This window comes from Salvelinus namaycush, chromosome 14 (genome assembly GCF_016432855.1).
Source record: "Salvelinus namaycush isolate Seneca chromosome 14, SaNama_1.0, whole genome shotgun sequence".
NCBI lineage: Eukaryota > Metazoa > Chordata > Actinopteri > Salmoniformes > Salmonidae > Salvelinus > Salvelinus namaycush.
The window spans coordinates 16,707,392-16,779,480 of NC_052320.1; the positions used below are offsets into that span (position 1 = coordinate 16,707,392).

At 42.8% G+C, this 72,089-nt stretch overlaps 2 protein-coding genes across 4 annotated transcripts; one reads left to right on the plus strand and one right to left on the minus strand.

The window, feature by feature from the left end:
- Nucleotides 1-1,875: 1,875 nt before the first annotated feature.
- Nucleotides 1,876-30,493, plus strand: LOC120059197 (protein phosphatase 1 regulatory subunit 12B-like). 3 transcript variants are annotated; one of them, XM_039008059.1, is made up of 8 exons: nt 1,876-2,000; nt 2,170-2,499; nt 21,029-21,045; nt 21,282-21,411; nt 22,316-22,420; nt 22,740-22,790; nt 23,130-23,180; nt 29,236-30,493. In XM_039008059.1, exons 2-8 carry the CDS (start codon nt 2,398-2,400, stop codon nt 29,320-29,322), a joined length of 543 nt encoding a protein of 180 aa, XP_038863987.1. In that variant the 5' UTR covers nt 1,876-2,000; nt 2,170-2,397; the 3' UTR covers nt 29,323-30,493. The 3 variants fall into 3 exon arrangements, with proteins under 3 accessions (XP_038863987.1, XP_038863986.1, XP_038863988.1); XM_039008058.1 differs by having other exon boundaries at nt 1,876-2,499; XM_039008060.1 differs by lacking the exon at nt 29,236-30,493 and adding an exon at nt 23,863-23,938 and having other exon boundaries at nt 1,876-2,499.
- Nucleotides 30,494-35,525: 5,032 nt separating this feature from the next.
- LOC120059198 (synaptotagmin-2-like) lies at nt 35,526-47,694 on the minus strand. Its single transcript, XM_039008061.1, has 8 exons — nt 47,485-47,694; nt 46,189-46,349; nt 42,484-42,621; nt 41,630-41,797; nt 39,155-39,322; nt 37,887-38,004; nt 37,092-37,225; nt 35,526-36,686 (listed from the first exon to the last, which is right to left on the minus strand). Exons 1-8 carry the CDS (start codon nt 47,672-47,674, stop codon nt 36,471-36,473), a joined length of 1,293 nt encoding a protein of 430 aa, XP_038863989.1. The 5' UTR covers nt 47,675-47,694; the 3' UTR covers nt 35,526-36,470.
- Between the last annotated feature and the right edge of the window lie 24,395 nt (nt 47,695-72,089).

Sequence of the window (72,089 nt, forward strand, 5' to 3'; positions counted from 1 at the left end):
AACATATGACAAAACACAAATGACAGTAACCGGGACTTTACTCCAAAGTAAGTGTTTAAGGACCAGAGTTATTCTGAGTTGGAAGTGGAGAGAGAGGAGAGGAGGGGACCCTAGCCAAGTGATATATGAGAATGTTCCATATTGAAAGTCATAAAGGAGAGAGCCAGTCTACTCAACCTAAGCCCCAGATCCAGTGTGTGGGACTTCAGCTGAAATCAACTCTTTATATAGGTCTCAGCAGGCCTATCTCCACAGCCAGGGCCAGTGCAGTTCACTGCCACAGGGAAGCCATTGGACTTCCTGATGAGCTAGTAGGAACTCAGACTGTCCAGCAGACTAGCACAGATTGTCTGTGAAGCTGGTTGAATATGTATTGGAACAATCCATATGGACAGATTGGAATCTCATATATCAGGATTTATATTACGTGAAACTTCTGTGGTGCTTATCTTAAACTATGGGCCATAAAGCACACGTAATGTATCATTGATATGACATGACAAGTCAAAACTCCAGGAAAAATAAATATTCTGCCTGCACACCAATGTTTTAAATCACAGAGAGATCTAATGTACAAAATCAATGTACATGAAAAAAAAAAAATCTCAGTTTGAAGATTTATTTTTCTCTTATTGTGTCTCATTTCTTTGCTGCAGTTGAATGGTTGTATTTGCCATGTGCAACGGTCACCGGGTCCACTCGTTAAAAAGGAGAGAAACAGGAGAGACAGACTTCTGTCCTCAGTATGACTCAAAGCAAGGGGAGGGGAGCATGCCAGGCCAGGGCTCAACACAAGACCGCCAGGCCAGCATTCATTCTCTCTCATGCACTCTCTCTCATGCACTCTCTCTCATGCACTCTCTCTCTCTCTCTCTCTCTCTCTCTCTCTCTCTCTCTCTCTCTCTCTCTCTCTCTCTCTCTCTCTCTCTCTCTCTCTCTCTCTCTCTCTCTCTCTCTCTCTCATTCTGTCTCATTCTGTCTCATTCTCTCTATCAGTCTCTCTTTCTCTGTCTCTCTCTCTGTCTCTTTCAGTAGATGAGCGAAGAGGATAAAAGAGTCCAGGAAGAGCCACAGCACTGCAAACCTCTTTAAAAACAAGGTAGCAGTGAGCCTCTGGCCTGTGTGCGCAGAATCTGAGAGGAAGGGAAAGAGGGATGGGAGGATGGGGGATTGTGTATGATAGAAAGAGAAACGTAGCAGCAACTTAATACTTCAGTGCTCTAGAACCCAATGCAGTTGCCACAGATCTAGTCATTGTTGACAGGCCTCTGTGTGTGTGAGGTAACCGATAATGCAGGAAGAAATCAAAACCACTATGGAGTGGAGTGTTGCCTTAAAATTAGCATGTGAGCTTAGCTCACTTTACAGTGCAGCATGGCAAGTACTATGAAACAGATTGTGAAAAGGAGAGAGGGCTCGGACACAGTGGCTCTACATCCAAATGTCAACACTCATACTAACATTACTTCTTCCCAGAGCATCATGGGAGGACAGGGTTACTTGACGGGTCACTGTTGATCTTGACTCCCCCCAAGTGTTAAAGCTGAACCTCTGGAACCTCAGTATCAGCCCCCTACCTCTGTCTGTCTACTTCCCCCTCTCCTTATCCTCATCCACATCAATGGACAGCTTTAGCCCAGAGCTTGTACACAGCAGAGCCTCTGGCAGCCTGCCAGAGAGTTCTGCCAGAGCTAGAGTGAGCAGGGAAAGGCGAGAGAGAGAGGGGAGGAGGGTGAGAGAGAGAGAGTTGGGACAGGAGAGAGGAGAGTTGGGGAGGAGAGAAAGAGGGGGAGGTAAAAGGAGAGAGAGTGGATATTTAGAGAAACATGGGATAAGAGATCATCTGGAACAAACTTTTCACTGTGGTTGGGTTTATCTTTGGATGTGAGGACTTAGTGTGTTGTGTCCACTTTGATGAACGAAAGGGTCTCGGAGTGCTGAAGCTGTGGTCCAACAATCCTCAACTAAGTTGATTTGTCTACTTTTTAAGAAAAACAGAGGTGCATGTCTTTGTAGGAGTTGTACTAGCCAAGAGGAGAAATAGCTATTTTGGTTGTTTTCATTATTGTCCAATGATCACTTTGCTGTCTTTACTTTGTGGAGGAAGAAGGGAAGGTAGGTCATATCAGCAGCAATATTTCTAAAGTTAGCAGTGGTCTCTCTCTCCAGCCCTCTAGACTGTGGAGCGGGCTCCTCACACACACCTGTTGGTCAGGATCCCCAGTCAGGATGAGCGCAGCAGCAACAACAGCCATAGGTGTCTGCACAGTCGTAGCCTAAGAGGAGATCTGTGGATCTGTGCAGCTGTTGTCTGTTCTGGATTGGAAGCCTCTGTCTGTGGATGTTACTGTAGAGGCTTAACCAGACTTGCCTCTGTGTCCTGGGTAGAGTGTGGAGATGTCATCTATGTACCCCCGCACCAAGGAGCTGTCCAGGACTAGGAAGTCTCTGTCCGACTCACCACCCTCTTCACCCTCTCCTACCGCCAAGAACTTCAGAGTAAGACCCTAACTTTTTTCTCTCTGTCGGAACTTCAGAGTAGTCATGGTTTTTCCGCTTTAAACTTATTTAAACTGTAGAAACAAGCGCTTTCTGTTCGTATGAATTCCTAAGATTTTGCATCTGTCTCAGAGTATCACTGATTATCCCTAATTAACTGTGTGTGGGTGTGTGACTCTAAAGCGACGTGTAGCTATCAAAGGCTCTTAAAGGCTGATTAAGTTGTGTCCGGTTTACTCCCAGCTCCTATTGGAATTGTCACATCTGTAGTGTGCTAATCCAATATCCATTTTCATTAAACCTAAACAAAACACCTTACAGTACATGGGTGTTAATTAAGCAATAAGGCACGAGGGGGTGTGGTATATGGCCAATATACCACGGCTAAGAGCTGTTCTTAGGCAGGATGTAAAGCAAGGCAAAGGGTGGCTACCTTGAAGAAGCTAAAATATAAAATATATTTAGATTTGTTTAACACTTTTTTGGTTACTACACGATTCCATATGTGTTATTTCATAGTTTTGATGTCTTCACTATTATACTACAATGTAGAAAATAGTAAAAAAATAACAAACAAAAAACTTGAATGAGTGGGTGTGTCCAAACTTTTGACTGGTACTGTATGTATTTAGATGTGTGCTCTGGAGGCTCCTTAACACATGATTGGACAGGTCACTGTTCCAACCACTTGAGTGTTTCACAACCCTTGAAAGAGAGAGAGGGAAGGAGGGAGTATCTGCTGTGAAGTGCTGTGCACATGGCCGCTTATTCTGGAAAATACTTTTGGATTGAAATATTCCATTTCCTGTTGTTGTTTTTCAGAATGTCTTTTTCTCATGTTTTATTTATTGATATGATTGACATTTACTGATGTGTTATTTATTACTGCATTATTTCATGGTGTTGCCTTTCCTTTAGTAGCAATATATGCTCGTTTAAATAATTTTAAAAAAACAAGAAGAAATGGGTTTTCAGATGGAAGTAATGGGATTCCGTGTTAGAGAGGCGCAGAATCAGGGGCTAAACGATCATGACCTCCCCACTACCGCAGTACTGACAGTACCGTATCATGACCACCCACTACCTCAGTACTGACAGTACCGTATCATGACCACCCACTACCTCAGTACTGACAGTACCGTATCATGACCACCCACTACCTCAGTACTGACAGTACCGTATCATGACCACCCACTACCTCAGTACTGACAGTACCGTATCATGACCACCCACTACCTCAGTACTGACAGTACCGTATCATGACCACCCACTACCTCAGTACTGACAGTACCGTATCATGACCACCCACTACCTCAGTACTGACAGTACCGTATCATGACCACCCACTACCTCAGTACTGACAGTACCGTATCATGACCACCCACTACCTCAGTACTGACAGTACCGTATCATGACCACCCACTACCTCAGTACTGACAGTACCATATCATGACCACCCACTACCTCAGTACTGACAGTACCATATCATGACCACCCACTACCTTAGTACTGACAGTACCATATCATGACCCCCCACTACCACAGTACCGTATTTGGTATTTTATTAGGATCCCCAATAGTTGTTGCAAAAGCAGCAGCTACTCTTCCTGGGGTCCACACAAAACATGAAACATAATACAGAATGACATAATATAGAACCTCAATAGACAAGAACAGCTCAAGGACAGAACTACATAAAAAAAAATTAAAGACACACATAGCCTACATATCAATGCATACACCCAAACTATCTAGGTCAAATAGGGGAGAGGCGTTGTGCCATGAGGTGTTGCTTTATGCTGTTTATTTGAGCAATATGAGATGGAAGGAAGTTCCATGCAATAAGGGTGCTATATAATACTGTAATTTGTTCTGGATTTGGAGACTGTGAAAACACCCCTGGTGGCATAACTGGTGGGATAAGTGTGTGTGTCAGAGTTTGTGTAAGTTGACTATGCAAACAATTTGGGTTTTTCAACACAATTCTTCTTATAAAAAGAAGTAATGCAGTCAGTCTCTCCTCAACTCTTAGCCAAGAGAAACTGGCATGCATAGTATGTACAGTTGAAGTTGGAAGTTTTCATACACCTTAGCCAAATATATTTAAACTCAGTTTTTCACAATTCCAGACATTTAATCCTAGTAAAAAATTCCCTGTCTTGGGTCAGTTAGGATCACCACTTTATTTTAAGAATGTGAAATGTCAGAATAATAGTAGAGAGAATGATTTATTTCAGCGCTTATTTCTTTCATCACATTCCCAGTGGGTCAGAATTTTACATACACTCAATTAGTATTTGGTAGCATTGCCTTTAAATTGTTTAACTTGGGTCCAACGTTTCGGGTAGCCTTCCACAAGCTTCCCACAATAAGTTGGGTGAATTTTGGCCCATTCCTCCTGACAGAGCTGGTGTAACTGAGTCAGGTTTGTAGGCCTCCTTGCTCGCACACGCTTTTTCAGTTCTGCCCACAAATGTTCTATAGGATTGAGGTCAGGGCTTTGTGATGGCCACTCCAATACCTTGACTTTGTTGTCCTTAAGCCATTTTGCCACAACTTTGGAAGTATACTTGGGGTCATTGTCCATTTGGAAGACCCATTTGCGACCAAGCTTTAACTTCCTGAGAGATGTCTTGAGATGTTGCTTCAATATATCCACATACTTTTCCTTCCTCATGATGCCATCTATTTTGTGAAGTGCACCAGTCCCTCCTGCAGCAAAGCACCCCCACAACATGATGCTGCCACCCCTGTGCTTCACGGTTGGGATGGTGTTCTTCGGCTTGCAATTCTCCCCCTTTTTCCTCCAAACATAACGATGGTCTTTATGGCCAAACAGTTCTATTTTTGTTTAATCGGACCAGAGGACATTTTTCCAAAAAGTACAATCTTTGTCCCTATGTGCAGTTGCAAACTGTAGTCTGACTTTTTTATGGCGGTTTTGGAGCAGTGGCTTCTTCCTTGTTGAACGGCCTTTCAGGTTACGTCGATATAGGACTCGTTTTACTGTGGATATAGATACTTTTGTACTTGTTTCCTCCAGCATCTTCACAAGGTCCTTTGCTGGTGTTCTGGGATTGACTTGCACTTCTTTTCGCACCAAAGTATGTTAATCTCTAGGAGACAGAACGCGTCTCCTTCCTGAGCGGTATGACGGCTGCGTGGTCCCATTGATTTTCCCTTGATTTCAAGCAAAGAGGCACTGAGTTTGAAGGAAGGCCTTGAAATACATCCACAGGTACACCGCCAATTGACTCAAATGATGTCAATTAGCCTATCAGAAGCTTCTAAAGCCTTAATAACAGTTATGGACAGGGGGCAGCATTTCCACTTTGAACGAATTGCGTACCCAAACTGAATTTCCTCTTACTCTGCCCCAGAAGGTAATACATGCATATTATTATTACCATTGTATAGAAAACACTCTGAAGTTTCTAAAACTGTTTGAATTATGTCTGTAAGTATAACAGAACTCATTTGGCAGACAAAAACCTGAGAAGACTTCCAAACAGGAAGTGAGAACTCGATTTTCAAAACAGTGCCAAATGATACCCCTTATAGTTATGGATAAGCAAACACTTCCTAGGGCTTCCACTAGATGTCACCGTCTTTAGATTTTGGTTATATGATTCTACTATAAAGGAGAGGCTCATAGGAGCTATTTTACTGAGTGGTCTTCAGAAATTCTCAGTCTCATTTTGCGCACGAGCGAGAGAGAGTGCTCTCGGTCCAATGCTCTTTCTTCAGACAATGAAATTCTCCGGTTGGATCCTTATTGATGATTAATGTTAAACACATCCTAAATATGGATTGCATACATCATTTGACTTGTTTCTATGACCTGTAACGGAACTTTTTGAGTTTTTGTCTGGAGGGATTGCTTGTGCGTCATGAAAATGGATTAGTGGGCTGAACATGCTAACAACAAGTGGCTAAATGATGGGCTTTATGGAACTTTTCAATCATTTATTGTCGAACTGGGAATCCTGGGAGTGCCTTCTGATGAAGTTATTCGAAGGTAAGTGCATATTTATAGCGTTTTTGTAGCTTCTGTTGACGCCAAAATGGCGACTATTTCTTTGGCTAGATTGTGCTCTGAGCGCCGTTCTCAGATTATTCTTTTTCCGTAAAGTTTATTTTGAAATCTGACACAGCGGTTGCATAGAGGATAAGTTTATCTTTAATTCTGTGAATAACACTTGCATCTTTTATCAATGTTTATTATGAGTATTTCTGCAAAATCACCGGATGTTTTGGAATCAAAACATTACTGCACGTAACGCGCCAATGTAAACTGAGATTTCTTTTATATATATATATGCACATTATCGAACAAAACATAAATGTATTGTGTAACATGATGTCATATGACTCATCTGATGAAGATGTTCAAAGGTTAGTGATTAATTTTATCTCTATTTGTGGGTTTTGTGAAAGCTACCTTTGCTGTGAAAAAATGTCTGTGCTTTTTTGGATTTGGTGGTGAGCTAACATAAATATATGTTGTGTTTTCGCTGTAAAACATTAAAAAAATCGGACACGTTGGCTGGATTCACAAGATGTTTATCTTTCATTTGCTGTATTGGACTTGTTAATGTGTGAAAGTTAAATATTTCTAAAAAATATTTTTTAATTTCGCGCGCTGCCTTTTCAGCGGAATGTTGTGGGTGTTCCGCTAGCGGAACCCCTGGGCGAGAAAGGTTAACATCATTTTCTGGAATTTTCCAAGCTGTTTAAAGGCACAGTCAACTTAGTGTATGTAAACTTCTGACCCACTGGAATTGTGATACAGTGAATTATAAGTGAAATAATCTGTCTGTAAACAATTATTGGAAAAATTACTTGTCATACACAAAAAAGATGTCCTAACCGACTTGCCAAAACTGTAGTTTGTTAACAAGACATTTTTGGAGTGGTTGAAAAATGAGTTTTAATGACTCCAATGTAAGTGTATGTAAACTTCCGACTTCAACTGTATATCAGCCCTCTGATTACAATAACGCTCTGTTCTGAGCCAACTGCAGATTAACTAGGTATTTCCTTGCAGCGCTGGACCACACGACTGGACAATAATCAAGATTAGACAAAACTAGATCCTGCAGAACTTGCTTTTTGGAGTGTGGTGTCAAAAAAGCAGAGCATCTTTTTACTACTGCCAGACCTCTCCCCATCTTTACAACCATTGAATCTATATGTTGACCATGACAGTTTACAATCTAAGGTAACGCCATGTAATTTAGTCTCTTCAACTTGTTCAACAGCCACACCATTCATTACCAGATTCAGATGAGGTCTAGAAATTATTTGAACAAAATACAATGCTCTTAGTTTTAGAGATGTTCAGGACCATTAATTACTGGCTACCCATTCCAAAACAGACTGCAACTCTTTGTTAAGGGTTTCAGTGACTTCATTAGCTGTGGTTGCTGATGCGTATATGGTTGAGTCATCAGCATACACGGAGACACATGCTTTGTTAGGTAACCTGCCTAAATGACTACCGACTATGACTCACATCAACACCATTATTCCAGAAACCTTAGACCCACTCAAATTTTTATACCGCCCCAACAGATCCACAGATGATGCAATCTCTATTGCACTCCACACTGCCCTTTCCCACCTGGACAAAAGGAACACCTATGTGAGAATGCTATTCATTGACTACAGCTCAGCGTTCAACACAATAGTGCCCTCAAAGCTCATCAATAAGCTAAGGACCCTGGGACTAAGCACCTCCCTCTGCAACTGGATCCAGGACTTCCTGACGGGCCGCCCCCAGGTGGTAAGGGTAGGTAACAACACATCCACCCTCGTCATAGACTGTTCTCTCTACTACCGCACAGCAAGCGGTACCAGATCACCAAGTCTAGGTCCAAGAGGCTTCTAAACAGCTTCTACCCCCAAGCCATAAGACTCCTGAACACCTAATCAAATGACTACCCAGACTATTTGCATTGCCACCCCTCTCCGCTGCTACTCTCTGTTGTTATCATCTATGCATAGTCACTTTAATAACTACCTACATGTACATTTCACCTCAACTAACTGGTGCCCCCGCACATTGACTCTGTACCGGTACCCCCTGTATATAGTCTAGCTATTGTTATTTTACTGCTGCTCTTTAATTACTTTTTACTTTTATTTCTTATTATTTTCTGTATTTTTTAAACTGCATTGTTGGTTAGGGGCTCGTAAGTAAGCATTTCACTGTAAGGTTTACACCTGTTGTATTCGGCGCATGTGACTAACATGTAATAACATTTGATTAGATTTGTTTAATGCCTCAACTATCCAGTGCTTCTGCACATTGACTCTGTACCGGCACCCCCCTGTATATAGTGTTATGTGTTACTACTGCTCTTTAATTACTTGTTACTTTTCTCATATTCTTATTCGTATTTTTTGAAACTTCACTATTGGATAGGGGCTCGTAAGTAAGCATTTCACTGTAAGGTCTACACCTGTTGTATTCAGTGCATGTGACTAATAAAATTTGATTTGATTTGGCAGGTCATTGGTAAAAATAGAAAAGAGTAGAGGGCCTAGAGAGCTGCCCTGCGGTACACTACACTTTACATGTTTGACATTAGAGAAGCTTCCAATAAAGAAAACCCTTTTAGTTCTATTAGATAGATAGCTCTGAATCCACAATATGGCAGAGGTTGAAAAGCACTAACACATAAGTTTTTTCAACAACAGGTTATGGTCAATCATATCAAAGGCTGCACTGAAATCTAACAATACAGCTCCCACAATCTTTGTATTATCCTTTTCTTTCAACCAATCATCAGTCATTTGTGTCAGTGCAGTACATGTTGAGTGCCCTTCTATATAAGCATGCTGAAAGAATTGTATTTGGTCAAATACAATTTTTTCCAACAGTTTGCTAAGAGCTGGCAGCAGGCTCATAGGTCTGCTGTTAGAACCAGTAAAGGCCGCTTTACCACTCTTGGGTAGCGGAATTATTTTGGCGTCCCTCCAGGCCTGAGGACAAAGACTTTCCTCTTGGCTCAGATTATAAATATGACAGATAGGAGTGGATATAGAGTCAGCTACCATCCTCAGTAGCTTTCCATCTAAGTTGTTAATGCCAGGAGGTTTGTCATTATTGATCGATAACAATAATTTTTCCACCTCTCCTAACTAACTCTAACTTTACAAAATTCAAACTTGCAATGCTTTTCTTTCATAATTTTTTTATGCATGAATACAATTGCTCACTGTTCGTTGTTGGCATTTCCTGCCTATGTTTACCCACTTTGCCAATGAAATAATCATTAAAATAATTGGCAATGTCAAATGGTTTTGTGATGAATAAGCCATCTGATTCAATGAAAGATGTCGTTCAATTTGTCTTTCTGCCCATAATTTAATTTGAAGTACTCCCAAGTCTTTTTCCATAGTTCTTTATATCATTGATCTTGGCTTCATAATACAGTTCCTTCTTCTTTTTGTTGAGTTTAGTCACATAATTTCTCAATAGGCAGTCAGTAAGCCAGTCAGATGTGCAGCCAGACTTATTAGCCACTCCTTTTGCCCCATCTCTTTCAACCATACCGTTTTTCAATCCCTCATCAATCCATGGAGCCTTAACAGTTCTAACAGTCGGTTTCTTATACAGGTGCATGTTTATCAATAATTGGAAGAAGCAATTTCATAAATGTATCAATTGCAGCATCTGGATGCTCCTCATTAATCACATCAGACCAACAAATATTTTTAATATCATCCACATGAGTCACAGCAAAAAAAAATGTATGATCTCTAATACACTATTTTATGCCCAGCTTTTGGAACTTTGGCTTTCCTGGATATAGCCACTATATTGTGATTACTGCATCTAATGGGTATGGATACAGCTTTAGAACAAAGTTCTACAGTATTAGTAAAAATGTGATCGATACATGTGGATGATCATGTTCCTGTAGTGTTCGTAAACACCCTGGTAGGTTGATTAATAACCTGAACCAGGTTACAGGCACTGGTTACAGTAAGAAACTTTCTCTTGGGCGGATAGCTTGAAGAAAGCCAGTCAATATTCAGGTCCCCAAGAAAGTAGACCTCTCTGTTTACATCACATACACTATCAAGCATTTCACACATATTATTTAGATACTGACTGTTAGCACGTGGTAGCCTATAGCATCACCCCGAAAGAAAAGGCTTTAGATGTGCCTCCCGGGTGGCGCAGTGGTCTAGGGCACTGCATCGCAGTGCTAGCTGCGCCACCAGAGTCTCTGGGTTCGCGCCCAGGCTGGGCTGGGTTCGCAGCCGGCCGCAACCGGGAGGTCCGTGGGGCGACGCACAATTGGCATAGCGTCGTCCGGCTTAGGGAGGGTTTGGCCGGTAGGGATATCCTTGTCTCAGTATGTAAAATGTATGCACTCTACTGTTAGTCGCTATGGATAAGAGCGTCTGCTAAATGACTAAAATGAAAAAATGTAAATGTAATGTGCCAAGTGAACCTGCAACCACAACACCTCAATAACACTTGACATAAGATCTTCTCTAAGCATTACAGGGATATGGCTCTGAATATATACAGCAACACCTCCCCCATAAGCATTTCTGTCTCTTCTATAGATGTTATATCCTTGTATTGCTACTGCTGTGTCACCAAATTAATTATCTTAGTGAGTCTCAGAAATGGCTAATATATGAATGTTATCTGATGTGAGCAAGTTATTGATTTTATGAGCCTTATTTCTAAGGCTACATATATTAATATGGGCTATTTTCAGCCCTTTCCTGGGTAGCTTATCAGAGATAGACATAATACTGAATTTGCAAACAAAGCAAGAGGAAAAAAAATACTTTCAACAGTCCATTAATCAATTGATGTGTGTGTGCTGCGGGGTTGAAGCTACGAACCCACTACCACAATACTGACAGTACCGTATCATGACCCCCCCCCCCCCCCCCCACTACTACAGTACCGTATCATGACCCCCCCACTACCACAATACTGACAGTACCGTATCATGACCCCCCCCCCCCCCACTACAGTACCGTATCATGACTCCCCCACTACCACAATACTGACAGTACAGTATCATGACCCCCCCCCCCCCCCCCCCACTACAGTACCGTATCATGACTCCCCCACTACCACAATACTGACAGTACCGTATCATGACCCCCCCCCCCCCCCCCCCCCCACTACTACAGTACCGTATCATGACCCCCCCACTACCACAATACTGACAGTACCGTATCATGACCCCCCCCCCCCCCCCCCCACTACAGTACCGTATCATGACTCCCCCACTACCACAATACTGACAGTACAGTATCATGACCCCCACAACTACAGTACCGTATCATGACACCCCCCCACTACCACAGTACTGACAGTACGATATCATGACCACCCACTAACACAGTATTGTATCATGACCCCCCCCCCCCCACTACTACAGTACCGTATCATGACCCCCCACTACCACAGTACTGGCAGTACCATATCACAACCTCCCCATACTACAGTACCGTATCATGACCCCCCCACTACCACAGTATTGTATCATGAACCCCCCACCCCCCACTAATACAGTACCGTATTATGACCCCCCACTACCACTGTACTGACAGTACCTGTCACGTTCGCTGGAATAATCATCGGACCAAGGTGCAGCGCGATATGGTTTCCACATATTTAATAGAGAAACACACAAAACAAAACAATAAAGAAATAAACGAAACGTGACGACAATGGAGTGCTAACATGCAACTACACATAAACAATATCCCACAAAACACAGGTGGAAAAAAGCTACCTAAATATGATCCCCAATTAGAGACAACGATACCAGCTGCCTCTAATTGGGAATCATACAAAATTACCAACATAGAAAAACAAAACTAGAACCCCACATAGAAAATATAAACTAGACTAACCCCCAGTCACGCCCTGACCTACTCTACCATAGAAAATAAGGGCTCTCTATGGTCAGGACGTGACAGTACCATATCATGACCCCCCACTACCACAGTACTGACAGTATCACAGTCCTCCAATGCTGTCAGGAGAACTCCAAAGAATACAGTCACTGTTTTGTCCATCCTTTTCTTTTCATTAACTGTACTTTTCCATTCTCATATATATCCACAGTGATCTCAGGCATTACGTGTCCATGATGTCAGCACAGCAAAAAGCTAATATTGGCAATATTTTCCTGGGAGAAAAATGAAAGCGAGAGATAAAAATCTCCAGAAGGGCACGTTGCTGTTGGTGTGATATTAGAACTCTCCTCATTGTTTATGATGAAAACCTGGTGCATTTCTTTCTGCAAAAGTGTTGTGTGCAGCACAGCTGCAGACATTAAGCAACAGGCCTTGACTGTAAACAAGCAAGCACATCTGCCTCCTCAGAGGCAATGCTTCATGTCACTCTTCGGTAAAGACGAGAGATTTGGCCCGAAGTCCTACCTCCTCTCAGTACTTGGACGAGGAAAACTCTTCCAAGTGAGATGAATAATAACCCAAAATGGGGAGGTTCTTTAGTTGTTTACTCATATCAGTAATTCCTTAATTATATCCAGAAGTGGCTGGAGAGAATGAAGAGGTGGAAGGGGGAGGGAAAAAAGGTAGAGATCTGCAGTGAATAGCTGGGGAAGCAATATATTTTCCAGTGGGGTGAATGGGCAGTAGTCCAGGCAGGCAGCCTATGGGATGAGAGGGTGAGAAAGAAGAGAGAGGAGGGCTGACCATTAAAGAGGTCCTTCAAGAAATGAAACACTTTGCAGAGCAATAAGATCAAGCGCAGTCTCTCTATGATAGGCTTTGCATCAGAGCTGGGACTCAGTCAGGAGCTGATTAAAAAGCATAGGTAGTGTGCAGGAGGGAGTGATGCTGATGGTTTTACAGGCTGCATAGAAGGGAGTGCTGTTAACTGGGGAGTGTTTATATTGGGAGTGTACTAAGGATCCCAGTCAACCCCCAACGCATGTACTGTCCAGTACAGCAGCAGACCCCCAGCTTGCTGTGTGGTGGTTAGTCGTGACGAGTCGTAAACCAATTGGACATGTGTTTACACAGAGCACACAGTGCAGTTCAGGCTCGCACCCGTTCAGCACAGGCCAGTTCCATTCATCTAAGGCTGTGCTGTTATTTCTACCCTGGTGGAATGTCTCCCCAGTCAACTGCTAGGCCTTATGGAGCCTCAAATGTAGATTCTGGTGCTTTGTAAATAGAGAGAGAACTTTGACCAGGCGCAGTGCCAGCAGGTGCCCATCATATCTCTATCCGCTGCCCTTTCAGGATTGCCTCCTGGTAAGTCAGAAGACGGAATAGGTTTCTGTAAGTTTACAATGTTTCATGATGCATACACATTGTAAATGAATTAGAAATAAATGTACTTGGCAAGAGTGAAACAAAACATTTAGGTAATTCCTCTCTGTAATTCATTAAATCCTGCTCTGTGAAATAGATCCCACTTGTCTGACATCCGAGCCTGGCCTGGCTCACTGTAAGGCTTATGGAGCTAAAATGGAAGGAGATTTAGAAATGTCACAATGGATGTTTCTGCATGACCTAGATCTGTGGTACTGTGTTCGGGTACCCCAGCTATCTCCAAGCCAGCAACAGGGGGTACTTGAAAAGGACTACTGCATTTAGTGTCTTGCTGTGCTTTAAGTGATTATCAAGCCATTTTTATCAATGTATTAATCTTTATGGAGAGTTGCAGGCCTGGTCGTGGTCGTTCTGTGGCCGTATACCCCGCAAACCTAGAATAGTTCTGTCATGTCCACTCCTGCTCTAAAATACATATTTTCTGGACGTTAAATATAGGTTCATTTTAGTTTCTAAATGAAAGGTTAAAAGACGTCTTTTCCGGATGTTGAAAATACATATTTTCCGGACATTGAATATTATGTATTTTCCAGATGTTGAAATCATATTCATTTTAATTTCTGGCTGAAAGTTTGCAAAGCTGTCATCAAGACAAAGGGTGGCTACTTTGAAGAATCTCAAATATAAAATATATTTGGATTTGTTTAACACTTTTTTGGTTAGTACATGATTCCATATGTGTTATTTCATAGTTGTGATGTCTTCACTATTATTTTACAATGTAGAAAATAGTAGAAATAAAGAAAAACCCTTGAATGAGTGTTTAAACTTTTGACTGGTACTGTACATCAATGTTTGGACCAAATCAAGGCCGGTCTAGACTGAACCAAATCTTAACCAAACATAGACGTCTATGTTTTGGGAAAATCAAGGCTGATCCAGAACGGACTGGACCAAAAATCAACGTCTGTGGAAATCAAGGCCGGTACGCACCGCAAAGAAAGCGGTCCAAAAGACATTTAAGAAATTCCTCTCTGTAATTCATTAAATCCTGCTCTGTGAAATAGATCCCACGTGTCTGACGTCCGAGCCTGGCCTGGCTCACTGTAAGGCTAATGGAGCTAAAATGGAAGGAGATTTAGAAATGTCACAATGGATGTTTCTGCATGACCTAGATCTGTGGTTTCCAAACTATGGTACATGTTCGGGTCCCCCAGCTCCCGAGTGGTGCTGCGGTCTAAGGCACTGCATCTCAGTGCTAGAGGCGGCACTACAGACCCTGGTTCGATTCCAGGCTGTATCACATCCGGCTGTGATTGGGAGTCCCATAGGGCGGCACACAATTGGCCCAGTGTCATCCGGGTTAGGGTTTGGCCGGGGTAGGCCGTCATTGTAAATAAGAATTTATTCTTGACTGACTTGCCTAGTTAACTAAAGGTTAAAAAGAAGGAAAAAAACAATAAATAAAATCTCCAAGCCAGCTCCATGTGGTAAAAGGACATGTAATGTCTTACTGTGTTTTAAGTGATTATCAAGCCATTTTTCACAGTGTAAGAATCGTTACGGAGACTTGCAGGCCCGGTCAAGGTCGAACAGAATAGAATAGCCTTTCAGTGAAACTGTGTATAGGTTGTCAAAGACATGAGACCATCCAGTGTTAGTGTTGTATGAACAGTTCATCAGAGCGCTCATCCTGCCTTTTCCATCCTTGGACCTTCTTCATCAGAGTTTACTGGCTCTCTGTCCCTGGATGGAGACAAGGCTGGATGGAGACTAACACATGACCGCATAAGGCCAGGCAGCTTTAGCAGTGCTGTATAAACATTCACAGAGGAGAGGAACGTCTCTCATGGTGCGCCTAGAATTTACTCCCACTCTAAAATCCATGTGGCTGTAACAGTGTATGAGCCTCCTAATAAAGACCAGGCATTTAGGTCTGCTTCTGCTCTTGGTTTGTCCTGCATAGACTCACAACAAAGCTTAGCTTTAAAAAACAGATGAACAACATCTTGTATCACAACGTCTCTACTCTTTCTAAAGATCTAATTTAACTGTACAGTACATAAGAATATGCATATGTATATGCACTCAGCGGCCAGATTATTAGGTACACCACCCAGTTCACGAAAATGGTTCGCTCTTACAGACAGTGAGTCATGTGGCCGTGGCTTGCTATATAAAGCAGACCGACCGGCATCGAGGCCTTCAGTTAAATCAAATCAAATTTTGTTTGTCACATGCTTTGTAAACAACAGGTGTAGACAGACTAACAGTAAAATGCTTACTTACAGGCCCTTCTGAACAATGCAGAATCTATAATAAATCTATAATAAATTTTAAAAAATCTACGAGGAATAAATACACAATGATTAATGATAACTTGGCTATATACACTGGGTACCAGTACCGAATCGAGGTGCAGGGGTACGAGGTAATTGAGTTAGATATGTACATATAGGTAGGGATAAAATCACTAGGCAACAGGATAGATAATAAACATTAACAGTAGCGTATGTGATGAGTCAAAAGAGAGTGCAAAAAGGGTCAATGCAGATAGTTTGGGTAGCTATTGGTTAACTATTTAAGTAACTATTTAGCAGTCTTATGGCTTGTGGGTAGAAGCTGTTCAGCGTCCTGTTGGTTCAAGACTTGGTGCATCGGCACCGCTTGCCGTGCGGTAGCAGAGAGAACACTCTACGTATGACTTGGGTTGCTGTAGTCTTTGTACATTTATCAGGCTTTCCTCTGACACAGGGAGCTTGGCCCCAGTGCTGTACTGGACCGTACGCACTATCGTCTGTAACGCCTTGCGGCCGGATGCCAAGCAGTTGCCATACAGTGGCCATACCAATAGGTGATGCAGCCAGTCAAGATGCTCTCAATGGTGCAGCTGTAGAACTAGTTAAGGATCTGAGGGCCCATGCCAAATCTTTTCAGCCTCCTGAAGGGGAAGAGGCGTTGTTGCGCCCTCTTCATGACTGTGTTGGTGTGTTTGAACTATGATAATTCCATAGTGATGTGGACACCGAGGGACTTGAAGCTCTTGACCTGCTCCACTGCAGCCCTGTCGATGTGGATCAATCAAGTTTATTTTATATAGCCCTTCGTACATCAGCTAATATCTCGAAGTGCTGTACAGAAACCCAGCCTAAAACCCCAAACAGCAAGCAATGCAGGTGTAGAAGCACGGCGGCTAGGAAAAACTCCCTAGAAAGGCCAAAATCTAGGCCAAAACCTGGATGGGGGTGTGCTTGGCCCTCCGTTTCCTGTAGTCTACGATCAGCTCCTTTGTCTTGCTGACTTTGAGGGAGAAGTTGTTGTCCTGGCACAACACTGCCAGGTCTCTGACCTCCTCCCTGTAGGCTGTCTCGTCGTCGATGATCAGGCCTACAACTGTAGTGTCATCGGCAAACTTAATGATGGTGTTGGAGTCGTGCCTGGCCACGCAGTCGTGGGTGAACAGGGAGTACAGGAGGAGACTAAAAACGCATCCCTGAGGGGCCCCCGTGTTGAGGGTCAGAGTGGCAGTTGTGTTGTTGCCTACCCTCAACACTTGGGGGCGGACTGTCAGGAAGAAAACGATCCAGTTGCAGAGGGAGGTGTTTAATCCCAGGGTACTTAGCTTAGTGATGAGCTTGGAGGGCACTATGGTGTTGACTACTGAGCTGTAGTCAATGAACAGCATTCTCATGTAGGTTTTCCTTTTGTCCAGGTTGGAAAGGGCAGTGTAGAGTGCAATAGAGATTGCATCATCTGTGGATCTGTTGGGGCGGTATGCAAATTGGAGTGGGTCAGGATGTCTGGGATGATGGTGTTGATGTGAGCCATGACCAGCCTTTCAAACCATTTCATGGCTACAGATGTGAGTGCTACTGATAGTCATTTAGACAGATTACCTTGGCTTTCTTGGGCACAGGTACTATGGTGGTCCTCTGGGTGAAAACAGATTTTTAAATTTTTTATTATTTCACCTTTATTTAACCAGGTAGGCTAGTTGAGAACAAATTAAATATACCTGCTGGAGCGTGTGCTATAGGTGGGTGCTGCTATGGTGACCAGTGAGCTGAGATAAGGCAGGGCTTTACCTAGCAAAGACTTATAGATGACCTGGAGCCAGTGGGTTTGGCGCCGAATATGAAGCGAGAGCCAGCCAACGAGAGCATACAGGTCGCAGTGGTGGGTAGTATATGGGGCTTTGGTGACAAAACGGATGGCACTGTGATAGACTGCATCCAATTTGCTGAGTAGAGTGTTGGAGGCTATTTTGTAAATGACATCACTGAAGTCAAGGATCGGTAGGATAGTCAGTTTAACAAGGGTATGTTTGGCAGCATGAGTGAAGTATGCATTTTTGTGAAATAGGAAGCAGGTTCTAGATTTCATTTTGGATTGGAGATGCTTAATGTGAGTCTGGAAGGAGAGTTTACAGTCTAACTAGACACCTAGGTATTTGTAGTTGTCCACATATTCTAAGTCAGAACCGTCCAGAGTAGTGATGCTGGACGGGCGGTCAGGTGTGGGCAGTGATCGGTTGAAGAGCATGCATTTAGTTTTACTTGCATTTAAGAGTAGTTGGAGGCCACGGAAGGAGAGTTGTATGGCATTGAAGCTCGTTTGGAGGTTAGTTAACACAGTGTCCAAAGAAGGGCCAGAAGTATACAGAATGGTGTCGTCTGCGTAGAGGTGGATCAGAGAATCACCCGCAGCAAGAGCGACATCATTGATGTATACAGAGAAAAGAGTTGGCCCGAGGATTGAACCCTGTGGCCCTCCGATTTGACACACTGAACTCTGTCTGAGAAGTAGTTGGTGAACCAGGCGAGGCAGTCATTTGAGAAATCAAGGCTGTTGAGTCTGCCGATAAGAATGTGGTGATTGACAGAATCAAAAGCCTTGGCCAGGTCGATGAATACAGCTGCACAGTATTGTCTCTTATCGATGGCGGTTATGATATCGTTTAGGACCTTGAGCGTGGCTGAGGTGCACCCATGACCAGCTCGGAAACCAGATTGCATAGCGGAGAAGGTACGGTGGGATTCGAAATGGTCGGTGATCTGTTTGTTAACTTGGCTTTTGAAGACCTTAGAAAGGCAGGGTAGAATAGATATAGGTCTGTAACAGTTTGGGTCCAGAGTGTCTCCCCCTTTGAAGAAGGGGATGACCGCGTCAGCTTTCCAATCTTTGGGGATCTCAGACGATATGAAAGAGAGGTTGAACAGGCTAGTAATAGAGGTTGCAACAATTTCGGCAGATAATTTTAGAGAGGGTCCAGATTGTCTAGCCCGGCTGATTTGTAGGGGTCCAGATTTTGCAGTTCTTTCAGAACATCAGCTATCTGGATTTGGGTGACGGAGACAGCTTGTTGATGAGATGTCAAAGGAGAATGGCAAGAATCGTGCAAGCTAACAGGCAGACCACAAACTGGAAAATAAAGGTGCAGTTCAATAGTTGTGTGCAGAACGGAATCTCGGAACGCACAACTCATTGACCCTTGTCACGGATGGGCTATTGCCGACGAATCCCGGTCATGTTGATGGCAGAGTCAGGATTTGGCGTAAACAGCATGAGTCCATGGCCCCATCCTGCCTGGTGTCAACGGTAAAGACTGGTGGCGGTGGTATAATGGTGTGGAGAATGTTTTCCTGGCACACGTTAGGTCCCTTGATACTAATTGAGCAACGTTTCCATGTCCCGAAGAATTCATGCTGTGAATATATTTATTTTATTTTTATTTTCATGAAATATTATCTGATGTTGTTCTTGTCTATAACTGTTCTGTACTCTGTTATGTATTCTACATGTTATGTGGACTCCAGGTAGTGTAGCTGCTGCATGTGCTATAGCTAATATAATTGTTTTTCACATGTAGTTTTGATGTAAGGAACTACTTTTTCAAAGTAGCTTTAGTTTTCTAAACTATTTTTCCCCTTAGCTTTAGCGCAGCTCAACTTCTTCCAGTGTGAAGTAATTGGTAGCTTGGTAAACTATACTTTCAGAGCAGCTTCCCCAACACTGACAGACCAGTGTGTCATCCAGAGTGTTTCCAAACAGGATATGATCTAGTGGCCAGGGAATAAGCTGATCTGTTGTTTTATGTGTTTAAAGGAGTCTCTCACCCAGGCAGGAGAACAGCTCCTAATCTCAAAGAATGCAAGAGAACATGATATCTAAGCAGAGATCACAAGGAGATCAAACACTATCTCTCTCTCTCGCTCTCTTTTTCACAATTTCACTTTTTTCTCTGTACCGTGTCATGTCGTAATGTGCACTGATCAATGATCAGCCACCATGGGTCATGTATATCGACTCTTGGCAAGGAACTTCCCAGCACGTAACAGATTGTCATAGAGGGCTCTTTCCATGCTATCAGATAGGCCTAGTCATTATTGAGTGCAGACAACCATATTTGGTGCCTGATTCACTAAGAACGGAGCGCACAGATGGAAACTGAAGATAAACATTTTGGACCTAACATAGTCTAGACTTTACACTTTATTTAAGTAAATGCCTCATATCTGTACACAATTCACCCAATGGAAAGGCAGTATACATCTCAGACTGGGCCTTTGCAGCCATGCAGTCATCTAGTCAGGACCAGATCACGTCAAGCCAGTATGTGTCCCGAATGGCACCTTATTCCCTATGTCCCCATAGGGCTCTGGTCAAAAGTAGGTCTCAATATAGGGAATAGGGTGCCATTTGAGACACAGCCAGTATGATATCAGCAGCATGATGTACCCTGAGGTCATCACTTGGAGTCTCTCACCCAGTAAACTGGGGCCTTTCGCCGCATGATGTCATCTCTGCGCTGCAGGCATCTGCGTGGCAAACACTCACTTAAAGATGAACAGGGTTTACAGGAGAAGTATTACCTATGTGAACTCTGTCAGAGCAGGAGGGTCCCGGTGAATTATATATCACAAGCAGATCACTTGCGTTGGCCTATGCAATCCCTGTCCTTTGGGATGCAAATCATCTGAACACATTGTGGGTTGGATGTCACATAAAGTTTCTATTTTCTTCTTCATGGTGTCCTCATGGAAAATGTTTTACTCTGTCTGAAGTCTCTGGTTGATACTTCATACAAATGAAATGTCTCAGATTCAGCCACTGTGCTGGTTCTAACCAGTATGGTATTGTAAAGTAAGTCAAAATGACTTCATATATGCACTAAGAGCTTTTTGTGATACATTTTCACACTTCACTAACATGTTTTTTCTCTGTTCATTTTCAGCATGACAGGGCATCAAGGTATGTACAGATTCAGATCTTGCTTCTCTTGCTTTCTTCTAAACCTGACTGCTATTTTAGTATTTTAGCTTCATGAGAAACACATACAGCACTCCAAAAAAATATTTGTATGTCAGTGTTCCATCAATGTTTGTATGTCATCTATGTCAGTGTTCCAACACTGTTGTAATGTCAGCTGTGTTGCTGGATGTTGTACACCACCCACTTAAGGAGCTGTGCTTCCTCCTTCCTCCCAGGTTGGACTCTGGTGGTGGGGACAGCAGGGCTGAACCTCTGGGCAGAACCAGCTCCTACACACGCAGGGAAACCAGATTGGCAGCGCTGAACAAGCATGAGGACGACACCAGCTCCAGGGATTACAAGAAGGTACTGTAGAACTCAGAAGGGAAACAAAGGTTATAAAGGTTAAATATACTGAACAAAAATATAAACTCAACATGCAACACTTTCTAAGAATTTACTGAGTTACAGTTCATGTAAGGAAATCAGTCAATTTAAATAATTAATTAGGTCCTAATCTATGGATTTCACATGACTGGGAATACAGATATGCATCTGTTGGTCACAGATACCTTACAAAAATGGGCCTCACAATGGGCCTCAGGATCTCGTCACAGAATTTCTGTGCATTCAAATTGCCATCGATAAAATGCAATTGTGTTCGTTGTCCGTAGCTTATGCCTGCCCATACCATAACATTCCTGCAGTCGGCATGCCAATTGCACGCTCCCTCAAAACTTGAGACATCTGTGGCATTGTGTTGTATGACAAAACTGCATATTTTAGAGTTGCCTTTTATTGTCCCCAGCACAAGGTGCACCTGTGTAATGATCATGCTGTTTAATCAGCTTCTTGATATGCTACACCTGTCAGGTGCATGGATTATCTTGGCAAAGGAGAAATATTCACTAACATGGATGTAAATAAATTTGTACACAGAATGTGAGAGAAATAACCTTTTTTTAGGGGTCTTTTATTTCAGCTCATGAAACACAGGACCAACACTTTACATGCTGCGTTTATATTTTTGTTCAGTATAAAATAAATAGGTGCCATATGTGCGTTTGTTTTCTCCCACATACAGTGCCATCCATGTTTTAATCAGGAGAGAGTTTTGTATGGGGCAAAAAGTGATCAATACCACTTATTGTTGATTCACCTGATGCAGAGATATCAGAGCTGACCTATTGTGGGGAAAATGTTGTCACATGACAAGGTACTGTATCTCCAAGTGACATAAGCATTAACCTTTTGATTTGTTCTCTTTCAGATGTATGAAGACGCTTTGGCAGAGAATGACAAGCTCAAGTCCCGGCTGGATGATAGCAAACAGGAGCTGACCAAGATACGCACCCAGCTGGACAAAGTCACCCAGGTACAGTATAGTAGGAGTGCATCTGATTGGCTGATAGAGTCCAGTAGAGTCCCTCCCCAAGCTCAATACTGAGGAAAACACTGAGACAGTCCTGCATAGCCTTCTGTCGACCATCTTAATTAAGTTCAGTATGGTTCACACGTCTCAACAGCATGCATATTGCATTTGAACAATACATTGTTCAAGGCAACCGCAAGGTGATAAGAAAACGAACCAGTGTATCCCCATCAAAGTTTTCAAATTCTGTTTTATCCCATTTTAAGTCAACCCACTGTATATATTTTTTCACTTTGTGATAACTGTGCACTCTGTCTTACAGAAACAGGACAGACTATCTGAAAGATCCACTGTACTTGAATCAGAGAAAAGGGTATCTATAACTTGTTATATATCTTGAGGGCTTCTCTTTCTTTGTTTTCTCAAAGCCATATGCCTCATATCCTTGATATCAACATTCCAATTCTCTTTCAATCCTGACAGCTTGATATTTACATGTCTACCACTCTCTGCTTTTTTTCTGATCTCTTTTTTCTGATCTTTTCCATGTCATCTTACTGTAGTGTGTTGGTGTCTGTCTGTTCATTCCACTATGGGCTTATCATCATGTGTGGGAATGAAAAATAACTCATAATTTAAAAGTAGAAGTCTTAAAGTCGATTGTGATTCTGACCTGAACTACCTGCTAAAGCATTTCCCCTCCTCTCCTCAGGAAAAACAGGCTCTGGAGAAGAGGGTAACGGACATGGAGGAAGAGCTCAAGGTAAGGTCTCCACTGCAACAAGGAGGGAAGTCACTACATGGCCCTGCTTGGTTATTATAGGCAAAAAGGTGATGATGAGGTTGAGGGAGTCCCACACCAAGCTGCACAGCCTGCCGTCTGTTGTGAGAGAGAGAGAGAGAGACAGACAGAGAGGGAGAGAGAGAGAGACAGACAGACAGACAGACAGACAGACAGACAGACAGACAGACAGACAGACAGACAGACAGACAGACAGACAGACAGACAGACAGACAGACAGACAGACAGACAGACAGACAGACAGACAGAGCGACAGAGACAGAGAGAGAGACAGAGAGAGAGACAGAGAGAGAGACAGTCTGTTCTGTCCCACACCAAGCAGACTGTTGTCTTTTGTTGGCTACACACTGACTGACCTAGATCCAGCTGAATACCAGGCTGCGTCCAAGAGCAAGGGACCTGCTTATGTTAAGCATTCCTGCACTAATTGTGCATATTTAGCATTTCGAAGAGCAAGGGCCGAGAGAAAAACAGCAGCAGAATATCATTCAGGACTGAATAGATGTGAACCTCATGCAAGTGCAAACCACTTCTAGCAATAGCCAAAGGTTATGATGACAACTCAGTATGTGACACAGAGATGTGAGACGGAAGATGGGAACAGTGTTTGACCCCATGTTGTGACCCCATGTTGCCTCAGCAGGAAGCTGCCCGAGTGAGAAATTTCCGTTGTGGGTACCAGCCCTGAACGCTGACCATGGGGCACGCTGGCTCAGGGCCAAGGAGGAGGGGGGGAGGGGGGGAGGGGGGGGGGGGGGGGGGGGGGGCGACGGTGAGTGGTCTTGTATGGGAGCGAGAAGTGATTGACACCCGCCTGTCACCTCACCTCTTTAGAGACCTGGGCATGAACACATGCCTGTGCACACAAACACACACATTGCACACACACATACACACACTTTGTCACACATTAGAACACATACACACTAGATGTGCATGTACAGTTGAAGTCGGAAGTTTACATACACTTAGGTTGGAGTCATTAAAACTCGTTTTTCAACCACTCCACAAATTTCTTGTTAACAAACTGTAGTTTTGGCAAGTCAGTTAGGCCATCTACTTTGTGCATGACACAAGTAATTTTTCCTTGTGAAGATGCTGGAGGAAACAGGTACAAAAGTATCTATATACACAGTAAAACGAGTCCTATATCGACATAACCTGAAAGGCCGCTCAGCAAGGAAGAAGCCACTGCTCCAAAACCGCCATAAAAAAGCCAGACTACGGTTTGCAACTGCACATGGGCACAAAGATTATACTTTTTGGAGAAATGTCCTCTGGTCCGATGAAACAAAAATAGAACTGTTTGGCCATAATGACCATCATTATGTTTGGAGGAAAAAGGGGGAGGCTTGCAAGCCAAAGGACACCATCCCAACCGTGAAGCATGGGGGTGGCAGCATCATGTTGTGGGGGTGCATTGCTGCAGGAGGGACTGGTGCACTTCACAAAATAGATGGCATCATGAGGAAGAACAATTATGTGGATATATTGAAGCAACATCTCAAGACATCAGTCAGGAAGTTAAAGCTTGGTCGCAAATGGGTCTTCCAAATGGACAATGACCCCAACCAAGCATACTTCCAAAGTTGTGGCAAAATGGCTTAAGGACAACAAAGTCAAGGTATTGGAGTGGCCATCACAAAGCCCTGACCTCAATTCTATAGAAAATGTGTGGGTAGAACTGAAAAAGCGTGTGCGAGCAAGGAGGCCTACAAACCTGACCCAGTTACACCAGCTCTGTCAGGAGGAATGGGCCAAAATTCACCGAACTTATTGTGGGAAGCTTGTAGAAGGCTACCCAAAACGTTTGACCCAAGTTAAACAATTTATAGGCAATGCTACCAAATACTAATTGAGTAAATGTAAACTTCTGACCCACTGAGAATGTGATGAAAGAAATAAAAGCTGAAATAAATTATTCTTTCTACTTTCATTCTGACATTTCACATTCTTAAAATAAAGTGGTGATCCTAACTGACCTAAGCGAGGGAATTGTTACTCGGATTAAATGTCAAGAATTGTGAAAAACTGAGTTTAAATGTATTTGGCTAAGGTGTATGTAAACTTCCGACTTCAACTGTTTGTAAAGCCATATCCCAGCAGGCAGACTGCAATATCAGTACAACCAGAAACTAGGTTGCTTTGATGTCATTGCAACCGGTTTTGCCCACTGGGATAGAGATATGCACATACAACATTATACAGACATGCTTTTCCTTTTTTCACACAGGTCTGATGTGATTCTCCACATTTCTTCTGCCACAGGGTCTGTCCGATGTTTTACAATTCTGGTTACTTTATGGCTCTCTGATATCCCACTGGGCACAGATGTCAGTTCAACGTTTATTCCACTATGGTTCAACGTAATTCCATTGAAATGATGTGGAAACAAAGTTGATTAAGAAAACCAGGGTGTGCCCATTGGGATGGGTCTCTCTGGGCTAATGGGCTAGGATTATTCCTGGCAGCCTCTGAAACTCCAGCACTGGCAAAATGTGGGAATTTATCTATAGGACTCAGCTCTGGTTAAATATCAAAGAGTTCAAGAGCATTAAAACATCATGAGGAATAAATAATTAAGCATTCTCGCTCAAGCTCACCCCTCTGGCTACATCCTCCTCTCTCTCTCCTCTGCACTCACTCTCTCCACTCTCTCTCCTCTCCACTCTCTCTCTACTCTTTACTCTCCACACTCTCTCTACTCTCCAGTCTCTCTCCTCTGCACTCACTCTCTCTCTTTCTCCTCTCCACTCTCTCTCCTCTCCACTTTCTCTCCTCTCCACTCTCTCTCTACTCTTCTCTCCACACTCTCTCTCTACTCTCTCTCTCTATTCTCCACTCTCTCTCTCTCTCTACTCAACACTCTCCTGCTCTACTCTTCAGTCTCTCTATTCTCCACTATCTCTACTCTCCACTCTCTCCTCTCTCCTCTCTCTCTCTCCACTCTCTCCTCTCTCCTCTCTCTCTCCACTCCCTCTCTCATCTCCACTCGCTCTCTCTCTCCTTTACACTCCCTCTCTCTCCTCTCTCTCTCTCTCTCTCTCTCTCTCCTCCACTCTCTCTCCCCTTTCCTCTCTCTCCTCTCTCTCTCCACTCTACTCTCTCTCTCCTCTCTCTCTCTCTTCTCCACTTTCTCTCTCCTCTCTCTCTTCTTTCCTCTCTCTGCTCTCCACTCTCTCTCTCCTTTCTCTCTCTCCACTCTCTTTCTCTCTCCTCTCCACTGTGTCTCTCTCTACTCCAAGATAAACTTGTCAATAGTTGTTCTTCAGAACAGTGTGCTGTGAAAGGCTTACTGCGACAGCACAGAGAAACAGTCTGACATATCCATGGATTCTTCAGTCCGAGTAAAAGCAGACTTCAAATGGTTTCCTGGGATGTTAGCAGCTGGATCTCCTCCATCTCTTTTCTTCCTGGCCTTCCTGGCCTTCCTCCCTTCTCTTCTCTCTTTCTCTGTGGCCTTCTTCTCCTCACTGGGCTTCTCTCTTCTCTTTCTCCCCGGCTTTCCCTTTCCTCCAGGCTCACCTTCATTTCTTCCCTTTCTACCCAGCCTTCCTCTCCTCTCTGGGCTTCTGGGGGGAAGCCTCTGAGGCCACTCTCTGAGCCACATGGGGCTCAGCTTTCCTCTGTCTATGTGTGTGCTGCCTCCTGGCCTGCCTGTGGTTTCCCCCAGGAACGTTGTCAAACCACAGACATCTCCACTAAACCGCACTGAGGTTTACCTCTAAAGCCTGCCAGGGAACCCAGGGAAATTAATCATTTCCATTTTCTATGACCTATAACTTATTGGGCTCTCTGAATGAGGCTGAAATTGAAGGTTATATTGAAAGTCCCCCACCCCCATCTTTCCCCAGCATGACTGACAAGCTATGTAAACCATACAGCATCTCCCCACCCACCGCCTTTTAAAACTGCCCAGGTTTGTGGAGAGCAAACTTAAGGATAGCTCCCTGCTGTGCTTTTCTTTTCTTTTGCATAGCTGTCTCTTTTGCTGATTTCTTTCTTGCTTCCTTTTACAGTATCTCTTTGTGTGTGAAAGTCATTAAGGAGCTCCTAAGTGTGTGTGTGTGTGTGTGTGTGTGTGTGTGTGTGTGTGTGTGTGTGTGTGTGTGTGTGTGTGTGTGTGTGTGTGTGTGTGTGTGTGTGTGTGTGTGTGTGTGTGTGTGTGTGTGTGTGTGTGTGTGTGTTTATAGCTCTGCTTCCTCCTTTCCACGGGCCTGTCCTCCTGCTCTCTTTTTTTCTATCGCTCTCTCTGTATTCCTGTGTTTACTGCAGGCCCTCCCTGTTCTGGCTCAGCTGCAGGCACTACGGAGCAGCAAGGAGCGTCTGCTGGCTGAGAACAGGGCCATGCTGCGTGTCCTCACCCGCCTCTCCCAGATGGCCTTCCTGCCTGAGACAGAGGACCTCTAACCCCCCTGTCCCACAGGCCTCCACCTCTCTACCCCTCCTTGCTCTCCCCTCCTTGAGTCTTCAGCCACTCCTCCTCTCATCTGTCCTCCTTCTGGTTCTCCTGATGCTGGACCTCCTTCCCTCCTCTCTGCTGCGCTCTTCTCAGGCAGGTCCTGCTGCTGCACCCCCCACCTCCCACTCTCACTCCTCCACCTTAAGGCCTCTCTCAGTTGTGTGGCATGCCTCTCTCTGACTCACTCTCCCATAAGGCCAATGAAGGGCAGCCCCCTTAAACTCCCTCATCTATTTTAGCTGCATCCATGCTGCATGGGTGATATTATTTACTAGGCTGTGTAGAGACCAGTACAGTAGTGGTGGCAGCCTGACGTTTCTCCAGTGGTTATTATTACAGTATAGTCAGGCAAGTCACTCAATCCTCAGCTTGAACGAACTCAGAAACAGTCTGGACGCTGCTTGAGAGACTTATGGAAGGCAGAGTGCTGAAGTCGCCAAGGAAACCTTGTAGGGATTAACATGATTACAATTTTCCATTTCACAAACCTGACATTTTCATTGTTTGCTCATTTTTTGCCACAGTGTCCAATGCAAAGTGGCTGATAGGGAATCTGACATTTTAAACTATTATGTTTGTCTCAATCATGTTGGAGTGGGAGTGGAATGTGTGATCTCATTGGCATCCGTCGACTCACTAAACCCTTTTCCACTGGCCAAAAAACATGTGTGTGTGTGTGTGTGTGTGTGTGTGTGTGTGTGTGTGTGTGTGTGTGTGTGTGTGTGTGTGTGTGTGTGTGTGTGTGTGTGTGTGTGTGTGTGTGTGTGTGTGTGTGTGTGTGTGTGTGTGTGTGTGTACTACACACAGCTCTGTCTGAGACAGAAGCAGAACTGGACAAACAGTTGGACCAAAAATGTGCAGTATGCATCGTCAAATATAATACATAACAATATGCTGCTATTTAATTGCCGTAACTGGAATAGGCAGGAGTGGGGGGATGAGTTCATCATCGTCTGTGAAGGTAGACTTTTTCAGGCGAGCACAAAACGTTATTGTTCACTGTACTGTCTGTGGGGGATGGGGGAGATTTTGACAAAGATTGTGGTTATTTTTAGTCATTATTCATGCTGTGGGAGGTGACCTAGATTGCGGAAGCTGACCGCCTTGCATCTCTCTCTCTCTGTTTCGGTTCTCTCTCGGTTTGTAGTTTGCACATAGAACCATAAGCCAAATCATGTCCCAACCTTTTCCACGATCATACTGTATCCGCATGCTCTCATTGCTTTACATCATATTTTGCTGAAAGCCTGCCTTTTCTCCACCCTTCTGTCCACCCTTTGCATGTAGTGACTATAGAGATTGTAGTGTTCAATCATTTAGCAATGAGTTCCTGGTGATTAAATATTGCATATCATTCTTACTTTGCCTGAAAATGATAAACAATGTGTATTAAATGTGTCTGTCAATGTCCCTTAAATAAGAAGGAACATAGACAAAAGACAAGGCAGTGTCACTTGCACATATTTCTGTCTACAGGGCATTATGTATCACCACTGTTCCCTGTTGCGAATTAGCTACCATGACAATCTAATGCTGCTCTCTCTGTTCCTGTAGGTGTTGACAGAGCTTAAATCAGACAACCAGAGACTGAAGGACGAGAATGGGGCTCTGATCCGTGTCATCAGCAAGCTGTCCAAGTAAGAGGTTGGAAGCCTCTGTCCAAAGTCATAGTATACTTCCCTCAAGCTTGCAACGTGTGTCACTATCATTGGCCTTCGGCACCCTCCCACCCTGAGACTGTACCATGGTGCTCAATGACACTTACCTGCCAACTGTTCTCAGAGGCATGGTGAGGAACCGTCAAATTCCTGATGACCCCTGGCCTGACCCTTGACCTCCATGTTCATTGGCTCACTTCATACCAGGAGGTCAAAGGTGAGAAGAAGAACACACAGCGTCCGCTCAAAGAGGGTGTTGATCTTGGGTACAGTAAACTCTGTAGCTCCAGGCCAGAAATCTCTAATCAATAACACATCCACATATTTTACCTATACATCACAAACATATGTTGATTTTGTGCTTCAGTGTGCACTGCTGAAAAAAACGACTGAAAAAACAATCATAGGTATAACTTTTATGACATTGATAACATTACACATTGTCAGTTGTTATGAGGTGTTTATATCATTAGTCTTTATGATTTGTAGTTCAATTGAAGTCCAAATTTCCATCACAGACCATTTTCTCTGAACTGCTCATTAACCTTTTCCTGCTTTGATTTTAGTGTGGCGAGACAGATGTCACATTTGTTGGATAATTTTATATAATTTATGCATTTTTTTTCTCAAATATTTGTACTTATACTCAACCATATTTTTACCAATATATTATTAATATGTATCCTCTTTAAGCATTTTATGAAACAGTACCATTAGTCCACATAGTGCCTCACATTATGAGATGGACAGCATTTCTTTTTTTTCAAGTGAAACCTGTACATGATTTGTAATGCAGATAGCACAGGGCACAACACAGGGCTTCTTTATCACAGGACGTCGGTGGCACCTTAATTGGGGAGGATGGTCTCGTGGTAATGGCTGGAGCCGAATCAGTAGGAATGTAATCAAATACATCAAACACATACGCTCCATTCCAGCCATTATTATGAGCCGTCCTCTCCTTAGCAGCCTCCACTGCTCTTTATGTATACTACATGCCTTTCCTGAAAGAACAATACAGCTATCTGTCTACACATGTACTGTAAGTATATTTAAAGACAGTATTTTACGTTGAAACAACTTTACCATGGAAGTATGTATTATAAGAGACCGGAAAAACTGAAATGCTACTTGTACATGTCTGTGGTTTGATCACTTGCTCAATAAAGTGTGGATGGTTAAATATGTGATAACTGTCATTATGTGTGTTCTCACTCTACCAAAATCTTTATCACTTGGCATTAAGTGCTTCTGAAAGGAATTGTTCAGTACTGAGCGCTAAATTCTAAATATCTTGCGATAAAAACTGGTATCCAACCAATGAACACTCGGATGCTGAAGTTAAAATCCCCTTGTAGAGAGGTTACAGAATAAAGAATAGAGCCATGATGCACAGACAATACATGAGTCCAAGCTTATTAAAAGGCCTTTATTTCCTATTTGTTTCTTACAGAGCTGGTAACACTTATGATAGATCTGTATTGAGTTATTTGGTTCCCTCGATAACTTTACAAGGATCCTCGATGCTCATCCACTGACGGGCCGTGGGCAGTTTGTATAGGAGCAATGTTTTGTGTCCAGTCAAGGGCTAAAGCATGCGATCCACAGTAGGCACAAGTACTGACATGAACACGCGCACCACAACACTAAGACACGAAGAAACACAGCCAGAGGACACGCAATTTCATGGTCCTCTGAGGCTTAAAAAGAGGATGAAGAGAAAGAGAGGAGAAAAAAGTATTTTGGAATGCAATTGTAGTATGGAAAATGAGAAGTGAAGAAAGAGTTCAAGAGAGAGGGTTGGTACTATTCTGCATGTTTTGGTAGTATATATATCCATGTTGTAAACGCGAAGGACGACGTTCCTCTGAAAATCAGTTTCATTCTGGATCCAAAGGAGCCCCCAGCGAGTCCAGTTCCACAACAACAGCACATTAATGCTAAGACAGGAAAACAGTGAATTCATGGAGGAAAAGTTCAATCATTGTCTTTTCCATTGGTCCTAATGCAGTTTTGCATTCTAAATATAATACAATAGAAACACAACACTAACCTAGTGATTATTACAGTAGAAAGAGGAAACACAAAGCGAGCAACACAAACAGAGACAGGAGAACACACTGTTAGGTGGTGAGTGACCTAGGCCAACTGAGACACTCCTTAACACATTATTGACATGGAAGTTGTATGACTTTTCTGTTATTTCTCTATTTTCTCTCTCTGCATTGTTGGGAAGGGCCTGTAAGAAAACATTTCCCTGTAAGTCTACACCTTTTGTTGACGACGCATGTGACAAATACAATTTGATATGATGCTCTAGTTTGGAGGGTATCCCTTTGAAAATCACATTGACCTTTTTTATAAAGTACTTGAATAATTCATTTAAAAAGCCTGATAGAAATAAAACAGCTAGTAGTACAAAAGAACTGTAGAATGTAGTGTGTGAATCATCGTGCTCTCAATCCATTGTTTCTTCACCGCTGAGATATAGCCTGCAGTTAATTTCTAAAGCAGTTGTGCATAAAGTAGATACATCAATTTAGGCTTTCAAAAAATAGGTATTCCTATAATATAAACATTTTAAACCATTGTAAATAAAAACATCTTTGTTAATTATTTTCATCACCACTTAAATGTACACTTAAGAATGGTTTATGTATTCTGGGCATGCAGATATATACGTTTAGTAAGTTGCAGTAGTACTGTGTTTTAGCACTGCAACCTCTAACTTTATAAAGGGCCTATGCTTTTTGTTCTTGTAACATACATACATACATACACACAAACACACAGTTATCAGTCGTTTTCCCCATATAGCGAACTGTCCAATGACCGTGGCAGTGTAAAATGCATTGAAACAATCAACTCTTTTTAATAAAAATGTGCTATATTTGACCCTTTAATCACAGTTATTTTATCATCTAACCTGCATCCGTATCAGTGGAATTATTTGGGCTCTGAAATAGATTCAAACAGATTACTGATGATGATTTCATGGAATTGTAAATATAGATGGATATACTGGCAGTATTTTGGAAAGACGCTGAAATCGTCAACTGGATTGAAGTTCCATGTGCATCGGTTTGGTCACAGTTCAAAAGGGTTGATTGTGACATTGAGAAGCAACATCAATGATCCCATTATAAAATTGTTGCAAACTTCAAACACTATGATTATTATTTCAATAGTGTTGCTATTAGAGGAATTGTTGACTTGAAACAGCTGGTTTCCATCAAAGTGGCTAAGATTAGACTGTAGATCATTTATCTTAACTTTACTGTTTACCATGAATGCAACATATGTTGATCAGACAATAATGCTGAGACTTGGCATTGTTACAAGATAGATAGATATTTCTGCCATATCTTTGATCACAATGTTATGCCATGTCTGTAAAGCCACTGTGGATGAAAATAGAGGGATCCATACATCGCAGTCAGGGTCCTAAATGAATTGCACTCAGCCCAAGGATCACCAACAGACCAGCCTGACACTCACATTTCAATAATATAAATGTTCTGGATGACTTCTTCAGGTATTTTCGATAACATCTTGTGAGATAAGAATAATCATGATTCATACTATCAAAACAAGGCATATACAAATTACATCACTGGAATATATTAGCTACACATGTATAAAATAAAGACAGCTTTAACATCTTCAAAGTAGAAAACAAAATGACATCCACTCTACTAAACTCACAACTGCTCTCAGTGCTCAATATTTTGCCTTCTAGAATCTAGATGAGTACAGAGTTCTGAACAGAATGTACATGACAAACACTGACCTAGGAAGATTAAGAAGTGTTTTTTTTTACAAATCAATAACTAGTTATACAGCAGAGCTCTAAAGAGTTAGTGCTTGAGTATTATGGCTTTAGTTTTTATCTAATTCAACTATCTGTATACACATACACATATATTTGTGTAATAAGCACTGTAAAATATATATAATTGCAAAGGGTGTCAGGTCATTAAACCAATGCAAAGTAAAACTCCCCCAAAAAAGTTTAAATTACAGTAGGGGACTCCAAGCTTTATTTCCAGTGTGGAGATGTGTGGATTCAGTTCTGGTGGGCTCTTTAGCATCCTAAATAGTAGGCTTGTAATACATGTTTGTCCAAAAATCAGGTTTATCTTTTTTCTTGTCTTTTTAACCAAATGGTGGAAACGTTTCAGCAATGGCACTGATCATTGAAGAGTTCCACTTTGGAATAGCTGTATTTCTTCAACTTGGAGCCCCCCTACAATGACTGATATTTGTCAAGAAGACCAACATAGACTGAAATAATCTCAAAGGAAACGATGTATGAATAAAGAAATAAGTACATAAACACATAAATAAATACATTTGAAATAAATTATAATTAATCCAAATAAATCACAAGGATTTAGATAGCAAGCATGCGGCTACATTTTTATCCTACATGAACTCACACACAGTACTTGACGACAAACTTGCTTAAAAGTTTAGGCATGGACAGAATCATATTATTCTAATATATTATGACATTCTCTCCAATAACCCATTCATGGAAAATAAATACATATTTGTTTAATTTAGAAAATATACAGTGTATCTTTTTTCCTGCATTGTGTTACAGTATTAAAATGACAATTGACACCCACATACGTACACAAGATATTTTTGCTTTATCTCTAAAACATGCTCTTTCGTACAGTATCTTGTAGAAACATGCAGTATCAACCTGTATGAACTATGTATATAGGCGAAACTACTCACCGATGGGTTGTTTGATTGCTTGCATTGTCTTTTCTTAGTGTTGCTTTTTGAACATATAGAAAAAACTAAATAAAATTAAATATAAAACATAACTAATCTGACCCCTACTGGACATATAAATAAAGATATGGTTGTCCAATAGAGAAAATCAATACATTAACCAACATTCACTACTGTAATTCCCAAAAGTATAAAAGTTGACAAACTGTTAAAACATTAAACTGCTTTGCTTGTTCTTAAACACAATCAAGTACTTTTTGCCGTCCTTGAAATACATTGCTTTGCTTTGAACTATTTTGTTGTTTGGAACAAGATGGTGCAGAGACAGTTCATGTCCCATTAAATTACTAGTGTGGCTCGAAAGTCTAATGGCATTTTGCTACGACTTTTACATTTTTTAATTGTCAATTTAATTCAGTCATATGATCAGTTTTATACTGAAATATATCTCAAGAGAAAGTCAAAATGTAAAATCACTTATTCAGCGAAGGATCTGAGGAACAGCATTTCATTGAAATGTGTCTTATTCCCAATCAGAAGACTTTCGAATATGTGACCTGACTCAAACTCACGACATCTCATCACAAAAACTTCACAGATCAAAGAACAATCTATAACCACGTAACATAGAGATATCCAGTATAGTGCAATTAGATTCAGCAGTTTGGTCATCTGTGTATAACATACACATAAAGGGAACCTTCCAGATCTTATCCTTTCAATCAAACTTAACAACAACAATTGTCTCAGAGTAATCAAAGTGCATTCACAAGAAAAACAAGGTTAAAATGATCAAACAAAACTACAAAAATAATGATTCACTCATAAATTCACGCTCTTGCTTTTTTACCAGAAATTATTCCTCATAAAATAAATTGTTAAATCTCTGGTTTTCGGAGAGTATAATTAGAACAGAACATTTTGATTTAAAGTGCTTGAGGAATAAAAGTGTTTGACGTTAAAAAGAAAAGGGTGAGTAAAAAACAACACAGCTAATTGGAAGGCGTCCCTGGTAGTTGAGAATTGCTTATTTCATTACTTGGAAGGCTTGTCTCCTTTATGACTGTAAGACGAATACAGAGATTCCTTTGGACAAGTGAAATCCTTGTTGTGAGTCCATGACTAATGGCAGTAGCACTGAACAGGGAGATAGATCCTAAATAGTAGAGGCATTGGAGGGGAAGGTGGTAGATTGCAGGCAGTAGAATAGACACCTGACAAACAACATTGTGTCAACCAGGGTCCCATTCAGTCCTTGGAGTTTCCACACAGATATTCTCACAGATATGCTCTCTCTTGCATGCATGTAAATGTCTATCATGGCCCATGTTGGGAAAGCATGCAAGAGAGAGAAATATCTGTGTGGAAACTCCAAGGACTGAATGGAACCTTCCATTCAGTCCTTGGAGTTTCCACACAGATATTCTTTCTCTTGCATGCTTTCCCAACATGGGCCATGATAGACACTTACAGTGGCTCATAGTCCCTTTATCCTAAACATATTTCACATCTCAACTCTGTTGACTGACAGCCACAAACGGTGTTATTGAGAGACACTCGAGAGACTCTCCTGTTGCCATTTCAGTGATAAATTTAGACTAGTCTTAGATTATGGAAAAATAAACCAATCCAGCACCAGACTGAGATTTTAAAATCATCAAAAACATTATTCTCTGATCATGTTGCGGAGCATTTTGAATAACAACCCGTTTAGTAAAAAAGGCATGAAGTTTCAGTTTTCTCTCAGTGTACCTGAGAATATGGGTGAGCAGATGAGCTAATAATCAAAAAGGCAGTGTGTTAACAGTGTGGGGTAACTGGATATTGTCTATCTCTACTCTTTACCCAACTCTAGGAATGTAGTTCAAACTAATGGAATCATATCTAGTATGTAGTAAGTAACTGGCAGGTGTGGAGCATGGTGCAACAATACACCCAAGGAATGAACCTGCTTGTGTTTTTCCTCTATTACATGGCAGTATAAAGCATTTTAAGTATTAAGCAGTATTGAAGCAACGGTGGCTCTAAGGGGAGGGGAGGGAAAGGTACAAAATGAGTGAATGTGTGGTTTTACTTCCCTAATCCTCCATCACATTGGACCACTGTTTTCACACTCTAGGCTCCTATCCTCATGACACAATGTAACTAACTGCAACCCCAATATAAACATCAATTGAGTGATCTTGTGACTGTCTCCTTGTGGAATGATGCTTTTCTTTTCTATTATTTTTTGATCATGTCAATTGGGATATAGGTAGGTATCTGTGGTGTAGGGTGTAGAATTGGTTGGTGTGTTGGTTTGGAATGTAGTATTGGGAGATGTGTAGGACCAGGACTGAGGAGGATGGGTAGGTTTGGGTGTGGGTGTTAGTGGGTAGAGAAGGTTTACTTCTTGGCGTTCAGGGCTGCCAGCGAAGCATCAATCTCCTCCTCGGGCTGCAGTGGATGCCACTGGGCGATGGGGCGGCGAGGGTTGGCCAGCATGTCGGACCAGTGCTTCAGCTGGGTGCCAGTCGCCTTGCTGCCCACCCAGATCTTCCCGATGGCGTCGTTTTTACCGATCTTGTCATAATCCAGCACTGTGACCACAGCTTGGATTTTCTAGGGAATGAGAAAAAGCAAGTGTTATATTATTGACATTTAGAAAGATCTTACAGAATATAATTGCATAATTGAATTGTAATTCCATGGTGTACAGTATGTACGCCTTTGGTACTTTGTCCCCTTCCAGCTGTACACTCTTGCATTACTGTCATCTAATTCAATGATACACAAGGGGGCATGATTCATTCTGGTTTTTGTCTGTCTGTCTGTCTGTCTGTCTGTCTGTCTGTCTGTCTGTCTGTCTGTCTGTCTGTCTGTCTGTCTGTCTGTCTGTCTGTCTGTCTGTCTGTCTGTCTGTCTGTCTGTCTGTCTGTCTGTCTGTCTGTCTGTCTGTCTGTCTGTCTGTCTGTCTGTCTGTCTGTCTGTCTGTCTTTGAGCGCTTTGTTCACAGCTGTACACTACCTGCATCTGCTCAATAGGGATCTCAAAGCTGAAGGACTCATTGTAGTATGGATTCAGAGTGTTCTTCTTCACCGTGGTCTTCTTCTTCTTCAGACGCTTGCCGTTCTGCATCAAGTTGATCTTCACATAGGGATCTACACACAGAGGGATTGATACACACAGCCAGGTATTAAAACAGGCCAGGTATCAGACTCACTATTGGGATTATTAACAAACATGGCTTTATGTCGTTTAATAGATGTATCTTATTGTCCCTGTCACATTGTTTCAGCAGAGTTCAATCATTAAAACACAATACTTCATTACCATCAGGGCTCCAGTAACAAAAGGAACCCAGCAGTGGTTGTAATGCAGTAAACTGCCAGCAGATGGTTGCAGTGCAGTTTAGCTGAAGGGAATGAAGAGTCGTGGGTACATCAGAGTCAGCACGTGAGTGCAAACTGAATGGCCCCGGAGATTGGCTGTTTGCAATGTATCCTACAGCAGCTCACCATACAGATCAAAATCATACGATCGGTTCACAAGGTTTTACTGGATCCTATTTCATGTTATATAGCCTAGCCTTTACCACAGAATAATGCACAAAGAAACACTCTGAAATAGCTGTATTAATATAGATTTGGGAATATAGATTTGGGTGTCGTACTGTGTGAATAGAGGTATTGCCTCGTTGACCTTGACCAAGGGGAGCATATTGAACCAGGATATGGGAGATACTGTATGGGCGGCTTAAACTCCACTGTTCATCTGTTCCATTGTTTTATTCACAGTGATCATTATGTTTCCATATTTTACCTGACAGTCCTCCCACGTCCATCTTCTTGAGGTTCTTGGCCTCCAGGATGCAGATGGTAAGTTTCCCAGCAGTGGGCACGTAGCGCAGAGAGATGCAGATATCTCCCAGCTTCTCTTGCTGCATGTGGGATGGGAGAAGAAGGTAAAGAGGAGAACAAAACCTGTTCAATCTAATAATATTCCTCCTCAATGTTCATCCTCATTGGGTGCATGTCTTCCATTCATACCAAGCAACACCTAAATATAGGGAACCATTCACACTAAGCAACACCTAAATATAGGGAACCATTCACACTAAGCAACACTAAATATAGGGAACCATTCACACTATGCAACACTAAATATAGGGAACCATTCACACTATGCAACACTAAATATAGCGAACCATTCACACTAAGCAACACCTAAATATAGGGAATCATTCACACTATGCAACACTAAATATAGGGAACCATTCACACTAAGCAACACCTAATATAGGGAACCATTCACACTATGCAACACTAAATATAGGGAACCATTCACACTATGCAACACTAAATATAGGGAACCATTCACACTATGCAACACTAAATATAGGGAACCATTCACACTATGCAACACTAAATATAGGGAACCATTCACACTATGCAACACTAAATATAGGGAACCATTCACACTATGCAACACTAAATATAGGGAACCATTCACACTATGCAACACTAAATATAGGGAACCATTCACACTATGCAACACTAAATATAGGAAACCATTCACACTATGCAACACTAAATATAGGGAACCATTCACACTATGCAACACTAAATATAGGGAACCATTCACACTATGCAACACTAAATATAGGGAACCATTCACACTATGCAACACTAAATATAGGGAACCATTCACACTATGCAACACTAAATATAGGGAACCATTCACACTATGCAACACTAAATATAGGAAACCATTCACACTATGCAACACTAAATATAGGGAACCATTCACACTAAGCAACACCTAATATAGGGAACCATTCACACTATGCAACACTAAATATAGGAAACCATTCACACTATGCAACACTAAATATAGGGAACCATTCACACTAAGCAACACTAAATATAGGAAACCATTCACACTATGCAACACTAAATATAGGGAACCATTCACACTAAGCAACACTAAATATAGGGAACAACGAGGATGAACATCGTTCTGAACTGTACAATGTGATACGTATTTCAAAGGACTGAATAAAAGTGGGGAGATGGTCTTCAACATTTTACCTCTTCTTTCTCTGCACTGTCCAGGTCCCTCCACTCCTCCAGTGGCTGGGCTAGGTCCAGTTTGTGCAAGGGTAGTTTCACCTCTCCAATGACGTCATGCTTAGAGAAGCGGTCAAAGTCAAAGACCTGCATGACCAAAGTCTTGCCACCCATCTCTTGGAATGGAATCTGAAAAACATCAAAAACCCCATCAACATTAATATCACTTTCTTTTATAAATGTTAGCCTCTGAAGCCTCTCTAATGTGATTAGTGATGAATTTAGTCTGTCCCTCATTTTAAGGTCAACCATGTTACGTGAACTGAGCTCTCAATTGTAATATGGTGAAACTATTCCTTTTTAAATATTGTTTCCAAAAGAAACATTAAACATATAATAGTAAAATCATAGTGTAAAAGCAGATGAGCTGGTTCTACTCTTTTTTGGCCATTTTCTGGGGTTTTGTGGTGGAAAACTGAGCGGGTCGAATATAACATGCCAACCTTGTTACCCATAGATAGACAGGTTAGACATTTTTTAACAATTAAACTTTTTAAAGGTTTAATTGAATTGCCACTCCCTGTTGCACACAACAAGCTTCCATTCCCGTCATCACAAGGGATTTATGGCTGACTTAAGGTGAAATCGTCAACCCTGTTTCTTTCATTTGCACTTAATAGGCACTTTCTAAAGTACATTTTTTATTTAACCTCTTCAGATGGGATTTATTTTTATAATGAAGTTGACCATGTGATATTTATGACAAAATGTTAAGATTAGGTGAAATCAAAAAAATTGTCTGACAAAGTTATGTGAAGACAGACGCAGGGAGACGAGAAGCAAGTACAGGGAGTGAATAGGTAGTAAATAACAGACATGAAACAAAACACGGACAGCGTCTGGACAAGGGAAACATATCGACATTAGTACTGACACAGGGATCAAGCTGAGGAACAGACAGATATAGAGGAGGAAATCAATAAAGTGATGGAGTCCAGGTGAGTCCAATGAAGCACTGATGCGCGTAATGATGGTGACAGGTGTGCGTAATGGGCAGCCTGGCACCCTCGAGCGCCAGAGAGGGGGAGTGGGCGTGACAAGTTACACTTCTCAAAAGGCACCGAATTGGTGGAACTACCATAGCATTATTTTGACCTGATATACATACATTGACCATGAATGATCAGAGCCAGATATGCACAAATAGCTGTATGCAGTATCCAAAGAATCTCACAATTTGGAGGTGTATACAGAAACCTGAATATGAATAGCCATTAAATGAGAACAGAGTATCTTGGACCTCTTAGCACATCGCTAGAATGGGTCTGGGCTGTATTTCCCTGCACTGGGAGCTGATGCTCTATCTGTCCCCAGAGGAGTGATGGGCGTGTGGGATGATTCATGGGAGAAGAGGAACAGAGGGCCAGAGCCAGCCTGCATAGTGCGCTGCTCCCTCAGCAGAACTGAACAGTACAGTCCTGTCCTATCCTTGGGAAGGTATAGCAGGTTTGATCCCTTTCTCATAGAGCTGTGTCAGCACTCAGACAGGAGGGAGGGAGGTGGCGTTCTCCTTTAACTGGATTGCCATCCCTCTTATCCCCTCTGCTCTGCTCAGGTCAGCTCTGAGGTTTCTATGGCTATGCTTTATCACTGGCCAAGCTCTGATTTCCAATCGTATTCTCCAGCTAGACTAGTCTATACTGCTGCTCTCTTTCGAATGCACGCGCACACACACACACACACACACACACACACACACACACACACACACACACACACACACACAGAGACATGAACAAAAAATAAAAAATAACATAAATTAAAGCACATGGGAACAGATTGTAGCTTTAATTAGATTCTGACAATAGGAAGCTTGAGGCTATTTATACTTGATGGAATTAGAGTCTAATATACACCGTATACATTAGACAGTAGATACACAATATCTGAAGAATAGTTTGTAATTCATTCTTTGAAATGCAATATTGAATCATTTCCTTGAACTTCAGATATGACCAGAAAAATTTAATTCATAAGATGGCTTTATATGATAGGGATTTATGATGTACAGTACATGTCCAAAATTGTATTATACAAATTAGAGATTGTTTTAAGGAAATGCATCTGAGCATCTACAAATGCAAGTCTAGGCTCTGACTATTATCGGCCGAGGAGATTCAGTGGTGGAGGCTAGTTGGTATCAGATGCAGGGAGGGTATCAGATGCAGGGAGTCTGCAGTGGACTGGGGAATCTCTGTTATGAGGTGTTATCTGAAATACCAGCCCAGCGGATGGATCAGAAGAGAGAGAGAGCATAGCTGATGTATCAGGCTTTGGGTAACTGGCTGTCTGGCAGGAGTTATGGTCTGGCCATCCATCACAGCTTAGGTCTATTAGATGTATCTTTATAATTCTGATACACGTTAAAGAAGAGAGAGAAAGAGAGAGATAGAGAGAGAGACAGAGAGAGAGAGCAATCAAAATACAGTAGCCTACCTTGAAAACAAAGGTCTCATTGAAGGTAGGGTTCAGCGTCTTCTTGTGCACCTTGGTGGTAAAATGCTTCTTCTTGTCTGGGAGGACATAGACCTTGACATATGGGTCAGAGGTGCCACCGCTGTCCATGGAGAGGAGATCAGCTGCTTGGAGGAGGCCCACTGTGAGCTAGGGGTCAGAGGTCAAGTGTAAAAGGGGTCAGTCAATTTGCTCTATACATGATTAATCAGCCTCAATGTACCCAGACAGTGTCCTCTCACAGTTCCACAGAGACAACCCACAGTTCTTTGAACAGACATTTCTTTGAACAGATCAAAGAAAGCCCTTACTTTATGCTTGTGTAACACATTATGATGAACATGATAAAGATGCTTTGGTGTGGTGAAGTCTGTCTGTCTGTCTGCCTTTGCTCCTCTAAGTATCAGTGAACAAAGACATTCTCCACAGAAGAGTATGATGATGGAGCAAATGCTGCATAACAGGTCAAGGAAATCCATTCATACGCTGCATATATAACACAAACAAGGAATGGAATCTTTGTAAAAGTTTGACTGATTTGATCTTGAAAGCATAACCGTAGAACGATGGATTGAATCAATCCTTTAGTGTCAGCAAATTCACATTTACAGCTGTCCTTGGCTTTTGGACCAACTCAAAACTGCATTTCTGAAGGATAAAAAACTCAGCAAATGGCAAAAGTCCATTGCCTTTGAAAGCCGTCATGTGGAAAACTACCTTGGACTAAAGGCTTAGGCAGTTAGCTTTGTTTTGTCTTTTTTCCAGCAAAGTAAAATTGTCTATTTATTAAGCTCCGGGGTCGTCAAAAAGCCATCTGCTCAAGTCAAAACACCCACCTTGTTGTCCTGGAAGTCGTAATCTATGGAATACTGAAGCTTCCCAAGCTTTTCTTTCTCCTTCACCTCTTCCTCTTTCTCATCTCCAGTCATACCAGTCTCAGCATCATCTTCATCATAATCATCGTCGTCCTGTTTCTGGAATGACAAGGGGAAGGAGGGGGAGGGGGCAGAGTGGGCGTCAGACATTTGAACAAAGAGTCAAAAACACCTATAGATTCTTCTTCAGCAGTCTGGTTAGTCACGGCAGCCATCTACCTGCCACTTACCCCCTGCTTGCTTACCCAGATGTTACTAGTGCACATCTTTTCATTGATGACCTTGGTTGCAACATGACTTGATTTCACCATTCCTTGAGTGACACCATTTTGCTTTTGCACTATATTCATAATTAATTATTTACTGTATATCCATCGACATAACATAGAAAGAGATAGATATACTGAATGTAAAAAGGAAAAAAAGGACAGTAAAACAGTAAAGATGTAGTCGAGGTTTGCTACAGGGGTAGCCCCAGACAGGACAAACGTTTTTGTTCCTGCTGCAAATCCTGGCATTTTGACATTGATAAAGGTTTGTGTCAAAGTCTACAGAAACAATATAATGCTTGTATTCTGTTTTCTCCTTGTTGCCGTAACTGCACTCCAACCTCCCAAAAATATGTTTGCACTATGTTTGCACACTAAGATTACACCTCCACTGACATAATCATCGCTAATTACTTTAATTACTGAAAAATCGACACTAATCTACAGCAGATATGAGCTAATAACTCCTGCTAATACACATTGCGTTTTACAGATGTATTGTACAGTATCTCTAGTTATAAGGAACATTTACAAATCCCAGTGTCAGCTCATATGATAATATAATTAGTCAAATAGCTAACCATGACATCATTGTAGAATTACTGACCCTTTTAAACAATTTTTTGCCTACCTTCTAATTTTATATTGTCCACGACACATACTGTACATTAGTCAATAATGTAAATTAGTAGGGCCATGCTATTTATCGCAGAGCTTACCCTGGAAGAGGAACCGGGGCAGACTGCAGCTCATTCTATGTTGTATTCTAAAACCAAGACACCATTCACACACAAACACCCACCCAATTACTAACACATTCACACAGACACACTGTATTCTACATATTATAATCACCCTTGCATACACAGACTTACATACTTAATATCCCTCACATCTACTGAGCAAACATTTAAACAACAACAAGCACACGTAAGCACACATGCACGCCCGCACACACTCACACGCAAAAGCTCTCGCATGCAGGCTTGCAGAAAAACTCACCCACTCTTCAAACACACGTGCAAACACAAACACACACACACACTCACCATCTCCTTATAGTGGCATTCTGTACATTTGTTGCGGTAAATGCTTTACATTCGAGCATGCCAGGTCAATCAATGCAGGAGAATACAGTAGTCTTTAAATAATGTGAATGAAATTACTCAGTTGTTTTCAGTCTCCTATAGTCTCAATAATGACTCCTGATGTGCATTAAAGTAATGTATCAATGTCAGTAATATTTTTGTCAGTCAAGATTGCATTTGCAATCCTGAAAAACTCTGTGTACACAAAACAAAGTGCTATCTAGAACCTTAAAGGGTTCTTCGGCTGTCCCCAAAGGAGGACCCTTTGAAGAACTTTTTGGGATTCCATGTAGGTTCTACCTGGAACCAAAAAGGGTTCTCCTATGGGGACAGCCAAAGAACCCTTTTGGAACCCGTTTTCCTTAGAGTGTTCGTGAAAATTGCACATCCATGAGAAGTAATGTTATATTGGAGAGCTCCAGTCTAAATCATACCATACATGCAGTGGGATTCAAAGATTACAGAAAGGCATGTCCAAAAGTATGTCCCCATCATCATAACTATGATAACTTTTCATTTGTGAGCTCACATTCTGCAAGGAATTCTGAAATCAAACTGTAGGCAGCCAATTGAAGTACCAGAGTTTAAATTTGAATCATGCTGTCTAAAGAGAATTCAAACGTGGCTCACATTATTACCAGTAGGCAAACTTTCTGACCCCCATTCTTTTCCACTAACACCACTGCTCCAGGGAGAAAGGGAAATGCTGATTATAACCTAATTGGTCAGCATCATCATGGGTCATCCAGGATAGTTACTCTCAAGTCAAGTTGTGGCCATTCAATGATACCTTCTGAAAAGGCTTGTGTTGGTCTTTGTCAAGAGATACAAACCACTTTGTCTCACCTTGATCTCTGAGCATGTTTGCACAGCTGAATTTATGACGTAGAAATTATGTATGAATTTCACACTGAAAGCATGGAAAAGACTAGTAGTATAGTTACTGTAAGAGACTATGAACAATAATGTGCTTCATTAGGTAATTCGATAGTGGAAACATGTTCAAAAATCTCAGCGGGTAAAGTTTCCCCCATTATTTGACAATAGCCAACCTCACCCTTTGCACATGCATGTTAGTGATCTCTAGTGGGATGCCTCATTGCACTCGTCATCATTCAGAGGCTCAACCGTAGGATGAGTTGCACGTTCATTTCAAAAACATTTAAAACATTTCCACTTTCAGAGGTCTTATAGTTTGTTTGTTTTATCTTTTGCCCAAAATTGCAACCTCTCCATTCAAGACATCATCATGGCAGTCGGTGCGGTAGCATATCAAATCAGTAGACTTGCGAAGCAGCTTAATCGCTCCCATAGCTACACCCTCAAGCACCCACAGCACCTAAGCTTGCAAGACTAAGAAAGCCATAGCACCCATTGTAATAATCGCCAATCCCCTTCCACAAGACCAGCCCACCCCCATCTCTCCCCTGCCCTACGCTTAAACAGAGCGGCCGGAGAGGTGCGCCTCGTGCCGTCAGACCTACCGTAGACAGAGAAGTCCACCACAGTCAAGATACACGGAGCACACATAAGACACAAAGCAGGAAGGAGGAGAGCAGGGAGAAAGGAAGAGATTGAACTCACAGCAGACACCATAGAGGGAAATTAGAGCAGAGGCAGAGTCAACGACTACACTATAGGACAGGAAAAATGACACAGTGCTAGAAACCCACTAAGGCAAGCTCTAAACTAGGGGCCTTGTGTTTTAATTAACCATCAGTTTGGGGATCTTGCTGTTGTTGTTGTTGAAGAATGTTCAATTGAACCAAAATGTAATCTGTAAAATGCTCGGTTATGCACTAGAGTAGAACATTTAGCCCCACAATGTCGCTACGGGCTGTTTAGAATTAGAATTTTGGCATGGCTATTCTGTGCTAATTGGTAAGCATTATATATTCCATCAACAAAAGTATAATTCCCCCATGCAAAAGAGCTCAGCTGTGTCATTTTTCACCCAGGTCCCAAAGCACAACAGAAAGCACCACTAACATGTCTGACAAATACAATATATAACAACAAGAAATGAAGAAGGAAGGGGGGGTATTTTCTAGAGATTTTGACAGTTCAATGATGGGCTAAATGACTTACTAAATATATACAATGTTATGAATTCTAAATGGCTAGACATGGCTCTATTTTCACTATGCCATCCACTGAGTGATGTGCTTGTCAGTTATGGAACAATAGGTTCTCTATGCTGTTATTGGCAAATATTCTAGATAAAGAACAGATTTAAGTTGGGTGTTAGTTCACAATGTATTTATTCTGATGTATAACTATACAATTACCCCCCCCTGGGTTGAACATACCTCTCCTCCTTTCATGTTCGTCATGCCCATTTCCCCCTTCCCTTTCTTGCCCTTCTTGTTCTTCTTCTTCTTGCAACAGCACTTCTTAACGATGCAGAAGCAGCAAGTGAGAATCAGGATAGCAGCTACCACTGCAATGGCGATGATGGCCCATGATGGCACTAAGATACACACACACACACAAACACAAACACATACGCACATACAGACACATACACAAACAAAAAACAATTAGCTAACAATTAGATTTGGTGCAAATTAGATTTTCAGAGAATGCCATTCGCAATGATACCGCCTGATCGATACATAATAAGGGCCTAAAGTGGATGTCAATGCCTTCAGGGGGAGAACAGATCTATAGTGAACAAAAATATAAACGCAACATGCAACAATGTCAAAGACTTTACTGAGTTACAGTTCAAATAAGGAAAGCAGTCAGTTGAAAATAATTCATTAGGCTCAAATCTATAGATTTCACATGACTGGGAAAACAGATATGCATCTGTTGGTCACAGATACCTTAAAAAAAGGTAGGGGTGTGGATAAGAAAACCAGTCAGTATCTGGTGTGACCACCATTTGCCTCATGCAGTGCGACACATCTCCTTCGCATAGAGTTAATCAGGCTGTTGATTGTGGCCTGTGGAATGTTGTCCCACTCCTCTTCAATGGCTGTGCGAAGTTACCAGATATTGGAGGGAACTGGAACACGCTGTCGTACACGTCAATCCAGAGCATCCCAAACCGCTCGCCCCTACGATGGTCTGCGGTTGTGAGGCTGGTTGGATGTACTGCCAAATTCTCTAAAACAACGTTGCAGGCGGCTTATGGTCGAGAAATGAACATTAAATTATCTGGCACAGCTCTGGTGGACATTCCCGCAGTCAGTATGCCAATTGCAACATTGTGTTGTGTGATAAAACTGCATATTTTAGAGTGGCCTTTTATTGTCCCCAGCATAAGGTGAACCAGTGCAATGATCATGTGTTTAATCAACTTCTTGATATGCCACATCTGTCAGGTGGATGGATTATCTTGACAAAGGATAAATGTTCACTAACAGGGACGTAAACAAATTTGTGCACAACATCTCAGAGAAATACGCTTTTTGTGCGCATGTAAAATATCTCTGATCTTATATATCAGCTCAAGAAACATGGGCCTAACACTTTACATGTTGCGTTTATATTTTGTTCAGTGTAATTTTCAATAAAAGTCATGCAATCTCATCTGGACAGGTCTGGGTGTTAGGTACTGTGCAACGTCCAGACCAGGCTCTCACCAGACAGGCACTCACATGGGATCTTGTCAATCTCGTTGAGGAACTTATTCTTGATGTCGTCAAAATCGCCGTTTTTGACGGCCTCTGTGGAGTTGTCAGCTGCGGTGGAGGCCACGGGGCCAGGGGCAACAGTTAAGACAGCGGCCCCAGTGGGCTCCGGTCCGACCATGGCTTCAGGCTTCTTCTTGAACAGGTTCCACTTCATCCTAGACGGCTAGGCCACACACAGTCCTTGTGAATAGAGAGAGAGGGCTGTTAACACAGAGTTGTAAATGAGTCCTACAGGTACATAACATTCTGGACTCCAAAAGTCTTGATTATAAGCATAGTTAGGTCATATCTAGTGAAAGAGAGTGACCCAGATCTAAGTATTTGACTGGTATGTGACTCACTGACACTGCCCCGGTTAGAGGGGAATAAAGCATCCCAAAAGTTAACACGGAGATGAACATGGAGATGAACCTGGAGATGAACATGGAGATGAACATGGAGATGTAAATGGGGATGGACATGGAGATGAACATGGGGATGAACCTGGAGATGTAAATGGAGATGAACATGGAGATGAACATGGAGATGAACATGGAGATGAACATGAAGATGAACATGGAGATGTAAATGGGGATGAACATGAAGATGAACATGGAGATGTAAATGGGGATGGACATGGAGATGAACATGGAGATGTAAATGGGGATGAACATAGGGATGAACATGGAGATTAACATGGAGATGTAAATGGGGATGAACATGAAGATGAACATGGAGATGTAAATGGGGATGAACATAGGGATGAACATGGAGATGAACATGGAGATGTGAATGGGCATGAACATGGGGATGAACATGGGGATGAACATGGAGATGTAAATGGGCATGAACATGGGGATGAACATGGGGATGAACATGGAGATAAACATGGAGATGTAAATGGGGATGAACATGGGGATGAACATGGGGGTGAACATGGGGGTGAACATGGGGATGAACATGGAAATGAACATGGGGGTGAACATGGGGGTGAACATGGAGATGTAAATGGAGATGGTTCTGTAAAGTTACAGAACCAGACAGATAATGAATATACACATGGAATGCAATGAATAGAGCAGGATGAATGTAGGCATTTTAAATGGACTACAACAGAGAATAAAAATGGAGCAGAACTGCAATAGCAATAGCACAATAGGTAAGGACTGTATCTAATAACCAGGTATTACATAATAGTACAATAATAACAACAGCAGAGTTAACGCAAACATCTTACCATACAATGAAATACCATACAATGAAACTATACAAATGGGCAACATAAATAGCAAATATTACACATGGAAATGACACTAAAGGTAATAATAGCCAATACCAATATCAACTTCAGCATATAACATTGTATGAGATACGTAGTGATATACAAAGCCAAGCTAAACAACAACAACTTACTCTGTGTTCACGCATCCCATGCACATATGTCCACCCACATTTCAATAACAAAGCTGTCACCAGGGCAAGGAATCAAACTGCGACAAACAGCAGCTGAGTGTGATCCTCCATGTGTCAAAATAATGTTAGACTGAGCTAGAGCCGGATTCAAATCAAACTGTATTTGTCACATGCGCCGGATACAGGTGTAACAGGTGTAGTAGACCTTATCGTGAAATGCTTAGTTATGCAGTTCAAGAAATAGAGTTAAGAAAATATTTAGTAAATAAACAAGTAAAAAAATATAAAATTATAAAAAGAGTAACACAATAAAATAACAATAACGAGGCTATTTACAGGGGGTACCGGTACCGAGTCAATGTGCGGGGTTACAGGTTATTTGAGGTCATTTGTACATGTAGGTAGGGGTAAAGTGACTATGCATAGATAATAAACAGCGAGTAGCGGGGGGGGGGGGGGTGTCAATGTAAATAGTCCGGGTGGCCATTTTATTAATTGTTCAGCAGTCTTATGGCTTCGGGGTAGAAGCTGTTAAGGAGCCTTTTGGTCCTAGACTTGGCACTCCGGGTATCGCTTGCCTTGCGGTAGCAGAGAAAATAGTTTACGAATTGGTTGACTAGAGTCTTTGACAATTTTTGGGGCCTTTCTCTGACACCGCCTAGTATATAGGTCCTGGATGGCAGGAAGCTTGGCTCCAATGATGTACTGGGCCGTACGCATTACCATCTGTGGCGCCTTACGGTCAGATGCCGAGCAGTTGCCGTACCAGGCAGTGATGCAACCGGGCAGGATGCTCTCAATGGTACAGCTGTAGAACTTTTTGAGGATCTGGGGACCTATGCCGAATCTTTTCAGTCTCCTGAGGGGGGAAATGTGTTGTCGTGCCCTCTTCATGACAGTCTTGGTGTGTTTGGACCGCGATAGTTTGTTGGTGATGTGGACACCAAGGAACTCAAAACTCTTGACCCGCTCCACTACAGCTTCGATGTTATTGGAGGCCTTTCGGCCCGCCTTTTCCTGTAGTCCACAATCGGCTCCTTTGTTTTGCTCACATTGAGGGAGAGGTTGTTGTCCTGGCACCACACTGCCAGGTCTCTGACCTCCTGCCTATAGGCTGTCTTGTCATTGATCAGGCCTACCACTGTTGTGTTGTCAGCAAACTTAATGAAGGTGTTGGAGTCGTGCCTGGCCACTCAGTCATGGGTGAACAGGGAGTGCAGGAGGGGACTAAGCACACACCCCTTAGGGGCCATAGTGTTGAGGATCAGCGTGGCAGATGTGTTGTTGCCTACACTTACCACCTGGGGGTGTACCGTCAGGAAGTCCAGGATCCAGTTGCTGAGGGAGATGTTTAGTCCCAGGGGTCCTTAGCTTAGTGATGAAGGGGCTTCGAAGAGGGGCTTTGAAGGTAAAAAAACATAATGAGTTCATAAAAATTATTTCTGATTTCATTAAAGCCATGAGGATATGGGCAAACAAAAAGGATTTTTCATTTCTCAAATGCCAATTCTCTTCTCCACTGACGGAGATCCTGTCTGTCTCTATTGCTGCATGTGAATAATTGAATGAAGCTGACAACAGAAAGGATAAGCTTTATATTATTCAAATGGTCTAAGACTAGTTATAAATGTAGTATGGTGACGTTATGCAAGTTAATGTTGCGTAAGACAAATGGCTTGTGGAAAGACCGCAACTACTAAAGAGAAAGAACACCATAAAGGGATAACAAATGATGAACGCTGAAATAATGTGTTCTCTTTGCAGTGAGTCATCAGACATAGTTAAATGTGTATTTAAAAATAAAAAATAAAAATCGGGAACATTTCAGTTAAAAAATAAAGGTTAGTGAAGAGGGACATTTTTCACATACTCTATAGTAATATTTAAACACTCTAGTGTGTTAGTTTTTTAAATAAGTTTGGATAAATAACTTGTATTGGTTTGGGGAGAGATCACATTACATGTACATTTTCTCTCTGGGGAAGATGTTCAGTCTACTGACAGGCGCTATGCTGTGCCATCATGCCATCCATGTCACAGTGTTTTCCTAATCGATCTCGCCTAATCGATTCCCCCCGATCTTGCTCATCCTTAATGCTCTGTCTCAAGAGTGTTGAGGCAGAAACTGTCTGGATTTCATTGCTTTTGCATGTAACCATATTCAATCTTTAGACAAGATAACCAGAAGGACCTTGAATGTTCCGCCGGCCTGTAAACCAGGAATGCTAGGGGGATGAACTGTCTGTACTTGCTCTTCCCAAAATGTATAGTAATTAACGACATCCAGACACTGGGTGAATAACACAGTGTGGATTATTCATCTGTGTAGGCAAACCATTCAAATTCTTACAAATAATGGCCTGCTGCCACTGATTGGGTGTGGGGCATGTCTGTTACAAAACATGTCTGTTACAAAACATGCCAAAAGTGTGATGGACTATATCAGGGGGGAGACATCGTTAAACATGAGGTATGTGTATAGCAACAGTCATCATTGTCCATTTCTTGGCTGAGCAGCCTTAGTCTTGGGTGTTTGGGTTGTATTATCAACAACCCAGTGATAATCACCAGCCAGCCAGGCTCTAATGCAGGTAGATTTATCCCTCTGTTTGACCCTCACGGCAGACTAAGCCAGGCAGAATTGAATTAACATTGGCAGAGATGGCGTGGAGGAGCGTTTTATCTCCTCTCCTCTCGAAGGGCAGCGGGGTAGTGGGCCCTGGAGGGGCTCAGAGGACCAGGGTTAGTCTACTGCTTTATGGCAGCCATTACCCCTGCTTTATGATCAGTTCTCACCACTCACTCCTGGGAAATTAATTATACATGGTGTTTTCCCTTTGAAGAAAGCCTTAAATTGAACACGAAATACCGCCTCTTCAACACAAGCCAGTAAACAGCCAAAGAAACATATCAATATTTAGAATGTCTGAAGTCTTTCTTCTGCCTTAATGCCCTAACTATTTGCACAATAGTCTGGTCGATATCATATCCCTAAATGAAATGCAATCTGCCATGAATAACCTTGTTTTCCTACACAACTGGTCTGCGCTTTTCTAACCCTTACAATCCTAAAGTAAAACTGACTCTGTCTAGACATGTCCTTAGAGGCAGCATGACAGATAAGCAAAACATTAGAAAATACTTACTTTACCTGCTTAAATGACAAATTTACCAACTTAACAACAAGCTACAAATCCGTGACAAGAAACAGTATCCGCTTTAGAGCCCCATCTCTCAGTGTGCTTCTCACTTCGTTAGTTAGGGACTCCTCTACTTCTCCTCATAACTTCAAACAAAATGGCTGTGCTCCACATCCCTGAGCAACATGGCTCCTGGTATGATCTGGCGCTTATCACTAAGCACATTGACTCAGACTTGAACGGGTATCAAGGCCTTTTAGTCTGTATTCTTCATCTGCATATAAACACACTGGAATAAAACGCAGCTCACACACTGTTTTGTTGACTTCAAATAATCTCATCACAAAAGGTAAGAGATAATACGTCTTATTTCTGGTTTGCAGGATTTTTTCTAACTACCAGCTGAGATGGGAATGCTAGGGGATTACTGTTAGAAATCAACAATGCTTTGGTAGTCTCATAATGTTGGAGAGTTGTATTATCTATCTAAAGTTCAATATTTGCTCTGTTTGCCTAATGAATCATGGCAAAGCTATTTTAGGCAGAAAACTCCAATAAATGTGTTATACAAGCACTCTGTTCAATTGTCATTACCATGTACATTAGTAATGGAGGTGTATATCTTGCTATGGTAGAGAGAAGACATTACAGTAATTAGAACCCAAGTCCAGAACAGATCCTGGGAAACACTCAGTATTAAATAGAGCCATGACTAAATGGAATTCTTTGCCACCCCGGGTAACTCAAGCTAGCAATAAAACCAGATTCAAACAAAATGAGGCCATGTGGCGGAAAGTGATTCGGGCGCTGGAGATAGTGGTGACGGCTAGTGGTCTGTGCATACAAACAAGTTGATGCTTGTATGATGTCGTTGTTTGTATGTTGTATGTTTTCTACTGTTGATAAAACATCAAATAAAATCATTTTTTTAAATTAATAATTTAAGCAGATTATAACAAAAACAGAAAAAAATAACACCTTATGGCAAATCAGGGACTATGAGGAGACAGACATTTATATGCATTTTGTTTTGTATTTTGCATTGTATTTTGCATTGTATTATGTATATGATATGTGGTTAAGATACGACTGTGATATGTGGTTGTCTCGCCTGGCTGTCTTAAGATGAATGCACTAGCTGTGGGTCACTGGTTGGGAGAGTCTGCTGAATGGCTAAATTGTAAAGCAAATGTATTGCTATATATATAAAAGTATGTAGACTATTTCAGCCACATCCGTTGCTGACAGGTGTATAAAAGCGAGCACACAGCCATGCAATCTCCATAGACAAACATTGGCCATAGAATGACCTTTCTGAATAACTCAGTGACTTTCAACGTGGCTCCGTCATAGGATCCCACCTTTCAAACAAGTCCGTTCATCAAATTCCTGCCCTGCTAGAACTGCCCAGGTCAACTGTAAGTGCTGTTATTGTGAAGTGGAAATGTCTAGGAGCAACAATGGCTCAGCCGCGAAGTGGAAGGCCACACAAACTCATAGAACAGGACCACTGAGTGCTGAAGCGCATAGCGTGTAAAGATAATTTGTCCTTAGTTGCAACACTCACTACCGAACTGCCTCTGGAAGCAATGTCAGCACAGGAACTGTTCGTCGTGAGTTTCATGAAATGGGTTTCCATGGCCGAGCAGCAACACACAAGCCTAAGATCACCATGCGTAATGACAAATGCGGCTGGAGTGGTGTAAAGTTCGCCGCCATTGAACTCTGGAGGAGTGGTAACGCATTCTCTGGAGTCACCATCTGCCTGTCCGACGGACGAATATGGGTTTGGCAGATGCCAGGAGGATGCTACCTGCCCCAATGTGTAGTGCCAACTGTAAAGTTTGGTAGAGGAGGAATAAAAGTCTAGGGCTGTTTTTCATGGTTTGGGCTAGGCCCCTTAGGATTTCCCAGTGAAGGAAAATCTTATCTATAAAGCATACAATAACATTCTAGAAGATTCGGTGCAACCAACTTTGTGGCAACAGTTTGGGGAAGGCCCTTATATTGTTTCAGCATGACAATGCCCCCATGCCCAAAGCGTGGTCCTTACAGAACTGTTTTGTAGAGATCGGTGTGGAAGAACAAATGGCCTGCACAGAGCCCTGACTTCAACCCCATCTAACACCTTTGGGATGAATTGGAATGCCGACTACGAGCCAGGCCTAATCGCCCAACATCAGTACCCGACCTCACTAATGCTCTTGTGGCTGAATAGAAGCAAGTCCCCGCAGCAATGTTCCAACATCTAGGGGAAAGACTTCCCAGAAGAGTGGAGGCTGTTACAGCAGAAAAGGGGGGACCAACTCTGTATCAATGTCCAAGATTTTGGAATGAGATGTTTGACGAGCAGGTGTCCACATACTTTTGGTCATGTAGTATATATATACAGTTTATTGGGAAAGTATTCAGACCTTGACTTTTTCCACATTTTGGTACCTTATTCTAAAATGGATTAAATAAATCAAATTCCTCATCAATCTACACACAATACCCCATAATGGCAAAGTGAAAACAGGTTTTTAGAAATTTAGCAAATGTATAAAATAAACAACTGAAATACCTTATTTACATAAGTATTCAGACCCTTGCTATGAGACTCGAAATTGAGCTCAGGTGCATCCTATATCCATTGATCATCCTTGAGATGTTTCTACAACTTGAATGGAGTCCACCTTTGGTAAATTCAATTGATTGGACATGATTTAGAAAGGCACGCACCTGTCTATATAAGGTCCCACAGTTGACAGTGCATGTCAGATCAAAAACCAAGCCATGAGGTCGAAGGAATTGTCCGTAGAGCTCCGAGACAGGATTGTGTCGAGGCACAGATCTGGGGAATGGTACCAAAACATTTCTGCAGCATTGAAGGTCCCCAAGAACACAGTGGCCTCCATCATTCTTAAATGGAAGAAGTTTGGAACCACCAAGACTCTTTCTAGAGCTGGCCGCCCGGCCAAACTGAGCAATCGGGGGAGAAGGGCCTTGGTCAGGGAGGTGACCAAGAACTCGATGGTCACTCTGACAGAGCTCTAGAGCTCCTCTGTAGAGATGGGAGAACCATCCAGAAGGATAACCATCTCTGCAGCACTCCACCAATCAGGCCTTTATGGTAAAGTAGCCAGACGGAAGCCACTCCTCAGTAAAAGGCACATGACAGCCCGCTTGGAGTTTGCCAAACGATACCTAAAGATTCTCAGACCATGAGAAACAAGATTCTCTGGTCTGATGATACCAAGATTGAACACTTTGGCCTGAATGCCAAGTGTTTCATCTGAAGGAAACCTGGCACCATCCCTACGGTGAAGCATGGTGGTGGCAGCATCATGCTGGGGGGGATGTTTTTTCAGCGGCAGGGACTGGGAGATTAGTCAGGATCAAGCGAAAGATGAACAGACCAAAGTACAGAGAGATCCTGCTCAAGAGCACTTATGACCTCAGACTGGGGCGAAGGTCCAACAGGACAATGACCCTAAGCACACAGCCAAGACAACGTAAGAGGGCTTCGGGACAAGTTTCTGAATGTCCTTGAGTGGCCCAGCCAGAGCCCGGACCTGAACACGATAAAATATCTCTGAAGAGACATGAAAATAGCCTTGCAGCATTGCTCCCCATCCAACCTGACAGAGCTTGAGAGATCTGCAGAGAAGAATGAGAGAAATTCCCTAAATACAGGTGTGCCAAGCTTATAGCGGCATACCCTAGAAGACTCAAGGCTGTAATTGCTGCCAAAGGTGCTTCAACAAAGTACTGAGTAAAGGGTCTGAATACTTATGTAAATGTCATATTATTATTTTATTTTTTTAATTAATTAGCAAACATTTATAAAAAACTGTTTTTGCTTTGTCATTATGGAGTATTGTGTGTAGATTGATGATGGGCGAAAAAACGATTTAATCAATTTTAGAATAATGCGGTAACCTAACAAAATGTGGAAAAAGTCAATACTTTCCGAACGCAATGTATATATGTACAATACCGTTCAAAAGTTTGGACACACCTACTCATTCAAGGATTTTTCTTTATATTACTATTTTCTACATTGTAGAATAATAGCAAAGACATCAAAACTATGAAATAACACATGGAATCATGTAGTAACCATTTTTTAAACAAATCAAAATATATTTTAGATTCTTCAAAGTAGCCAGCCTTTGCCTTGATGACAGCTTTATACACTCTTGGCATTCTCTCAACCAGCTTCCTGACGAATGCTTTTCCAACAGTCTTGAAGGAGTTACCACATGTGCTGAGCACTTGTTGGCTACTTTTCCTTCACTCTGCAGTCCAACTCATCCCAAACCATCTCAATTGGGTTGAGGTCGGGTGATTGTGGAGGCCAGGTCATCTGATGCAGCACTCCATCACTGTCCTTCTTGGTTAAATAGCCCTTACACAGCCTGGAGGTGTGTTGGGTCATTGTCCTGTTGAAAAACAAATGATAGTCCCACTAAGTGCAAACCAGATGGGATGGCGTATTGCTGCAGAATGCTTTGGTAGCCACGCTGGTTAAGTGTGCCTTGAATTCTAAATAAATCACAGACAGTGTCACCAGCAAAGCGCCCCCACACCATCACACCTCCTCCTCCATGCTTCATGGTGGGAATCACACATGCGGAGATCAACCGTTCACCTTCTCCTCATCTCACAAAGACACGGCAGTTGGAACCAAAAATCTCACATTTTGACTTATCAGACCGAAGGACAGATTTCCACCGGTCCATTTGCTCGTGTTTCTTGGCCCAAGCAAGTCTGTTCTTATTTGTGTCCTTTCTTTGCAGTAATTTGACCATGAAGGCCTGATTCATTTAGTCTCCTCTGAACAGTTGCTGTTGAGATGTGTCTGTTACTTGAACTCCATGAAGCATTTATTTGGGTTGCAATTTATGAGGTTGGTAACTCTAATGAACTTATCCTCTGCAGCAGAGGTAACTCTTGGTCTTCCTTTCCTGTGGCGGTTCTCATGAGAGCCAGTTTCATCATAGCGCTTAATGGTTTTTGGGACCGCACTTGAAGAAAAGTTCAAAGTTCTTGAAATGTTCCATATTGACTGACCTTCATGTCTTAAAGTAATGATGGTCTGTCGTTTCTCTTTGCTTATTTGAGCTGTTCTTGCCATAATATGGACTTGGTCTTTTACCAAATAGGGCTACCTTCTGTATTCCACCCCTACTTTGTCACAACACAACTGATAACTCAAATGCTTTAAGAGTGGCAAAGGTAGACCGTCATTGTAAATACAACATTTTTTCTTAACCGACTTGCCTAGTTAACGTTTAAATAAAAAAATACAAAATAAAAAAGAAATTACACAAATTAACAAGGCACATCTGTTAATTGAAATGCATTCCAGATGACTACCTCATCAAGCTGGTTGAGAGAATGCCATGAGTGTAACGGCTTTCCTCCTCCTCTTCATCCGAAGAGGAGGAGCAGGGATTGAACCAAAATGCAGCGTTGTGTGATGACATATTATTTATTTAAACAAGACACAAAAACGAACTATACTTGATTAACTACAAAACAACAAACGACGTAGACGCACCTGAACATAAGAACTTACGTATAACGAAGAACGCATGAAAACAGGAACAGACTACATAAACCGAACAAACGAACAAACAAACAAAACCGAAACAGTCCCATGTGGCATAACATAACACAGACACAGGAGACAACCACCCACAACAAACAGTGTGAAAACACCTACCTTAATATGACTCTCAATCAGAGGAAATGAAAACCACCTGCCTCTAATTGAGAGCCATATCAGGTCACCCTTAAACCAACATAGAAACAGAAAACATAGACTGCCCACCCAAACTCACGTCCTGACCAACTAACACATACAAAACTAACAGAAAACAGGTCAGGAACGTGACATAACCCCCCCTCAAGGTGCGAACTCCGGGCGCACCAGCACAAAGTCTAGGGGAGGGTCTGGGTGGGCGTCTGACCACGGTGGTGGCTCAGGCTCTGGGCGAGGTCCCCACCCCACCATAGTCAATCCCAGCTTACGTCTCCCCCTTAGAATGACCAACCTCATTTTACACCCACTTACTTTTAATGGTAACCTTAATATAAGGGGCAGCACCGGGACAAGGGGCAGCACCGGGATAAGGTAGCTCAGGACAGAGATATAGCACAGGACAGAGAGGTAGGTCAGGATAGAGAGGTAGCTCAGGATAGAGGGGCAACTCCGGACTGAAGGGCAGCTCCGGACAGAGAGACAGCTCTGGACTGAGGGGCAGTTCTGGATAAATGGCCGCTCTGGGCTGAGGGGCAGCTCATGACTGGCTGACGGCTCTGGACGCTCATGGCTGGCTGACGGCTCTGGACGCTCATGGCTGGCTGACGGCTCTGGACGCTCATGGCTGGCTGACGGCTCTGGACGCTCATGGCTGGCTGACGGCTCTGGACGCTCATGGCTGGCTGACGGCTCTGGACGCTCATGGCTGGCTGACGTCTCTGGACGCTCATGGCTGGCTGACGGCTCTGGACGCTCATGGCTGGCTGACGGCTCTGGACGCTCATGGCTCGCTGACGGCTCTGGACGCTCATGGCTCGCTGACGGCTCTGGACGCTCATGGCTCGCTGACGGCTCTGGCAGATCCTGTCTGGTTGGCGGCTCTGGCAGATCCTGTCTGGTTGGCGGCTCTGGCAGATCCTGTCTGGTTGGCGGCTCTGGCAGATCCTGACTGACGAATGGCTCTAGCGGCTCCTGACTGACTAACGGCTCTGACGGCTCGGGACAGACGGGCGGCTCTAATGGCTCGGGACAGACGGATGGCTCAGACGGCGCTGGGGAGACGGATGGCTCAGACGGCGCTGGGGAGACGGATGGCTCAGACGGCGCTGGGGAGACGGATGGCTCAGACGGCGCTGAGGAGACGGATGGCTCAGATGGCGCTGCGGAGACGGATGGCTCAGCCTGATCCTGTCTGGCGGAAGGCTTTGGCTGCTCCTGTCTGGCGGAAGGCTCTAGCGGCTCCTGTCTGGCGGAAGGCTCTAGCGGCTCCAGTCTGGCGGAAGGCTCTGTAGGCTCATGGCAGACGGGCGGCTTTGCAGGCTCATGGCAGACGGGCGGCTTTGAAGGCTCAATACAGACGGGCAGTTCATGCGGCGCTTGGCAGACGGACAGTTCAGGCGCCGTTGGGCAGACGGCAGACTCTGGCCGGCTGAGACGCACTGTAGGCCTGGTGCGTGGTGCCGGAACTGGAGGCACCGGACTGGAGACACGCACTTCAAGCCTAGTGCGGGGAGCAGGGACAGGGCACACTGGACTCTCAAAGCGTACTATTTGCCTGGTGCGTGGTACCGGCACTGGTGGCACCGGGCTGAGGGCACGCACATCAGGACGAGTACGGGGAGAAGAAACAGTGTGTACAGGGCTCTGGAGACGCACAGGTGGCTTAGTGCGTGGTGCCGGAACTGGAGGCACTGGGCTGGAGACACGCACCATAGGAAGAGTGCGTGGAGGAGGAACAGGGCTCTGAAAACGCACTGGAAGCCTGGTGCGTGGTGTAGGCACTGGTGGTACTGGGCTGGGGCGGGGAGGTAGCGCAGGAAATACCGGACCGTGCAAGCGTACTGGCTCCCTTGAGCATTGAGCCTGCCCAACCTTACCTGGTTGAATGCTCCCCGTCGCCCGACCAGTGCGGGGAGGTGGAATAACCCGCACCGGGCTATGTAGGCGAACCGGGGACACCATGCGTAAGGCTGGTGCCATGTATGCCGGCCCGAGGAGACGCACTGGAGACCAGACGCGTTGAGCCGGCATCATGGCACCTGGCTCAATGCCCAATCTAGCCCTACCAGTGCGGGGAGGTGGAATAACCCGCACCGGGCTATGCACACGTACAGGAGACACCGTGCGCTCTACTGCGTAACACGGCGTCTGCCCGTACTCCCGCTCTCCACGGTTAGCCTGGGAAGTGGGCGCAGGTCTCCTACCTGCCCTTGGCCCACTACCTCTTAGCCCCCCCCCCAAGAAATTTTTGGGGTTTCTTCACGGGCTTCCGTGCTAGCCGCGTACCTTCATAAATCCGGTCTTGAGCTTGATTCTCCGGCTTCCAGCCACGTCTCCTTGCTGCCTCCTCATACCACCGCTCTTGGGCTCTCGCTGCCTCCATCTCCTCACGAGCGCGGCGATATTCCCCAATATCTGCCCAGTGTCCTTTTCCCTCCAAGACTTCTTCCCAAGTCCACGAGTCCTGATTGTTTGGTCGCTGCTCCTAGTCACACTGCTTGGTTCTGGTAAATAGGTGGGTGGTTCTGTAACGGCTTTCCTCCTCCTCTTCATCCGAAGAGGAGGAGCAGGGATTGAACCAAAATGCAGCGTTGTGTGATGACATATTATTTATTTAAACAAGACACAAAAACGAACTATACTTGATTAACTACAAAACAACAAACGACGTAGACGCACCTGAACATAAGAACTTACGTATAACGAAGAACGCATGAAAACAGGAACAGACTACATAAACCGAACAAACGAACAAACAAACAAAACCGAAACAGTCCCATGTGGCATAACATAACACAGACACAGGAGACAACCACCCACAACAAACAGTGTGAAAACACCTACCTTAATATGACTCTCAATCAGAGGAAATGAAAACCACCTTCCTCTAATTGAGAGCCATATCAGGTCACCCTTAAACCAACATAGAAACAGAAAACATAGACTGCCCACCCAAACTCACGTCCTGACCAACTAACACATACAAAACTAACAGAAAACAGGTCAGGAACGTGACAATGAGCGTGCAAAGCTGGCTACTTTTAAGAATCTAAAATCTATTTATTTGTTTTACACTTTTTTGGTTACTACATGATTGCATGTGTGTTATTTCATAGTGTTGATGTTTTCACTATTATTCTACAATGTAGAAAAAAAGTCTAAAAAAAGAAAAGCCCTGGAATGAGTAGGCGTCTCTACACTTTTGACTGGTACTGTATATTAAGTATATATTTGTGTTGTTTCCTGTTTGGACCCCAGGAAGAGTAGCCTCAACAGGAGCTAATTTTGGATCCTAATAAATACTAAACTATACTAATCGCATTACTTTTGTTTTAGCATAGATTTTCTTTTTGGGTTTTAAGCCCTTGAGTCATGTGGACTCTAGAAAGAGTGCATCTCCTGTGTGTTCTGGTGTTGTCTTGACTAACATATTACCCAGCTTAAACAAAAGTGAAATTTGTACTTCCTTCTAATTATGGGCCAGACTGGTCAATGGCAAAGAAATCCAAACTGATCCCTTTAAAAGGTGCCCACAGGCAACGTGCTTAACGTTTTACCCTACCACAGTCAAGCATTACATAGACAAACCGAAACATACTGTATTCACATGGCAAAGAATGATCTCTGTAGCTATCTGTGGATGATGTGTACTTTAGATATTACATTTAAGCAGACACTCTTATCCAGACTTACAGGACCAATTAAAGTTACGTTATCAGAAATCAAGGTAAGACCCAAGTGCAGACTGTGTGAAGTAACAATGTTTATTGTAACCACAGCGGCAGGCAAACGATAGATCAAGGCAGGCAGGTGTCGATAATCCAGAGCAGAGGCCAAGGTACAGGACGGCAAGCAGAGGTCGGTAATCCAGAGGTGGAGCAAAGGTACAGAACGGCAGGCAGGCTCAGAGGCAGGCAGTGGTCAGGTGGGCGGGTACAGGGTCAGGAGAGGCAAAGGTCAAAAACTAGGAGGGCGAGAAAAAGAGAGACTAGGGAAACCCAGGAGCTGAGACAAACCACTGGTAGGCTTGAACAAACAAGATGAACTGGCAACAGACAGACAGAAAACACAGGTATAAATACACAGGGGATAATCGGGAAGATGGGTGACACCTGGAGGGGGGTGGAGACAAGCACAAAGACAGGTGAAACAGATCAGGGCATGACATACGTGCCTTGCTCAAAGGGCACACACAGATTTTTCACCTAGTCGGCTCAGGGATTCAAACCCGCGACCATTCGGTTGCTGGCCCAATGCTTCTAACCGCTAGGCAACCTGCCGCGACCTACATGTACAGTATGCTGATGAGGTATGGGGGACGTGGATGTGATTTACATACTACAGTACTGGCAGTGTGACAACAACATTATCCATGTAGCTCCATCTCCATGCATCATAGCGCTCTGTTGTTTCTCAGAGGGCTGATTAGCACGCCGGTCAGTCCTAGTAGCAAATAACATGAGGAGAGTGAGTACTGTGCAGTAGCAGTGCAGCTGTTTCATTAGCTTCACAACATCAAGTTCCCTGACTATAATTAATTAACACACTCCTACAGCCAGACAGACAGACACGTCCTCTGTTTTACGCTGGTCCCTGACAACCTCACCTCCATCCCACTTCTGCACAGCTGTTTGCCAGTGCCCAGTCTGTGTCCGGACGTGAGCTAACATTCTGATTATACTCCTCTTTGTAAATGTTGTTATATTCACAAGGAACGTTAGCTTAGCCAAGTACAGTCATGGTTGGTTGGTTCGTTGTTTGTCAGTTAGGTTAGGTTTGACTGAGCAGTGAAATTGTACTGAGCAGTGAAAAAGTAAACCAAAAGCAGTCTGTCTGTTTTTCATGGCAACCTTTACTTAGATAGTCCTTAGTTTGAGGTATTTTCTTAATATGTAAATGTTGTACAAATTTGCCCTTTCCATTTTAACACCAAGCAATTATATCCATCCAAATTGCACAGAGCGACTCTAGGCACAAATTAATTGCAATAAGTTGTCAAAGAAATGCATTTTAAAATAATTGCTCCAAGACATGACACGACCAAGCACGGTGACACTTATCATAAACGAACATGAATGTCTTAGTTACGCTAATGGAAATAGAAAAAAATATTGTCTGTAATAACGGTGAGTCACTCCTGACCGATGCCCTCCCCCTAGTCTATTTGAGCTGATCATCCCAGCCGTATAACAACACCCTGCATCCCACTGCTGGCTTGCCTCTGAGAATAAGCAGGGTTGGTCTGGGTCAGTCCCTGAATGGGAGACCAGATGCTGTTGGAAGTGTTGTTTCCTGGGGATATTGCCCTGTTTAAGGTGCTGTCTTTTGGATGGGACTTTTTATGGCTGCAGGGGCAGTATTGAGTAGCTCTGTTTAAGGTGCCCATTTCAAACGGCCTCGTACTCAATTCTTGCTCGTACAATATGCATATTATTGTTATTATTGGATAGAAAACACTCTCTAGTTTCTATAGCCGTTTGAATTATGTCTCTGAGTGGAACAGAACTCATTCTACAGCACTTTTCCTGATATGGTGTGAGATTTCAGACATCTTGGCCCCTGCTCCCAGGTCAGTTCATAAGTCCCTGTGAAGGCTATGATGCTACAAACACTGCCTACGCCTTCCTCTAGATGTCAGTAAGAGGTGACAATTTGAATGGAGTCGATTGCGCAATCAGTGCCTGTATAAAACGACAAAGACCGGATGTACCGTTCTTTTCCTGCTGCGCCTGACGCACGATGTACGTTGGACCTGCTCTCTTTCCAAGCTTGGGTTTAGCCAGTAATATTTCGCCGGTCATGTTTTTACTCGTTATAGGTGTTAAAGACATCATAAGGTAGTTAATTTAAACCGTTTTATAGCAATTTATATCCGTTTAGTGCGATTTTGAGGCAATTCTTGGTGATGCACTTTGAAGCTTTGGGCACGTTTCCAGTACCGGTCGAACGTTAGTGGGCATTTCGACGGACAAGCGGACATCTTTCGACCAAAAGAAGATTAGACCCAAGAAAGGATACATTGCCCAAGATTCTGATGGAAGATCACCTCATAGTAAGAAATATTTAAGATGATAAATCGTTGTTCTGTCGAAAAATTTTAAACGCATATTCCGCCATTTTCTTTGGTATAGCTTCGCTTGGCGAACCCTGTATTGCACGTTAAGGATAATTTTAGAAATGTAATTCAGCGATTGCATTAAGAACTAATTTGTCTTTCGATAGCTGTCCAACTTATATTTTTTTAGTCAAGTTTATGAATAGTTAATCATGAGACAAGATCACTGTCAAATATGGCGCCCGACATTTTCAGGCTAGTTTTGCTAGTTTTGTCATTGTATAACCACGGTTTTTTGTGGCTAAATATGCACATTTTCGAACAAACTCTATATGTATGTTGTAATATGATGTTACAGGAGTGTCATCGGAAGAATTCTGAGAAGGTTAGTGAAAAAATTAATATATTTTGGCGATGATTACGTTATCGCTCTCTTTGGCTTGAATCGATGCTCTGGTAACGTTTGCACATGTGGTATGCTAATATAACGATTTATTGTGTTTTCGCTGTAAAACACTTAGAACATCTGAAATATTGTCTGAATTCACAAGATCTGTGTCCTTCCATTGCTGTGAGCTGTGTATTTTTAAGAAATGTTTTATGATTAGTAATTAGGTAATACACGTTGCTCTGTGTATTTATTCTAGTCGAGTTGTGATGGTGGGTGCAATTATAAACTATGATTTATACCTGAAATATGCACATTTTTCTAACAAAACCTATCCTATACAATAAATATGTTATCAGACTGTCATCTGATGAGGTTTTTTCTTGGTTAGTGGCTATCAATATCTTTATTTGGCCGAATTGGTGATAGCTACAGGTGGAGAGAGAAAATGGTGGACAAAGAAAGAATGGTGTCTTTTGCTAACGTGGTTAGCTAATAGATTTACATATTTTGTCTTCCCTGTAAAACATTTTAAAAATCTGAAATGGTGGCTTTATTCACAAGATCTGTATCTTTCATTTGGTGTCTTGGACTTGTGATTTAATGATATTTAGATGCTACTATTTAATTGTGACGCTATGCTAGCGATGCTAATCAGTGTGGGGGGGGTGGGGGATGTTGTCATAGGTGTACCGACCTCGGGCTTGCAGCCATAAGAGGTTATCAGGTGTCCTGACTCTCTGTGGTCACTAAAGATCCCATGGCACTTATCATAAGAGTAGTTATGATAACCAAGTTAACCCCGGTGTCCTGGATAAATTCCAAATCTGGCCACCTAATCCTCCCCAGCTACCAATTGGCTCATTCTTCCCCTGTAACGATTCCCCAGGTCATTGCTGTAAATGAGTAAAATAAGGGTAAAACAAGGCTTGGGATGCCGTTTCAATTAGCGATAATGTGCAGATGTGTTTCCTAAACTCTTTACTTCCCTTGGCATGGCAATCTACCCCTCCTGAAATGGACTGGGGACTCCCAGAGCCTTAATGGCCTCGTTATTGCACACGTTTTAATAGGATTACTATGAAACTAGAAGAATGGCTGCTGCCTTTCTGCTTATTTACCATCTGAGGGTGGTACGAGATGGAGAGGCTGATCTGGACTGACTGACTGGCTTCCAAAATTACGTTATTTGGTTGTTGTTGAGTGTAGTCATTCCTGATATCAGTAAAATAGACTGGAAAACTACACTGTGGTACTTAATCTGGGTTGGAGTATCTTTCAAAGACTGCTGGCTGCTGAATACTGTATGTCACAAAGCACAATTTAATGAATGTCCGCTATGTTTGGTGGATGATGTCTAAAGGTTGTATTTGAAGTGTTATCTGCCAGAGAGAGACATCCTCACAGGCAATCATCTCACATATCACATGCCCTATTTTCTTTGACAGTATTTTTTAGCTGCAACCTCCTACACAGTATCTGTAGTCAGTTAATCTGCAGCATCAATTTCTCAGTCTCCAATAATCAATATTTTAAGTGAATGTGATCTAAATAAAGCTGAGAACTTCAGACAGTAGATGTTTTACTAACACAGCCAACAACCATCATGCAGAAAACAACAGTCACTGTCACAGCAGGTTTTAGAGCTCTTAGCTCAGTCTATACTTTAGGTGGTATTTTATTAGAATTCCCATTAGCTGTTGCGAAAACAGCAGCTACTCTTCCCGGTGTCCACAAAAAAAACATGAAGCATGACATAATACAGAACATTAATAGATAAGAACAGCTCAGAGACAGAACTGTATACATTTAAAACGTCACACATTGCCTACATATCAGTACATATACACCAACTATTTAGGTCAAATAGGGGAGAGGCGTTGTGCCGTGAATTGTTGCTTTATCTGTTTTTTTAAACTAGGTTGCTCTTCACTTGAGCAATCTGAGATGGAAGGGAGTTCCATGCAGTAACGGTTGTATATAACACTGTACCGTTTTTCTTGAATTTGTTCTGGATTTGGGGACTGTGAAAAGACCCCCTGGTGGCTTGTATGGTGGGGTAAGTATGTGTGTCAGAGCTGTGTGTAAGTTGACTTTGCAAACAATTTGGAATTTTCAACACATTAAGTGTGTCGACTTTTAGCCAAGAGAGACTGGCATGCATAGTATTGATATTAGCCCTCTGATTACAGTAAAGTGCAAGACGTGCTGCTCTCTTCTGGGCCAGCTGCAGTTTTTCTTGGTCCTTCTTTGCAGCACCTGACCATATGACTGGGTAATAATCAAGATAAGATAAAACTGGTGTACTGCAGTTTGACTCTGACCTGGAGCCTTCTGGGCTTGTGCCACACTGAATGCCCCCAATAGTCTAGTAGTGTCTAATTCTGCAGTCAGGGAACTGTAATATCCTTTAATTAATTGAAGTAATTATATGAATAGTCATTGAGCGGCAGTATCCAGCTGACTCATCGGGGTCCAAGCCCTGTGTCATCAAACCCAAGACCACCTCAGATTCCAAGGATTCAAGAGTGGTTTAAGAATCAGGAATACAACATGTCATTGGGTTGTGATCTTAACTCTGAAAGATATGAAATGAGGAATCTAATCGCTGGACATTAGCCAAACATTTGATAGCAAGAAGACGTACAGTAATACACCAGGAGTGGTCTGGAAAGGTTTCAGCTTATCAGGTGTCCACACCAATGCCGACAGTAGGTAAGAACATTCTTCCCCATCCCCAACTCTCCCATTCCTGTACAGACAGGGGTCTTTCCTTCTTAATGACATATAGCAAGGGAGGGTGACAGTTGCACATTCACACAGGCATTGATTGCCACTACTTTGTCATCAGTACTGCTTGAGCAGTTCCCCAGGAGAGGACATTTACAGTGACATGGAGTGAGTCACACCTGCACAGCATACACATACAAACAGATACACACACACACTACACAGACATGTACAGTTAATTGCACACACACCCACACACACTTATGCAAACCTCTGCTGTGAAATGTATTGTGGACACCTGACAGTCCAACTAGAGATCAATAAACTTGCAATACAGTGCAATCCACTTCATGTCAAGTCTTGTCACAGTGGATAGCTTGTAGAAATTAATTCCTTCTTGTCACTTCAATTTTAATTGTCACAAAATCATTTTTGAGGTCCAACCCAAGAATATCGGAAAACCCAATAAATTAATGGATTCTGTCCTAAGAGCTCAGGATAAGGATGTCAAAGAAAAGGAAAAGCTTTGTGGATGATCTGGTTGAACTGAACCAAAGAAAAGTATTTCTCTAACGTGTAACATTGTGCCCTGACAGTACTAAAGGGAAGATTTACAAACCGGGTGGCATGGATAAAACAATGGTAGCTAACTCCTACCTGCAGCTGATTGTGACTCAGCTGTTATCTGAGGGATCCTTCAGAAGGCTTGGCGACAGGGTTGCTGTTTGAATGTCCAATGAGGCCTGGGATCATTTACAGCTAGGCTCCCTCTCTCTCCACCCTACCCAACCCCATACCCCAGCCTGTCCCTAGATAGGCCGGTTAATCATACTGCCACAGAGATAGTGAGCCAATCTGCATGTGAAGCTGTAGTGAAAACAGAGAAAGAGCCGGGTTTCTGCAGCAATGCAGATAGGACGACATCTATTGGGATCCCATCCCTCTCGTTTCAAAATGGAGGACAAATACAATGGATGCTCCTGCAATGATAACTAAAGGTTTCTGTGTCAGATGTAGTCTCACATTTACTAAAGGATATCTGATGAGGCCCTGACATGAAAGCCATTTTATGTGAACATATTGCTTGCTATGATGAGATATTATGATTTGAAACGATATTTGGAAAACTCTAACAATCTTATTAACATATACTCAGTCCCCTTCAGTACTTCTACGACTTACTTTCAATCCCAAGTTACTTCTGGAGGACAACCCAGAGCTATCTGCTACAAGCGGTGGAAAAAACAGCATCTAAAAGTGGCATGGGGCTTATCTTTCACCTTTGCAGATAAAAAACTGTTGAAAATGCCTTATCAGCAGCAGGGCGGTTGTGGAAGGCTGGGACTAATGGCAGGGCCTGGACCTGCCACTCTCTCCAAACGTCTGCCTGGCATTCAGCGCAACACCACAAGGCCAGCCAGCCAGCCAGCCCCTCTCTCTCTCCCTCACCGTCTCTCTCTCTCCCTCACCGTCTCTCTCTCTCCCTCACCGTCTCTCTCTCTCCCTCACCGTCTCTCTCTCTCCCTCACCATCTCTCTCTCTCCCTCACCATCTCTCTCTCTCCCTCACCGTCTCTCTCTCTCCCTCACTGTCTCTCTCTCCCTCACCGTCTCTCTCTCTCTCTCTCTCTCTCTCTCTCTCTCACCTGGCCTGCGTGACACAGTTGACAGCTGAGAAATCATATTTGTTACTGTTGTTGGGTTGATGTATAAGAGGAAAGAGTGAAAGTAATCATAACATAACAGCTAATCATAGGCCCATAGTTGCTTTGTAATCAGCATAGCTGAGAACAAATTTAAAATGCATGCTCTGGGTTCAGCCTTTGAAAAACATGATTTAGTCTCGAATCAACTAAAATATTCCAAGTTCAAAGAGAAAACTAAATCGGAAGGGTTGTAATTCAGCCTGCTTTGTGGCTTTGATTTTTGTTCCCATGATCTGCTTACTGTAGCTAGTCATTCGTGCAGTATTAGAGCCGTGGTGACGGGAGAATGGTATTATCCCTTGTTTCTCACAACAAACAGGTCTATACCTAATGAACCGGCTGCACATTGGCCTGAAGACGGAAACAATGCACTGGAAACATGAAGAATGAGGAAGTATGCATTAAAACTCAATTACACACATTAACCAACATACAAAATAGGCAATCACTCACCAAAACATATGAAAATAATGATTAATTCCACCCAGGAAACTATTAAGGAAGCGGCAAGTCCTCTACAGTGAATTCGGAAAGTATTCAGACCCCTTGACTTTTTCCACATTTTGTTACATTACAGCCGTATTCTAAAATGGATTAAATAGTGTTTTCCCCTCATTAATCTACACACAATACCCCATAATGACAAATCAAAAACTGTTTTTTAGAAATGATTGCTAATTCAAAAACTGAAATATCACATTTACATAAGTATTCAGACCCTATACTCAGTACTTTATTGAAGCACCTTTGGGCGCGATTACAGCCTCGAGTCTTCTTGGGTATGACGCTATAAGCTTGGCACACCTGTATTTGGGGAGTTTCTCAAATTCTTCTCTGCACATCCTCTCAAGCTCTGTCAGGCTGGATGGGGAGCATTGCTGCACAGCTATTTTCAGGTCTCTCCAGAGTTGTTCAATCGCGTTCATGTCCGGGCTCTGGCTGAGCCACTCAAGGACATTCAGAGACTTGTCCCAAAGCCACTCCTGCGTTGTCTTGGCTGTGTTCTTAGGGTCATTGTCCTTTTGGAAGGTGAACCTTCGCCCCAGTCCAAGGTCCTGAGCACTCTGGAGCAGGTTATCGTCTAGGATCTCTCTGTACTTTGCTCTTTTCCTCTTTTCCTGGAACCTGACTAGTCTCCCAGTCCCTGAAGCTGAAAAACATCCCCACAGCATGATGCTGCCACACCATGCTTCACCGTAAAGATGGTGCTAGGTTTCCTACAAACGTGTGATGCTTGGCATTCAGGCCAAAGTGTTCAATCTCGGTTTCATCAGACCAGAGAATCTTGTTTCTCATGGTCTGAGAGTCTTTTAGGTGCCTTTTGGCATACTCCAAGCGGGCTGTCATGTGCCTTTTACTGAGGAGTGGCTTCCGTCTGGCCACTCTACCATAAAGGCCTGATTGGTGGAGTGCTGCAGAGATGGTTGCCCTTCTTGAAGGTTCTCCCATCTCCACAGAGGAGCTCTGGAGCTCTGTCAGAGGGAACATCAGGTTCTTGGTCACCTCCCTGACCAAGGCCCTTCTCCCCTGATTGCGGCCAGCTCTAGGAAGAGTCTTGGTGGTTCTAAACTTCTTCCATTTAAGAATGATGGAGGCCACTGTGTTCTTGGGGACCTTCATTGCTGCAGACATTTTTTGGTGCCCTTCCCCAGATCTGTGCCTTGACACAATCCTGTCTCGGAGCTCTACGGACAATTCCTTTGACCTCATGGCTTGGTTTTTGCTCTGACGTGCACTGCGAACTGTGGGGAATTATATAGAGAGGTGTGTGCCTTTCTAAATCATGTCCAATCAATTGAATGTACCACAGGTGGACTCCAATCAAGTTGTAGAAACATCTCAAGGATGTTCCATGGAAACAGGACGGACCAGAGCTCAATTTCGAGTCTCATAGCAAAGGGTCCGAATGCTTATGTAAATAAGGTATTTATGTTCATATATTTTCATACATTTGCTAACATTTCTAAAAACCAATTTTTTCTTTGTCATTATGGGGTATTGTGTGTAGATTGATGAGGAACATGTTTTATTTAATCAATTTTAGAATAAAGCTGTAACATAAAATGTGGAAAAGGGGAAGAGGTTTGAATACTTTCCGAATGCACTCGATTTATATATATACAAAAGTATGTGGACACCCCTTCAAATTAGTGGATTCTAGCTCAGTGACTTTCAACATGGCACCGTCATAGGATGCCATCTTTCCAACAGTCAGTTCGTCAAATTTCTGCCCAGCTGTAGCTGCCCCGGTCAACTGTAAGTGATTTTATTGTGAAGTGGAAACGTATTGGAGCAACAAGTGGTAGGCCACACAGGCTCACAGAACGGGACCGCCGTGTGCTGAAGGGCGTAGTGCATAAAAATCGTCTGGTTGCAACACTCACTCCCAAGATGCAAACTGCCTCTGGAAGCAACATCAGCACAATAACTGTTCGTCGGGAGCTTCATGAAATTGATTTCCATGACCGAGCAGCCGGATAAAAACCTAAGATCACAATGCGCAATGCCAAGCGTCGGCTGGAGTGGTGTAAAGCTCGCTACCATTGGACTCTAGAGCAGTGGAAACGTTCTCTGGAGTGATGAATCACGCTTCACCATCTGCCAGTCTGACGGATGAATCTGGGTTTGAGGTATGCCTGGAGAGTGATACCTGCCCAAATGCATAGTGCCAACTGTAAAGTTTGGTGGAGGAGGAATAATGTTCTGGGATTGTTTTTCATGGTTCGGGCTAGGCCCCTTAGGATTTCCCAGTGAAGGGAAATCTTAACTCTGAAGCATACAATTACATTCTAGACAATTCTGTGCATCCAACATTGTGGCAACAGTTTGGGGAAGGCCCTTTCCTGTTTCAGCATGACAATGCCACCGTGCACAAAACGAGGTCCATACAGAAATGGTTTGTCGAGATCGGTGTGGAAGAACTTGAATGGCCTGCACAGAGCCCTGACTTCAACCCCATCGAACACCTTTGGGATGAATTGGAACACCGACTGCAAGCCAGGCCTAATCGCCCAACATCAGTGCCCGACCTCACGAATGCTGTTGCGTCTGAATGGAAGCAAGTCCCCGCAGCAATGCTCCAACATCTAGTGGGAACTCTACCCAGAAGATTGGAGGCTGTTATAGCAGCAAAGGGGAGACCAACTCCATATTAATGCCCATGATTTTGGAATACGATGGTCGACGAGCAGGTGTGGTCATGTAGTGTATCTGACAACTGTCACTGAAGAACCATTCACACCGATACCTGTATTTTTGTTACAGGGTCTGTGAAAATGCAGGTTATATGACTAGGTCTTGAGGTGGGATTTAATATACCACGTTTTTTACCCCCTACACCTTTCAGATACACAAAAACAGCAGGTAAAAAGAAAGTGGGATATTAAAAACATGGGATTTTTGTCTGTGTG

What these genes read in the sequence shown, in the direction of transcription:
- LOC120059197 (XM_039008058.1), top strand. Translation starts at nt 2,398, where the DNA reads ATGTCATCTATGTACCCCCGCACCAAGGAGCTGTCCAGGACTAGGAAG. An exon ending in GCTCCAGGGATTACAAGAAG is followed by an intron (nt 21,412 to 22,315) that starts GTACTGTAGAAC and finishes GTTCTCTTTCAG; the next exon opens with ATGTATGAAGACGCTTTGGC. An exon ending in AGCTGGACAAAGTCACCCAG is followed by an intron (nt 22,421 to 22,739) that starts GTACAGTATAGT and finishes TCTGTCTTACAG; the next exon opens with AAACAGGACAGACTATCTGA.
- LOC120059198 (XM_039008061.1), bottom strand. Translation starts at nt 47,674, where the DNA reads ATGAAGTGGAACCTGTTCAAGAAGAAGCCTGAAGCCATGGTCGGACCG. An exon ending in CGAGATTGACAAGATCCCAT is followed by an intron (nt 46,350 to 47,484) that starts GTGAGTGCCTGT and finishes TGTGTATCTTAG; the next exon opens with TGCCATCATGGGCCATCATC. An exon ending in CGAACATGAAAGGAGGAGAG is followed by an intron (nt 42,622 to 46,188) that starts GTATGTTCAACC and finishes TTGTCATTCCAG; the next exon opens with AAACAGGACGACGATGATTA.